At 39.9% G+C, this 70,267-nt stretch overlaps 3 protein-coding genes across 3 annotated transcripts in view; 2 read left to right on the plus strand and 1 right to left on the minus strand.

The window, feature by feature from the left end:
* The window catches only part of kcnj13 (potassium inwardly rectifying channel subfamily J member 13), a 5,391-nt gene extending 1,872 nt beyond the window's left edge, over window positions 1–3,519 (plus strand). Inside the window, exon 2 of the mRNA XM_071524133.1 lies at window positions 2,945–3,519. Within this exon, the coding sequence (XP_071380234.1) occupies window positions 2,945–3,519 (575 nt within the window). The remainder of the gene's footprint in view (window positions 1–2,944) is intronic.
* A 7,408-nt stretch (window positions 3,520–10,927) lies between these two features.
* Window positions 10,928–26,263, minus strand: efhd1 (EF-hand domain family, member D1). Its single transcript, XM_071524132.1, has 4 exons — window positions 25,983–26,263; window positions 15,818–15,965; window positions 14,426–14,560; window positions 10,928–11,073 (listed from the first exon to the last, which is right to left on the minus strand). The coding sequence occupies exons 1-4, from the start codon at window positions 26,261–26,263 to the stop codon at window positions 10,939–10,941; spliced, it is 699 nt and encodes a 232-aa protein (XP_071380233.1). The 3' UTR covers window positions 10,928–10,938.
* A 1,943-nt stretch (window positions 26,264–28,206) lies between these two features.
* Window positions 28,207–60,677, plus strand: nlrx1 (NLR family member X1). The gene is made up of 14 exons (XM_071524131.1): window positions 28,207–28,310; window positions 31,918–32,022; window positions 33,191–33,278; window positions 33,766–33,831; window positions 34,520–34,632; window positions 37,328–37,718; window positions 39,409–39,640; window positions 40,659–41,826; window positions 43,249–43,432; window positions 44,961–45,056; window positions 51,341–51,427; window positions 52,377–52,628; window positions 56,403–56,613; window positions 59,588–60,677. Exons 4-14 carry the CDS (start codon window positions 33,815–33,817, stop codon window positions 59,735–59,737), a joined length of 2,901 nt encoding a protein of 966 aa, XP_071380232.1. The 5' UTR covers window positions 28,207–28,310; window positions 31,918–32,022; window positions 33,191–33,278; window positions 33,766–33,814; the 3' UTR covers window positions 59,738–60,677.
* Window positions 60,678–70,267: the final 9,590 nt, after the last annotated feature.

Consider the following 70,267-nt stretch of genomic DNA (forward strand, 5'->3'; position numbering starts at 1 on the left):
TCTCTATGGATCAATTCGCAAAAGGAAATGGCAAAAGGAAATGATTATGAAATATTTTCCCATAGCTACAAAATAATCCAACTCAAAGAAAAAACACAAAACAAAACACGACACAAGAATACATATATGCATCCATACATACATACACACATACATACAGTATATCTATATATATACAATATATACAGTACAGATACATATACAGTACTGTGCAAAAGTTTTAGGCATATGTCAAAGATATCCATAAAGCGAAGATACTTTCAAAACTAATGAAATGAAAAGTTTCTGAATATCAAAAATTTACAATAAACAGCGGTCTACTGACACACTAATGCAGTAAACAAATAAACATCTAAGACTTCTAAGAAATGTATATAAAAAATCTAGGGTGCCTAAGACTTTTGCACAATACTGTATATACTCATACACATACATACATTAGATTGTTATCCAGTATTATTTTATAATCAAATGGCAGCGTTCAAAGGGAGCTTATATAATGCTTCAATTGTGGCTAAGGTTTCTGTCCAAGCTGAGATGGTTTTTCCACTGGCACCATGCATTTTGGCTACTGTCTCATAGCACCTGTAGGAAGATCACTGCACACTCGACTACTATCTTTTGCTCAGGTGCTAGAGGTCAAAAAGCATCAAAGTGGAAGAGCAAAACTTCTGCACACTTGCAGAGGCTAAAATAGCTCGTTCTCAGGCCAGGCTGTGCATGTCTGTCTGTCCAGACATGATATCTCAGACACCACTGGTCTGATTTTGATTAAACTTGGAGGGATGATGCGTCTTCACACTGTGTTCCAGTGTTTAAATTATAGCACTAATTGGCCTAATTGGGGTGTTACAATAAAAGGTCAAAGTTTTTTAACTCAAATGTGATATCGTAGACACCAATGGTTCGATTTTGATGAAACTTGGATGGATGATGCGTTTTGGCTCTGTGTTCTGCTGTTTAAAAACGTTATACTGATTGGCCTATTGGGGAGCGCTATAATTAAAGGTAAAAATTTCAAAGTTTGAAAGGCCATAATTGCTTGGAGGAATGACGCATCTTGTTATTGATTGGCCCAAGGGATGCCTGCATCATTTGTAGGAGATGACATGTTTACTTGTTTACAACAGAAAAAAAACCCACAGTGGTACAAAGGCGTGAATTATTAGTTTTGTAGATATAAAGGTGTTCCACTTGCATTTTGATGATTTGGACTCCTTAAGTGGTGCTTTTATAGCACAACAACAGACCAGGGGAGTTAATATGAAAGAGGGTGTGACTAAAGCATGAAATCAAAACATTTTCCAGGGATTCATATGTTGCTGTTAACAGACAAAAAACACAGAGCTGCTAAAGTGTGTCAGAAAGAAAGAAACAAACGTATTTTGTATTTTGTATTTTGTATTTTGGAAAATCGGTTTTAACTTTACAATAAGGGTCACTAAGTTAAGGGTTAGTTAAGGCTTAATAAGCCTTAACTAACCCTTAATTAACAGTTAACTAATGTGTCTGGTAATCATTTACTAATGGTGTTCATGTTAACTAAGGTATTAAATTATACATTATTTAATAGTCATCTTTATAAACTATTACTGTATAAATTAATACCTTAGTTAACATGAACACCGTTAGTAAATTACACATTAGTTAACTGTTAATTAAGGGTTAGTTAATGCTTATTAAGCATTAACTAACCCTTAACTTAGTGACCCTAATTGTAAAGTGTTACCCAGTAAAATTGTAATTACACAGCTATATGCTCTTGTCACGATGTCGTGTACTGATGAGTTCAAACTCCAGTTTATAATTGACATGGCTTAATCCACTTGACAACAGTTTTCTACTGTTAGTGCTATTTGCTGCAAGTACAAAATGGATGGGCGCCACACTCCCCCCATTAAAGGAAAAGTTTATTTAGAGAATATCAAAAATATGAAATTTCAGCCAAGAAGGCCTTCATCAGACAACAATCAACAAGAAAATGTAGCAGTATATGCCGCGTTCATGTGCTGGTGGGAAGGTCCAATATACAGGACTTCCAAGTTGGCTGCTAAACAGCGTTGCATTCACGTATAATATATTCACATATAAGGTTATCATTGCGCCATAACTCGAAACACTGGAGACAAAATTATGCCTCATTTTCCGACTCATTTTCCGACAGCATCCTCCAACATTGAATGCTGTTCATGTGACATTTCCAAGTAGGACATTTGTTTATCCGATACTTCCAATACCACATGAATGCAGGGATATATTGTACATAGCAAAGACAATGGGAGAAACACAAACTAATCAATGATTTGCCAATCAAGTGGGGGCATAAAGCAGACAACCAATCATACAGTAGGATTCAAACAGTATAATATGTATCAAAAAGCAAAGAGACATATTATCATCTGGCCAAAATCTCAGGTTTTTAATATTGTCCATTTAAATGAATAATACGTTTAATGGAAAGAGTGTGGCACCTGACCATTTTGTTCCTCCAGACCAGTGGTTCTCAACCTTTTTCATATCAAGGACCCCTAATTTAGTCTACATTAGGGCCATGGACCCCCATTTGATGAGGTTTTCTCTCTTGGACCCAAATCTGAGAATATTTTTATTGTTAGGTATGATTCTGTATTGTGTATCTGTATTGTAAGTAGAGAGATAACAGAGAAACTATGATCAAAATAGTCATTCTTCTACATTCTATAATTGTTCTTATAAATGAAATAATGAAGTTTAACAATTCATCAATTTGCTGGGGACCCCCTGGAATGCCCTCAAGGACCCCTGGTGGTCCCTGGACCCCACGTTGAGAACCACTGCTCTAGACTATTTTTGCGGTTGCACCTCCGCTCCTGTTGCTGGAACCCAATTTCTCGATGTCACACCACAAAGATTAATAACATCTCATATCATGTTACATTCACCTCTCATTGTCTCTAACATCCAGGTGCATTTGTGGCCAAGATCGCCCGTCCTCAAAAGAGAGCAGGAGCCATCCAGTTCAGCCCCCAGGCAGTGGTGGGCCAACACCAGGGCCAGACCTGCCTCATGCTGCGGGCCACCAACCTGCTCCATCGCCCCCTGGTGGACGTGAAGGTGAGTGCCGTGCTCTACGAGGAGCGCGAAGGCCAGGCCCTGCACCAGACCTCTCTGGACTTCCAGCTGGACCATCTGGGCCAACACCCCTGTCCCTTCTTCATCTTCCCCCTCACCTTCTACCACCCGCTGGACCGCCGAAGCCCCCTCTACCCGGCCCTGTGCGAGGGCACCTCCACCCACTTTGAGCTGGTGGTGTTCCTATCTGCCGCACAGGAGGGAACTGGCGACTCTTGCCAGAAGAGGACCTCCTACCTCCGTCAAGAGATCCAGTTCGACCGTCGCTTCGTCCCCGCCTTGGGGCTGGACGCCCGGGGGAGGTACAAGGTGAGCGCCCAGCATTTTGACACAGCTCACTCGAAGGATCCTTTGGACAAGGACTGTGTGGTGCAGATCAACGGCGACGGCAGCGACAGGATGGAGTAAGGACGCAAGTAAGGGAGGTTCCAGAGAGAATAGAGGCGGGTTTCTGAGGGACAAATGGCCGCAGAGGAGGGTAAAGAGGTAGTGAGGCAGAGCAATAAGGACTGGGACCAGTAATAAGGGCAGGATGATGAATGGAAACGATAGACAGATATATGGAAGTGGAAAGTATGGCAGGAATAGCGAAAGTTTAAAAAGAGCAAGTACAGATAAGGAAGGAACAGAACGCAATGACTCTATTATCATTCATATAAAAGGGCATTCATGTTGCGGATCAAAGATTTCTTCCATTGATGTTTATGGACTAGCTACACAACTGCTGGATTAGACTATGGACTATCAATCTGAAATGTCAATTACCAAAAGGATCACATGGGATGAAATTCCACTGTCAATATTAAGCTGCTATGGTTATTCAGTGGGAGCCTTTTGGACAAAGACTTAAATGTCTTAAATTCCCTTAAATTGAGCTATCTAACATTAGACTGACATGCCTGAATAAACGTATGCCTAAATAATGATTGACAGAATGATATTGACTGACTGATTTGTAGATTAATGCCTTAATTTTGAAAAATCATCACCTAAATCATTATGCAAACCAAAGATTATATATATTATGTTCAATTTGTACAATACTAAAACGTCTCTAGATTTAGCACTTTAGGAAGAAAGTGCAAGTTAGGAAGAAGTCTTAATATTTTAGTAAATGTGTATTTGGAGTATTTGCATTTTTTCCCTTTGAACTTTCTTGATATGAAGAACGAAATCACCATGTTATCCATATGGTTTAAAGAAAATTTCATGTAAAGCAACATAAGACGTATAAGAGAAGTGTTCCATAAAATGTGATTGTGAGGGATGAGATCTAAATGTATCACACATGCTTCAATGCCTTTGTACAGTGTACATTACATGAAATAAATATTTTCTAAACAAGCTTGCAAATGAGAAGACCCAGAATTTTAATCACCTCATGGGCATGGACCCCATGAACTCCAACCTCATTTTCTATTTTATTCAACCATTATTTACAGCATGCTCAGCCAACCTACCCTGGGTAGGTTGGCTGAGCATGCTGTTTTTCATTAACACCCTGCCCTACATTCACAATTACAAGCACTCATATGGTTTCTAAACACATTTGCAATTTCCAATATAATCTGTTTCTATTAACTTTACAATAGCCTGAAATCCACCAGAGGCTCTATAGCTCCCTCTGTAGGCTATTCCAAGTAGAGGGCGCACAGAATATAAAAGCCTTCTTCCAAATTACACCTAACAAATTTAGGGGGCATGTAGCAAAATAGAAGGAAAGAGTTTCAGTGGCGTGTCCAGGCCATTTTGACTGGGGTGGCCGAGGTTGGGCACAGACTCAAGCAAGTGCGGCATTTAGGAAGGACGTAGGCAGGTCCCAGGTCAGAATTCTGAATTCCGAGTCAGAATTCTGACTTTAAACTCAGAAATCTGAGATTAATCTCAGAATTTAAATACATTTTTCACATGTGGCCCTAATCCTCTTCCATACAAGGCCCAGGTTGAAAACAACCAGAATTATCAGGCATCACTGTCAACTGTATGCATGTAAAAAAAATGTATGCTACTAACATTACTTCTTGGTCTTTATCTTCAGGTGTGTGCTGCATTCCGTTTGGTCAGACATAGTGTTTTTTTCACATTGATCCCTAATTTGGTCTTCTCTTTGCTCTCCTTGGCATGTTTCTTGGAACTCAAGGAGCGTAGTTTTGGAAAAAGAAATTAACTAGCTTGATGGTCCCGCCTCTAACATGGCCATCAGCCAGTCATAACTCAGGATTTTGGGGTGGCACCTGGGGTGGCCAATCAGATTTCAGGGGTGGCCAGTGCCACCCCTGGCCACCCCCTAGACACGCCCCTGGAGAGTTTACCAATAGCCTTGTAGATTAAGACATACCAGTACCTGAGTCCCCGCATGGAAAGAGAAGGCCAACCAACCTTGGAGCATAACAGTAGGTGAGCTCCAGCATATGAAGACAATGCTGAGGCGTTCATGTATAGCAGATGACCATAATCTATGCCTGACATTGAATTTTTGACCAGATGCTGTATATGCTGCTTAAAGGAGAGTTGATCATCAAGTAAAACTCTTAAGTATTTGTAGGTGGTGACAAACGCAATTGTTTTACCTTGAAAAGTGACAATACTCTGATTCAGTGAAATATTCCTAGAATTAGAAAAGACCATAAGTTTGTTTCATGTTATCACAGTCCATCTTATTGTATTATTGTAAGTCACTTTGGAAAAAAGCGTCTGCTAAATGACATAATGTAATCTAATAATGTCCATCTGCTGATTTGGTGGTAACAGATGCTGCATGGATGACGGTTGTCCCAGGCTTTAACAATGCTGCCCCCTGGTGATCTTGAGTAGTACTGCACACATCTCTGTTTCACTCCCCCACTGTCTGCTGTCCAGTATAGCATAAATCAGTATTCTCAACCATGGTCCATGGAAGTCCAAAGAGTCTGCAGGTTTTCATTCCAAACGATCACTACATCAACTCATTTCACTGATTCGTTCCTTCTCTCTGGTTGAAGGTGTCAGGGGCGGACTTAGTGATTTGGGGGCCCTGGGCAAAGGCAAACATGGGGCCCACTGAATCCCAACATTCACCCATTTTTTTTTATAATTTATTCTCTCCTCTTGTACACTTTTTTTTTTTACAATATTATCTCTTTAATTGTTTTTTAATTTATCTTATCCTGTATTTCTTATCTAATGTCTTATATACCTTCTATATCCACCTCTTATTAAGTTCTTTGCATCTCGCAGAAAATGGTGCAGTGGCAAAGCAAAAGAAGGTTCAAGTCAAGAGGCAATATTGCGCTAGAAGTTAAGTGGACTAGCCCATTACCACTATAACCTGACATAAGATTATGTTAGATTTTATTGTAACAAAAAGAGGGGTTCTTTTTAGTGTGTCTGTTTCTTTTAAACCGATGAGAAATATGTTTATTTAAGTTGTATTCTAGTATATTGTGGGGCTCTCTGGCTGCTGGGGCCTAAGGTAGTCGCCTACCTTTGCCTAATGGTAAGACCGCCCCTGGAAGGTGCGTTAATCAGTGAAATCAGCTGCTGTAGCTAGTGACATGACTGACAACCATTGGCATAAATGCCTTTATTCCAAGTACTGTATATGTCAGTGATCAAATATGAAGATTCTGGAGTCACAAATTGACAGCTTCACCAACTTCCTTTTTTTTTTTGCTTTTTGTCAAAAGAATGCAGCAGACAAGAAATCCATATAAAAGGCAGAGTGGGTGACTGTAATTATTTAAGTTTGTACAGACTTAATTCAGAAAGTGCATAGTATCAGCAATCAACTATGTACAAAGTTTACACTGGTATCTGAACAGTCCCAACATTGCTACCATAGCTATTCCATTTAGATCGAGCCTCCTTTATTAGTAATGAGATGGATTTCTACATGTTTCTATCCGTGTTTGATATCCTTTATTGCAAACATCAAGTCACCACATTTTCCATTCAGGTAGGTAGTATAACAACATTGTATAATTTTAAAAAGTGCCCAAAAATATTTTACAGACCTTTTTAAATTTGGCAATTTACCAGTCTATAGTGAAGAAAGAAACGTAAGCCTAGATTACCACAAACACAAATGACAATGGTATACTATTTTATTTATGAAAAAATACATCATTTTCATTTTCCACAACAAATAGCTAGAAAGGTTTGTGCTACATACAGTAGTTTTGTTACATGACAGACAACCAGCACAAACTAGAAATTAAATGCATAAATAAATGGGACCGGTTACATGAACTGCATGGGGCTGCTACACAGGACACTGGGCCAAACAGACGATTCGCGACATTGCAAGTGTGCCATTCTTTTCCAATGAGAGGAGGGCGGTGAGCAGAATTTCCTACTGCCTAGTCGATCTCACAAAATCGTTGCCGCACAAAATGCTTGCCGCACTGGTGCACCACACATGAATAATGTATACATACAAGTATACATGAGTAATACTACACTGCCTTGTACTGTAGGCCAGTGATTCTCAACCTTTTTCATATCACAGACCCTTAATTTAGTCCACATTAGGGCCACGGACCCCCATTTGATGATTATTTTAATCACAAATCTGAGAATATTTTTATCGTTAGACATGATTTTGTCCAGAATTCCATGACTATCTGTATTGTAGGTAGAGAGATAACAGTGAAACTATGATAAAAAATTCTGTCATTATTCTACATTCTCTAATTGTGTTAACTTCTTGTAAATGAAATAATGGTGAAATTTAAAAATTCATCAGTTTGCTGGGGACCGCCTGGAACCCCCTCAAGGACTCCTGGTGGTCCCCGGACCCCACGTTGCTTGATTCACAGGCTAAATTCATATCTAGCTGCCCGGCAGACTGCCTCTGTATTGCTTTGCTTCCTGCCAGGCACCTGTGATTGTTAAACTACGGAGCCCGGGAGTGGCCATCAGGAGAAAAATAATTTATGTTGTGGCCACGATTTACTGTAACGTGCGCACGATATGCAATTCAAAATTAAAATTAGCTCTCGTTTTGGTTTATTCGTACGCACAAGATACAATTCGTTCCCTCGATTTCCTCTATACGTGCGCACAAATTGCCAAAACGTGCCCTCGAAATAGTGACATCGTGCTCTCGATATATAATACATGCGCTCTTCACGAGCTTATAAAGAGTCAGTGCACATATTGGTGATTATGTTTAAATGTGGCGCTGTCCTGGGTATGTTGCAGCCTCCCGATTGTGTTTACATGGCCTGAAGGTTAAGTGGCTAAATATGTTGCAATATTTGGGGGATATGCCTACTCAGTGTAAACAGACAATGGATATTAACATACCAAATCCTTACTAGGCTTATCTGCAATACCTAAAAGGTTCCTTTTAAGTTGCATTTTTTACGAAATCGAGGGAACGAATTGTATCTCGTGCGCACAAATGGACTAAAACGTGCGCACGTTACAGTAAATCGTGCACTCGATATAACTTTTTTCTCTCCCAATGGCCACTCCCGGGCTCCGTATTAAACAGCCTACAAGGCAATCTATTATTGCTTGGCTGTCTGGCAGGCTAAATTCCTATCTATCTGCCTGACAGACTGCCCTGTATTGCTTTGCATCCTGTCAGGCATCTAGCATTGTCTTAACATTCGATAGTCTGCCTGGCATACTCTTACTTGGGTTCCTGGGAAGCTTAATGTGACATTCTGCTGCCTAAGAGACCGCTTCTATTGTTTAGCAACATGTAGCTAGTATTAGTTTGTACCGGCTGCAGTCTGGCAGGCCAATGCTACTTTTTAGAAATCCTAGAAATCGCCCACTTGTTAGTGTTTTAGCAGTGGCAGAATATCACTGACACACTTCAGTCCTCACTTTAGTTAGGGATAAAACAATAGTATTTAAAAGAAGATATCATGTTAATTATAGGCACTTCTCCAAAACTTTAGCTACTAGGCTAGCTAGCTAGCCAGCTAACAGAATTACCACCCTACACAAGGTGATCTAATCAAATATTGGCAGCTTATTTGCATGCCGTCTCTTCATCTTATCACAGTGAAGCCCCAACAAATGCAACACGCCAAGTGACCAATTCCGCGTCTGTTCATTTTCTATGAAAAGCGAGATGTTCATTGTGTATGCTGGGATAGCTTGCGGTGCAAACGGAGAATGCGATGTTGGGAAAGGAGTGGGACAAAAGTTTAAATTCTGATGACTTTATGCAAATGCAGGCAGTGTTCTCCATGCAAGAACCAATCCATTTGGCCAAAGAAGATGACATTGATTGCGCAATGCTTCTACCAGCTTTCACCCACTCTCTCATTTCCATGAAGTAACGTCTCCCTACCCATCAGGACACTGATAGGAGAAATGCTGCCTGGAGGATTGAGGCAGATATTGTCAGTGTCCCCAATGGAAAGTCTACACAGGCTATTGAGAGGGCTTTACCAGTGAATTCAGCAATCATTAACTCTGCCACGGAGGTTATGTTTTCGGTGCCGTTTGTTTGTTTGTCTGTTAGCAGGATTACGGAAAAACTACTGGCCCGATTTTCATGAAACTTTGTGGAACTTCAAGTGCCCTTCTAGTTAGCAATAGTTTTTCCTTAGTCGATTTGTTGATTGAAACGTATTTCTCCAACTCCATGTCCTGGTTGTTAAAACACAGTTATCTACACTGTTTGCATATCAAAATATTTGGTTCGGGTAAAATTGATCCCACTTGCTACCAGTAGTTGACATGCCCAGGAATGATCAAGTTGGCAGCTACGACTCTACAAACCCATCGCCTACAGTGGGGCTTCTCCGTCAAGAGATGCGACATGTCTATTTACGGTGTGCTGCAGTTGAGCACTGCATAGCACTCACAGAAAGCTATTACAGCAGCCACAGACGCTGTGGAATTCTCTGCAGCTGGAATTCTATTTTTGCGCGAGTGGTCTACATCTATGTGCATATCTGTGGCCAGACGGTCTATAAAAACCTACGTACATGCTTTGAGAAGCCCTGTTACACAAAATAGTCTCTAAAAACATGCATAAATGCTTTTGTGAACTGTATAAAGCAGTGATCTCCAACCATGTGTCATCAAGAGTGTATGCAGGTTTTTGTTCCAGCCAACACAACAGCAGATATGCAAACATACTGTATTTGAATATTATAAACAAAGTAACAAGAAAACAAAATTGTTTGACACATAACTTCACATCATGATAATGTTTGTAACATGAATTTAAAATTGCTCCACCAACCTATTAGTGAAAATGATATCAGTCATCCCAGAGCGTTAATCAATTACACTGCAACTGGAACATATAGGTATAGAGAACATATACTGCTTTGCTCTTCCTAAATAAGTTAATATTCCCTTGAAATTAGATTTCACATACATTTTTTTAAATATGCTTGGGTCAGTGTGTTTGCTGACATGTTCCCCTCAAAGTGTGTATTCACCATCAGCATTCAGACTTCTACTCTGATAATTGCAAAATTACTAAAAAGAGAATCAGGGTGGATCTGCTTGAGATGGTATGTGTGTTAGAAGTATAATTTTCAGGCTGCTGGAAGGAAAAATAAAAAATTAGTGAGTGACATCCCAATGCTGCCTCAGGGATAGTCACAGATGGCGGTCGACTGCTTAGAAACTCAAAAATCTAGTTCTGAAAGTGTGACTTGAACACAAACTAGCTTGGGGAGTCTTTGAGGTATGAAATGTAATATATTTAGGTGAAGTTTTTACTTTAATGCATTAACAAGCCTTACAAAGTCTCCATTCTTGTGGGAAAATTCTGAGCTATGACATTGGCTAAAGTGGCGGCATATAGTGAAGCCGCTTCTAAACTCTCCTTAAGGGTGAATGTGCACGTCCGGACCTTCATCCGGAGGGTCATGAGCAGAAGGTCGACTGCAGCTCTTTGAAGGCGGCCCGTCTCTGCACCCTCTCCAGCTCCTGCCTCTTGCGTTCTTCTTTTTCCTCTCGGATCTCGGCCTCGAACTTGCTGCCCAGAGACAGAGCTTGCATCTGACGACACACAAAGTGGCAAGGAGAATGCTTAAGTTGTGGAATTGGCTCTGATGAGGAGGAGGATGCCATGCATTTATTTTGGTGCTGTCCACTTGTTGCATCATTTTGGCAGCAGGTGGCGCATTGGTTACTTTCACAAGCCATTTTCTTGCCTTTGTCCCCTTTCACAATTATGTGGGGAGTTCATGATGACCAAAATACTTTATTGAATATAATTGTATTGCTTGGCAAACTTTACACATTTAATACTCCAAATAAACAGTTATCATTGGCTTCATTTATTTCCTTCCTCAAACATCACTATTTGTTGGAAAGGCTAATTATGAGAGGGGAAGGTAAGGGACTTGCTTTCAGTGGTAAATGGGAAAAACTATTGGTTATAAAAGCATGGGATATTGAGCTTTGATATGTCCTGTTTTTGTATTCTTCTGTTCCTGTTTTCCACTTTTTTTTTGCCTTGTGTATTGGCTTTATTTATAAAAATTGTAAATGGAGTGTATAATACTTTATGTTCTGTTATGTAACTTTATACTTTTTATTTATGTATAAGCTTATATGACTAGACCTGCATTTGTTTATATCAGTTAGACTTTCTCTACCTTTTTTCTTCACAACTAGGCTGTGATCTCCATTCTGTCTAATTGATATACTTTGTTTTACATTTGTTATGTTTACAGTGTTTTTCTTCTCTTTTCTGATGTCTCTACATGTTTATGTTTTTTTCTGTCATTTCTGTGTGTTTTTATGTTGTATTGTTATTTTTGTTAAGTAAAAAAAAACACACAAAATGGCAGTGGTTCCTTCCCATCAATATAAGTCATTGCTAAATCCTATCCTATCCTATCCTTTCACCTCGCTTAAGTCATCAGGAGTCCATTCTGATGATGAGGAGAGAAGGCTAGCAGAATCAGTGACTTCTTTTAAATCACTTCTTAAAACCCATTTTTATGGACTTGCTTTTATGAGATGTCGTCTTTTATCGTCTTTCCCTTATCAGCTTTTTATCGTCTTTCTATTGTTTTGTTGCGTCTTTTATCTTTTATCTTAACTCTATCTTAATTTTATCTTACTTTTATTTTGGTTTTCATCCTACGATTATACCACTATTTACTTGAATGTTTGCTCTTTTCCACCTCTGTCCTCCTATGAATTTAATCCCTGTTTATTATTATTTAATTGCCTTTTAAATTCATAATTTGAGTATTCTGCTTTTATTTTGTCTGTCAGAGCACTTTGTAAACTGTTTTTAAAGGTGCTATATAAATAAAAGTTATTATTATTGTTATTATTATCATGATTAATTTCCTATAGAGGTGAGCGAAAGTAAGCACAAGGCTAAACATTATAAGCACTGTCATCCTAGACCAAGAGGGGATAGGTATAGAATGGCAATGCTTATAATAATGACATAGCCATCGCCCAAACTAGGCAATCATCAATGCACACGCTTGTAGAAATTACCACACCTCCATGTGCCTTCTTTAATTTGATTATAATGGTTATGGTTGTAATAATGACGCAGCTAGGTATTAGGTGTTTTATTCAATGGTACTGCTGGAGATAAAAAAATTTTATAACATGCATACATAAGAATAAAAATAGAAGCAACCTACTACACTAGTCAGCATAACAACCCACTGCAGTTTTCATAATGTGCTCCACCAAGTGGAATAATTTGTTCAACAAGCTGAGGTGGGACTGCCTCAGCACTTTCCGTTCAATAGTCCCTGTATTAATGAAGGGATGCTCATGTTTCATGCATACAGGGACATGGAATCTTTGTTCATGCAGTGAACAAAGATTTACAAGCATAATTTTACTGTTCCGTTTGTAGATATTTCTACATTCTAATTTCTGTTATCATTTAGCATTCAAGATTTGCTGGTTTTACATTTAATTTGATTTCCCCTGTACAAATAAAGGTTGAGTAAAAAAATATTAGCTTGTTGAAAAAGTCACATTACGACTGCCAGGTCATACCTGTCAGTCCTGAGCTGACTCAAACGGTATCTACCAAATACTTTGTGGTTTATTTTATCCCATTTAGGTGGGCTTTGTCATGGGACAATACAATAAGTAGTTCAGACAATCAAGTATTTGAAAGTCAATGCAGTCTACTTTCCCATAACTGTCGACTTACCCTGTATTTGCCCAGATTTCCTGCATCGAGTCTTATCAGACTTGTTGGTTAACCCCACCCAACCGGTACTCCATGCAGGTTAAAACAAAAACTATTTGCTCCAAGCCTGGAAATCACAACTCTTAAACCCAGACTTAAAATATATATATATATATTTTTTTTTTTTAAATCTATGTATTGACTCAAAAACAGTAGCCTACCTGCAAAAAATCAGACACAGACCTGAACAGAGCCATGGCTTGTTGGAGATATATCTGTTCAGATCTAGTCAATATCAAGGAGCCAATCTGTCCCATATAGCTCATGACCCAGAGCACAGAAAATGTTGGATTTCTTTTTTTGTGCACTAGGGGGCAGTGTGCCCTAAACCAGTCTCTATCAACTCCAAATGTGTTGGGAGGAGAGAGGGAGGCAATCAGACATCAGGGCTGCGACAGCTCAGTGGTATTTTTAGTCATTTAGCACAGAAACATTAACCAGATCTCTCCTCCTAACCCACATGAGGAAAATGAGGGAAAGAGGCCACTGAAATTCAGCTCACATTTTAATATGGCTGACCTGCATATTCAACTGGGACACTACTGAAACTACTGAGACAAGAAAACAATGACAGAGCCTTCTGCGATTATATCTGCATTGACAACGATATATATCATCATTTATTTTTCCACCTACACCCTTTCACTCTCTCTCAAAGCAGACACACACACACAACCACAGACCTTACACTGACTACATTAATTCCCTCCCTTACCCTCACCACTCTAACCTAGATCTAACCCTAATCTTAACCCTAAACCTAAGTCCTGATCCTAAACTAACCTTAACCTAACCCAAACCCAATCCTAATCTTAACCCTAAACTTGACCCTTGAAAAAGCAAGGACCAGCCAAAATGTCCTCAGGTCTAAAGCCGCTTTTCCACGGCATGGTACCGGCTCAACTCGACTCCATTCGCCTTTTTTGGTTTTCCATTGGGCAAGTACCAGGTACCAGGTACCATAGTACATTGAGGGGGTACTATCTGCAGTGGTAAACCAAGTGGTACTACCAAAAGCGAGTAGAATCGAGTTGAGTCGAGGTGAGTTGAGCCGGTACCATGCGGTGGAAAAGCAGCATAAAGGGTCTAAAACTCAAATTGGTTCTCGCAAGGACAGAAGTACAAGACCCAAGACGATACATGCACACACACACGTGTAAACATTCATACCTTGGCTTCAAAGAAGTCTTTGGCCCCCATCACTCCCTCAGTAGAGACATCTATCTCCGACAGCCTGGCCAGCACCATCAGGCCACTCTCCTCCTGCAGCTCTCCAGCCGCTGCCTTCCGGAAGATCAGGAGGAACTGGAGGAAGACAGCAACTAAGGTTAAGACTTTCAGTGTTTTCCCTACCTTGAATAAAATGTCCAGTACTAAGGCGCCAATACAGAGAACACTGAATTGACAGTTTATCATCACCTTGCACTCAACTGCGATATCAGACATGGCTAGCTGATAGAAGATTCAATTAAAGTTCCCTGGTTTCCTGATAAGGTAAGTTGTGTCACTTTACAACATTAGATTGTTTGATTTAGGTTTTGCATTTTGTTTGTTGGACTTGTGGAATAGTGGTAATATTGGTAGCATGTGGGTCATTATGTGTCTTCGTACAGTCTCGGAACCCATCGTCTATCGGTCTGACGACGATTAGACTCTGGGGGCGACGGCCAATATTTCGGGGTTTCCGGTGGAGCCAGTGGACATCCGGGCCAAGAACCGGAAACCCCGAAATATTGGCCGTTGCCCCCAGAGTCTAATCGTCGTCAGACCGATAGACGATGGGTTCCGAGATTGGTTTTTACTTATTATAGAAAAAGTCAAACAGCCCAGCCAACCCTAAATTTGGTATTAACGTAACTGTACCCAATTCCAGACAACATACAACCAAACTAATTCATCCTGTACTGTTTAAATTTAGATTTCTCATAAATGAATCATGCCGTTTGTCATTACCTTGTAATTTTGTTTTCTTCCAGACCCTGTAAATGGATGTTGGCGCAAGTAGTTTTGAGGTGCAAAAGCTTCTCCAGTTCTGGAGACTTCATTCAGTTCATGTCGACTTCAACATTAGCCCTTCCTGTGCCTTCACAATGCTGCAGATAACTGTAGGAATTGTAGGCTAGGTATTCAAGGCTTTTATTTTTCCATTTTTCAGCCAATATTGCCAGCACTGGATCTTTTTTTAAATACTCTTCACTGATATATTCATTTCTGTCAGTGGATCCTCTACATAAAGACACCATTGCCCAAAATGCAATCTAAGAGTTTACACTTCTCGCGTTAACTGATATGCGTTACTTATATGTCTAAATATCTATAGATATGAATGAAATTTGATATTTAGCATCCCAAATATGTATGAATTTGCCTTACTTGCCTTTTGGTAGGGGATTTGAAAAAATCGCACCGAAATACTCAAAATGGCCGTAACTGGATAAGGTGTCAGGGATTGGACACAGTTCAACTTTTCTCCCCAACTCCTAAAGCCATAGCTCTTGCTTTTTCTCTACTTCATCTCCACTGGAAGACGAGAACAGAAGAGCAAGACATACACACACATACCTCTCTGAAGCTCAGCTTGCCATCAAAGTCTTCGTCCACCTCCTTGATCATGTTTTTGAGGCCCAGGTGGGTCTGCGGAGCTCCCAGCTTCTCCATCATCAGCTTCAGCTCCATCAAGTCGATGAAGCCGTCTTTACCGGAGTCAAACCTACAAAAAACGCACCCGGAATTAGGTCCAACTAGGCTGGGACACAGTGTAGAACCAACCTCATGCAGTGGTCATTAAAAGGAAAACTCTAGCCTTAGATACTCTTGCCCTGTTTGATATGATCAGTTTGTGATGTCCAATGCATCCCATGAATTTTGTGATGAAGTGTTGGAATTGACTTTTCGTTGTACCCACTTACCCTCAACCTGCCTTTTCCTGAATGAACCACGCCCCTTACTCAGGACACAACATATTAATTGTTTATTGTTAATTTGGATCCCCATTAATTGTTACCAAGGCAACATCCGGGGTCCACAACATGTCTTGTGGCTGCGTATTATCTGGCAGGCAAAAAAAAAAAAAAAAGACGTTTAATTTCTCCCTTTGGCTCTGATGTTAAATTCCATGACTTTTCCATGGTTTTCCATACCTAAGTCAGAGGACTTCCATGACCTAAAATAATTTTTTTTGGTAATGGTGCTGGTAATGTTGTTTTTCTAAAGGGGTGAACAGTCTGAACTCCACTCCAGGTGGACTGATCACCTAATCCACCTAATGCTCCTATGTGTGAAACAAGTCTGAAAATACATTGCGCTATGTTCCTGGAAATTGACCCATTTGGAAAATTCCCTGATATTCCATGACTTCCCCAGAGAATTGATCAAATTCCCTGACTTGTCTGGAATACAGCTTTCAAAATTCTGTGATATTCCCAATATTCCATAGCCAGTAGAAACCCTGTAAAACAGGTTTCACTGGTTGTTCCCTAGAACAGGTTACACAAGTTACAGGGTGGAGCGAATATAGTGAAAGTCTTGCTGTCTAACTGGCTGTTGGGATAAAGCCCACAAGTTATCTACTGCCACCTTGAGTGCCAAATACACACACTGTTTTCTCCAATGAAGCACGAAAGCAGCCATTCTTAGGACACAAAGCTATCGCCTCAGTCACGCTTGCATGTGATTGTGTTGTGAGAGATTCGACTGGCCAGTCGGACAGCTGTTATCACCTGTGAGCCAATGGCAAACCACAGAGAGGCTTATGTCTGATAGAAAGAGTATTTATAGAAGCTTTCAGCAGCTGTTGGGGGGGGGGGGGGGGGCAGCAAATCTGGTATGAGTGAAAGCACACACACACACACAGAAGTATCAGGCATGCCGAACCCAGAGTGAGAGTAATCTGCTCAGACCAAAAAGGAAGCCATTGTTTCATTCCATCTCTTCAAAAGGCCATGAGGGCCCTCCCTCTGCGCATTTGAAAGGACCCTTATTTAGCACTATTAACCATGAAACAATCAACCTAAGATAACATCATCACAGTGGCACAAAAGAACATTGAAACCCATCCAGCATTGAAAGTCTCAAGAGGAAATACCCTAAAACCTAGTACATATCCAAATACCTATAAACTAAGGGTGCGTTCACACCACACATGTTTATTTGAACTCTGGAGCGTCTCTTCCTTTAGTTCAGTTCGTTTGGCCAGGTGAGAACAATTCCATTTGAACACCAAATAAAGGCACAGAGACGTCTGAAAATGCGAGTCTCTGTCCTCTTCCAAGAGAACTGCGGTGCGGTTCATTAGGAGTGAGAACGTAGTCCAAAGAAACGGCCCCAAAACTCAAGGGTTTATGGGTGTAAGGAGACGGATGTTGACATCTGATGGCCAGCAGTTCCTCATGCTTGGAAAGCCTAGCATAACAAAATGAACCAAGGGCAAACCGCAGTCTGGATTGATACTCACATTCAGCTATTTCTTCATGTGCTCTTAACTGGTATGAACACCAGAGGAGAAGAAGAGCGAGGACAGAGAGGTCAGGACAAGTCCACCATGCTTAGCTTAAAGGATTAGTTCACCCAAAAATGAAAATTCTGTCATCATCTACTCACCCTCATGCCAGTTGAAACACAGGTGAAGTTTGTCCATATAACACACAGGGAGGTTGCCAGCCCAACTCCATAGCAGCCTTCTCCAAAACAACTGAAGTCAGTGGGGACCAGTTCTTCAGAGTTCCAAAAAGACCTACAGTATATTTACACCATCATTTAGTGCAAATCTTAACTACAGCTGATTAATTTGCAACAAATAATGGTGTATAGGTCTTTCTATTCACAGTGTGATTGTTTGGTTGTTTTTGTTTTGGAACTCTAAAGAACAGGTCCCCATTGACTTCAGTTGTTTTGGAGAAGGCTGCTACCAAGTTGTGCTGGCAACCTCCCTGTGTGTTACATGGACTAACAAATTTCACCAGTGTTTCATTTGGCATGAGGGTGAGAGTAGATGGTGACAGAATTTTCATTTTTGGGTGAACTATTCCTTTAAATTACAGGAAGTGGAATAAGGTTTGTTTAGACCCCCCATTCTCCTGCCACCAAAATCTCTAACCTGGCAGGATGACAAGTTACCGAAACTCTGTCCAATAAACAAGCTACTTGTGAGTCCTTGTGACTTTTGTTTACGAGCCCTGGTTCACTTACAATTGGCCAATCTTTTCAGTGGAATCCACAAAGAAACCAACACATTGCTTCTGATCCAAGTCTAATTTCTGAGCCAACTATCCAGCTGAAAGCCAATTAAATCTGCTCACACACATATATACAAGCAAGAAGTTGAGTACGATAAATCAAATTTGTGCAATGTATCTGACAACTGCTGGTTGTGCTAGCAGTGTGACAACTGTTCCCACAACAACTGACCATCTCTGCCCAGATCGCATTCCTGAGCACTTGCGTGGGCCAAAGCTTATTAGAATTAAAAGACTACGACTGAAAGCTAACTCACTCACTGCCTAAAACGCATACATGTAATTGGAATGAAAGCAGAAAAATGGAAAACCATAATAGCCATGGCTCACTATGCTTTGCTCAAACTTGGGGACAGCATTTGGATTTGGATTATCTGCTGAGTTTAATTCTGCTTGCATAGATACTTAAAAGTCGTTCTGACCTGAATAGCTTAGGTGTTTTCTTCTGAATTCACAACTAACTGTTTAATACCAGAGAGGAGGCTTTCTTCATTTCAGGGAGTGGTGCCACTTTTCCCTGCGATGGTCTGGGCCGGGCCTCATTGTTCCGGCAGCATTGTTAATTATAGATGCCACAGCTCTTGGCATAAGGGAACTCACTCTCACTCGCTGCTATTTTTCCTCTGTCTCCTTCATTCTGACTTTTCAATTCAGTTCAGTTCAAAGCGCTTTATTGGCATGGCTAGAACGGGAAATCTAAAAATATACAACAAAATAGAGATAATAAAAAGCAATGTAGAACTTCTTTTTCATTTAAGACAATGATATTTCAATTGGATGATTCAGTTGAAAGGTTTAATTTGGTTGGTTTGCTCTTCCTCTGGATAACTGAAGCACACACAACCGGTATTGGTGTCAAATTCATTGTTTTTCTTTAAATTTTGGGGAAGAATTCTGCTCTCACCTCTGGATTTTCCACAGTGTGATAGGAAGTGGATCTCTGTCTTCAGCTCTCCTATCTCTCTCTCTGCTGCAGAGATGGATTGTGTGTGTGTGTGTGTGTGTGGATGTGTGTGTGTGTTTGTCTGGAGAAGATGCAGGTAAGGGTTGTCAGTAGGCTACAATACATCCTCATTTGCAATGTAGCAGCCCATTTTAGCCTGGCTCTAACTCTGATGTGGAGTTTTGTTCTACAGATAAAAGATTTTTGTGGACATAAGGGGAAAAAGGAGGAAAACTGAATTCCTAAACAAACAAAAAAAAACACTGAGTCAACAGAGGGAGCAGTGTTACAGACCAGCTAAAAAAAAAGATACTCAAATCTAAATGTGAAGCAATATTTCACTTTGGTATGAAGGTGAAATATAAGTTTTTCTGGAAATACTCCTTTGCTTGTTTCCTCACTATAAATAATGCACTAATGTATCATGATAATTATCTAGCCGAGCTTTCAACACACTGCATTAAAAATGTGAAATATGCCTTTAAGCCCAGTGCTTTCTGAGAGGAAAACTGGGTCACCAGGCGGCGGATCCCCCATGGGAATGTGGACTGGGTGAATGGGATCAGTGCGGCATAATAAGAGGAGGAGTGAAACTGAAGAGATTTGAGGCGGAGGGATAGCTGAAACTCCTGGATGACAGACGAGTTTTGAGGTTAGAAACCAGGTTGTGATGCCTACCACCTATTTGCCCCGGGCCACATTCCCACCAGCCAAGTACCCACCAGCTAAAAGGAGTCCTATGTTCCCAGGGTCCTATGTTCCCCAGATTTATATGGCACATAATGGGAACATGACAAAGGGTCCTATGTTCCCAGGGTCCTATGTTCTCCAGGTCTACATATGTGCTCTCCCAGGGTCCTATGTTCCCAGGGTCCTATGTTCCCAAGGTCCTATGTTCCCAAGGTCCATTGTTACCAGGGTCCTATGTTCCCAGGGACCTATGTTCCCAAGGTCCTATGTTCCCAGGGACCTATGTTCCCAGGGCCCTATGTTCCCAACGTCCTATGTTCCCCAGCTCTATATAGCACATAATGGGAACCTGAAAAAGATGTTCCCCCAAGAGTTTTTATCCACAGAACCACCCAGACTCTTTAATATTCTCTGCCGGGTCAGATTTGACCCGGAACACCACAGATGTAACAATTTTTTTTAGAGACCTTCAAAATCAAATAAAATGATAACCATCGGTTTTGTTGTGTTTATATAGCTGTTTTGAAGCCTTGTTCCAATAAAAAAAAACTGGATAATATTTATGAAATATTTTAACTTGAAACAGGTCAAATTTGACCCGAACACAATAGGAGGGTTAATGTGTGTTAACAGAATATTGAACTGGGAACATAGGACCCTGGGAACATCGGACCTTGGGAACATAGGACCTTGGGAACATAGGACCCTGGGAACATAGGACCTTGGGAACATACATAGATACGCTCCCAGCTAAACTACGCCACCGAGGAAAGTCTCAGAAAACGACAGCTACCACCATCTGACCTGGCACCAACCACCCAGAGCCGGGGTCAAAAGCAGCCTGAGAGCCTGGCTGAGGAGAAACTGGAGTTACAAGGCCTATTCCTAAATAAATTCTCAATGGAATGCTACTTGGCAAATAAATACGCGCATAAAGTTGTTTTTCCCCTGTGCTCTCTGTTAGAACAGGCAGAACCTGGACGAGATGCATCATGATCATGATATCATGACGCAGCAAACAGACACCTGGCATTCTACTGACCTAGACCTGAGCTCTATTTTTGGCACCACCCTCTTGCCCATTACTCTTGAAATTTTTCAGTGCTCACCTTCCTACAATCCTCCACAAAATGGCTATGCCTCTTATTCAAATGAGTAGGGATCAGACATGAAATAAGTAATTGCATCAAATCAGGAGGCTGTCAACAATTGCATTGGCTATTGTTGAGCATGCCACTATATTATAGGGATGGGACAATATCCTGATCTCACAATACGGGGTCTGCAATTCAATACAACCACGACACGATGTCATAAATAAAAGTTAAATGACAACAAACTAGAGCAGAATTACATTTATTTCCGAGTCACAAATCTTTCTAGCAATGGCACGGGCTCGCTAGAATGTAAACAGCAATTTAAAAATGTCATTACAAAGTGCAAACAATATCATTTCGATGGTGATCTTGTGATATTGTGATCGACAAGCCGCCTCATTTGTGATTACTACAGCAGAACAAAATGTAGCCAATATCGCGAGACATAATGTCGCATTTTTGTATCGTGATTTGTTGGATTTCGATATATTGTCCCATCCCTACTATATTAACAGCGTCCATATAGTCAGCGTTCTGTACTGTAATGATATATTACATGAAATTATAGTACTAGTGGTGGAAAGTAACTAAGTACATTTACTCAAGTACTGTACTTAAGTACAATTTTGAGGTACTTGTACTTTATTTGAGTATTTCCATTTTATGCTACTTTGTACTTATACTCCACTACATTTTAGAGGGAAATATTGTACTTTCTACTCCATTACATTTATTTCACAGCTATAGTTCCTAGTTACTTTTCAGATCAATATTTTATATTTAAAACATTTGATCATCTTTATAAAATAACTATAAAATAGCATTGTTATAGATTAGACTACCCAAAAGTATAGCTAAATTGTTAAGATTAGCTTCACGTTGACAACTTTAAAATGCTGCTTACATGTACATGTATGTCAATAAATCAGTATTAATATTCCAATAATTTATGAAAAATATAACTCTCTAAATGGGGACAGTTTGCATAATGAGTACGTTTACTTTGATACTCTAAGTACATTTTGCTGCTGATACTTATGTACTTTTACTTAAGTAAGAATTTGAATGCAGGACTTTTACTTGTAATGGAGTATCTTTACATTGTTGTATTGCTACTTTTACTTAAGTAAAAGATCTCAGTACTTCTTCCACCACTGTCTGTAACACCAGATTGATGACCACATCATGGAGGCGTAGGATAGGGCACACTAGCAATGAGCAACATGTGACACACTTGTGTCCGTCATGGGAGGATATATGCTCATTAACAACTGCAGGGACTATTGTTGGGCTGAAGAATTCACTGAACTTAACCCCAGGCTTTAGGTCAGGAAGAGAGGGAGCTGAGGGGAATAAATGTTTGCTAAATGAGACTTTTTGAGCATGCATGATATCTATGTGGGGAAATGCTTAAAGGAATAGTTCACCCAAAAATGAAAATTCTGTCATCATCTACTCACTCATGCCAAATGAAACACAGGTGAAATTTGTTAGTCCATATAACACACAGGGAGGTTGCCAGCACAACTCCATAGCAGCCTTCTCCAAAACAACTGAAGTCAGTGGGGACCAGTTCTTCAGAGTTCCAAAAAGACCTACAGTATATTTACACCATCATTTAGTGCAAATCTTAACTACAGCTGATTGATTTGCAACAAATAATGGTGTATAGATCTTTCTATTCACAGTGTGATTGTTCTAAACTCTAAAGAACAGGTCCCCATTGACTTCAGTTGTTTTGGAGAAGGCTGCTACCAAGTTGGCAACCTCCCTGTGTGTTATATGGACTAACAAATTTCACCTGTGTTTCATTTGGCATGAGGGTGAGTAGATGATGGCAGAATTTTCATTTTTGGGTGAACTATTCCTTTAATTTGCCAATGGACATCTCCCCTCGACCAGCAAGGACACAAGACACTTTGTCTCTACTAGACAGAATATGAGTATTATTCTTTCTTTCTTGCTGTACCTCTCCTTCCACCCTGTCCGCCTAATCTCTAGTATCTGAGAAGTTCTCTGACCTGCTGCCTCTCTCCTAAGTGGGACTCCTCCTGCTCTGAGATGAGCTCGACTGCATAACCAGAGCAGAAAAACTGCACAGTCATTGCATAATGTAGGCCCAGTACTGGCCGGCAATCAATAACTTGCAATGTGCTTTCCATCCAAAATGTTATATCGCAATGTAACAGAGGTGGGGACTCGAGTCGGACTCAAGTCACAATTTGAATTGCTTGAGACTTGACTTTGACTTGTACTTTGATGACTTAAACCGACTTAAAAAGGTTTCAAGTCTATGAGATTTGCTCTACCAGACAACCAAATTTAAACTCCGTTTTCAGAATTTAGAATGATTGAAGTTGAAACTGATTGTAGAAATCAAACTCATGATGCTCTTACCAATTTTTATCCTATTAAAACCATATTGCATTGAAAAGTCCTAGATATTTAGTTTTCTTTAAGATATTAAATTGATACTGGACTCTTGATTTGTTCTGACTTAACTTGCTGTTCTACATTTAGACTTGAGACTTGACTTGGTCATTTACATTTATACTCGGGACTTGACTTGAGACTTGACTTGAGACTTGTGCCTCTAGACTTGAGACTGACTTGGGACTCGCGCAGAGTTGACTTGGTCACACCTCTGCAATGCAATATTGCGATATTTGAAAATACTGCGATATTCAATATTATCCAATATTGACCCAAGCCCGATTTCTACCCAATAGTTTGATGTGTACCTGTAGCCAGGTGGCTGTACTCCATGTACTTGCATGATATCAGTTTAAGCGCAATGGCTCTATAAGTCAGTGGTTCTCAACGTGGGGTCCGGGGACCACCAGGGGTCCTTGACGGGGTTCCAGGGGGTCCCCAGCAAATTGATGAATTGTTAAACTTCATTATTTCATTTACAAGAAGTTAATTAGAGAATGATCATAGTTTCTCTGTTATCTCTCTACCGACAATACAGATAGTCATGGAATTCTGGACAAAATCATATCTAGCAATAAAAATATTATCAGATTTGGGTTTGAGAGACAAAATCTCATCAAATGGGGGTCTGTGGCTCTAATGTGGGCTAAATTAGGGTCCTAGATATGAAATAGGTTGAGAATCACTGCTATAAGTGGTGCAAGAAAGTCACCTCTAATAATCAAACTTCTATCTATGTAATTTCACTCCTTTCCTGATCGGACGTCCCACCAGTACCAACACAAAGACGCTATTGTCACCAGGAGAGGGGGGTGCTGCTGAGGAAACTGCCTCGGACAAGAGTGGCCCTTATCCTCTGATTGAAAAGGGCACCAACACAATGCCTGTACAGTTCCATTGCACCGGGAGAGAAAGAGGAAAAAAACATTATTTCACCCGGTTGTGGGTGTCAACATGCCCCGTGACCTCTGTCATTTCACTGGAACTGGAGGACTTCTCATGGTCTGATGCTGCAGGTGGACCAGCCCATGAGAAGAGTAAGAAGTACCACAGAGATAGGAAGTCTCTCTCAAGTTTACACAAGACTGGATGGACGAAGTGTGTAAGAAATAGAGAAAACTCCCAGGTGGTTGTGAACAGCGCCTGCAGTGACCAGCAGTGGTGGAAGAAGTACTCTGATCCTTTACTGAAGTAAAAGTACCAATACAGCAATGTAAAAATACTCCATTACAAGTAAAAGTCCTGCATGAAAAATCCTACTGAAGTAAAAGTACATAAGTATTAGCAGCAAAATGTAGTTAAAGTATTAAAGTAAAAGTAGTGGTTTGGTCCCTCTGACTGATATTTTATTATATATGACATCATTAGATTATTAATACTGAAGCATCAGTGTGTAAGCAGCATGTTACTGTTGTAGCTGCTGGAGGTGGAGCTAGTTTGAACTACTTTATATACAGTTAGCTAGTTTAGTCCAGTGGTTCCCAACCTAGGGGTCGGGCCCCTCCAAAGGGTCACCAGATAAATCTGAGGGGTCGTGAGATGATTTATGGGAGAGGAAAGAAGAAAAAACAAAGTTCTGATACACAAATCTGTTTTCGGTTTTTGGACTTTTTCTCTAATCTTTGATTTTTGCTGAAATATTGGATCATTTGAACATTTATTGAAATTAAACCATGTGAGGTTTAGAGGGAAAAATCACTATTTGGTGGAGCTGTTAACAACTCATAGACATCTGAAATGTGACCCGACTACACACTGCTTTTTGTAAGACGTCAAAAGCCAAAAAGGTTGGAAACCACTGGTTTCATCTTTAACAATGTGTTGTATTTTAAAAGCTTGTTATATTATCCATTGTGTCAAATCTCCATCTGAAAAGTAACTAAAGCTGTCAAATAAATGTAGTGGAGTAGAAAGTACAATAATTCCCTCTGAAATGTAGTGGAGTGGAAGTATAAAGTAGCATCAAATGGAAATACTCAAGTAAAGTACAAGTATCTCAAAATTGTACTTAAGTACAGTACTTGAGTAAATGTAGCCTACGTAGTTACTTTCCACCACTGGTGACCAGTGAGTCAATCAGTCATTTAATCAATCAGCAGAGTCAGTAGTTTCACCTGGAGGCTTCACGTCAGCAGCACCAGTTTAATCTCATCATGGGCTTCTAGTCCCACATGCTCATTCAGTAATAATCCCTTGAACAGTAAGTAAACATGTCGGCCTGTTCATTACATTTGAGCAGAGACAATCCCATAACCAAAAGAAAAAAAAAGTCCCTGACACCCTAAAATCAACAACAGTTAGGTCTTATCAGGTCTCAGATTTAGCCTTACCTCTTGAACATTTTCTCCATGTCCTTAATCTGTTTGCGGGAGAACTCTTTAAACTCGGTGAAGGGGTTGAAGACCCGGGCTGGTCTAGGAGCAGCGCTTCCCTCGTTGATGTCCAGCCTGCGGGTCAGTTTGGCGGACAGTTCGGAGGACGAGTCGCTGCTGCTGGGTGGCTCCGGGTCCCGGGGTTTGACCGATATCTGCTCGGTCGCCGGCTCCGGTTCAGCCGCCTGCACAGCGGCCAGCCGCCGCTGCAGTTTCTTGGCCAGCTCTTCCGATGCCATGCTGAGGAGGATAGCAGCCTTCACACTGGCTGTCTGAGAATGGAGCTTCAGAGCAACTTAAAGTACCAGTGTCAAGCTAGGGAGAATGAAAAAGGACTTCCGGTAAAAACCTTCAAAATAAAGGCCTCGTTGACGAACGCGTTTCAACGTTTTTGTATACAGTGAAAATTAGGCTAACTTCATTTGAGGGTGGATTTGTAGGGAATCAAAATACAGTTGCTGTGTTTTTTGTTTGTTTTGTTCTGATTTTTGTTTTTTACACCCTCCAAGTTATCTGAGAATTTCTTTGTATTTTTTTAACAGCTATCTGGCATCTTGCATAGGCCTATATGGCTATTAACATTTATTAAAAAGCCAGAGTTTCACTAAATATTTATTGTAATTTGTATTTTGATACCATTTTGTTATTCTGTACACCTAAATAATGTTTTTTTTTTCCAGGCGTGACAAAATGTAGCCTACACTTTTATTTGTAAGGCAAAATCAACTCACTTCCGGTCTTATTCTTGCTCTTTTCAGCAGCTTGACCCAGCTCGTCAAGCTAGCCAAAATAACAATAAAGCGTCCGGTCAAAACTTTTCAAAATAAAACCTTAATGACGAAAAAATGTTCCATTTTTGTTTTTTGTTTTTTTTAGTAGGTTAATACAGACGTGGAAAAAGAACATTAAACATGTCATCAGAGGGGCTCCGAGTTCACTCACTATGACAAGAAATAGTGCACAGGGCTTACATTCACTAAAGAGGCAGAACCAAGGAGGTTCCATATTAACGGGCAGAACACTGACTTACTGATTTGGCGCCCCCTAGTGACCAAAAATATTTGAATTTCAAGTGTTAAAACTGCCTCACTCTTGCCTTGCTATAAAGGCAGAGAGTGTAAAAAAAAAAAATCGAACTTTATATCACCAAACATAACAAGTAATGTAGAAATAAAGCATAAATAAATAACTATATACAAAATAACTAAGCACAACAAAATATTGCACACTTATAAGAAAGTTAAACACTATTTTACAGTAAACAATACAATTACAGTAGAAAATTGTAGTTACTGCTACTTACTATACTACTCCACATGTATAGGCCTACTATGACTTTTTTTTTATTTTTTTATTTTTTTATTACAGAACACCATATTTATGTGATTGTGGGCATTTGCCAATGTAGCTACAATGTTTCTCTGCAACCACTTACGCCTAAATGTATTGTATAATAAAGTATAATAATGTATAATAAAGGTATTTAGGAATATTCTGACGTGCGTTTGTGCAGCAACAATTATGTGACCTGTGTAATGTTTAATCTGTCCAAAAAATAGTATTTCTCCATTTAAATGTAGAGGAGAACTTTATCAAAAGGATTAGAATATTTTTTATGATAGAAAAACATTGCATGTAATGTATAGTTGCAGCCTATATTAATGGTTAATTTGCTGTTTTTGTGGTGTTTGTGCTGTAGAGCAGTGGTTCTCAACGTGGGGTCCGGGGACCACCAGGGGTCCTTGAGGGGGTTCCAGGGGGTCCCCAGCAAATTGATGAATTGTTAAACTTCACCATTATTTCATTTACAAGAAGTTAACACAATGAGAGAATGTAGAAGAATGACTGTTTTGATCATAGTTTCTCTGTTATCTCTCTACCTACAATACAGATAGTCTTGGAATAAAAATATTCTCAGATTTGGGTCTGAGAGAAAAAACCTCATCAAATGGGGGGTCTGTGGCCTGAATGTGAACTAAATTAGGGGTCCTTGATATGAAAAAGATTCAGAATCATTGCTGTAGAGTGCTGTAGATTTGTACGAAATGACGCTTTTATTCTGAAAAGACCGGGCCGGAAGTTGTATTCTCGTTTTGGCTAGCGGAACACAGTCACTGAACATAGCTTGCCACCAGGAGGACGTCGGCATGTCACTGATTCTCTCAATCACAGACAACGGTAATGCCAAACCAGGAAGACCGAAGACCGAAAGTAACTAGCTAGATAACGTTAAACGTCTGGAAATACTGCGGAAGACAGGGGACGACGCGGGACGATAAGGCTTTGGTAACCAGCTGCATTCAAATGTCATGTTAAATGTCACTGTCAGTTGCCATTTCGTGTGAAGTTGGTATAAATACTTGACCCAAGCCCTTAATTGAAAACATACTAGCCTACCAGTTACGTTTGAATCCACTGAATATACTGGGGCGTACTGTCACCTCTGTTCACATTGGCCTGGGTTACCGTTGCTTCAGCAATTCTTTCCATTACACCGCTATCTCTCAGACAACAGGGAGAAATGGAACAGAGTGTGCTAGCATTAATTCTGTCTGTTTGGGGAGATGAATAGTCCTGGCGACATGATACATTTTTGAAGACAAAATGATCTTTTCACTGGTTGCTTCTAGGAAGTAGCTAGATTCCTGCAGCCGTATGCGCCACTTATGTCAGTGGAGGCCACCTGCAGTCTGATGCACTTTATTTATACCGGTGCCAGTGGTGGTCAACCGGTACATGGAAGAGTCTAGACCATGGCAAGACCATCCTGATCACGTGACCTCACATTCTCACATCCTCACGTTCCTCACATCCACGGATCCGAGGTCACGTATTAATCAAGGAAATCGGCTGCTGTAGTGTTTGGTTGGAATCAAAACCTGCAGACTCTTGGGCCTCCACAGACCATGGTTCACTACCACTGCCCTGTGCTGTATTTAGCACAGTCCCTTGCCGTAAATCACATGCATTCATAGCCTTTATATGCGTTCTAAAACTGTGTTAAATGTTGACCCACTGTTGAAATATCCTCAGGTAGACAGTCCTACCAGGACAATATTGATAGACTGCCACTGCAATGATTATAGACTGGTTCAGTGATTATTATAAGCTACCAGTGGAATTTGAAACCCACTGACACCTAGTGGTAGTGTTTTACGTCACTGTCACGGAGACGACTCGCCCCCCCCCCCCCTCCCCTTAAACTTGCGTAAGTATATGAGTTATCCAATCAACCAATCAAAGCAAGCACGGTGGTGACGTTAATGCAGAGCACCGCTTGCCTCACGTTTAAAATAACGGCTCAAAACTGATCATTTCTGTCAAGCTGTTGTTTTTAGGTAACTGATGCATTGGATCTGACCAATGTCCGGCCCTTGTCAAAAGGAAATCTCCCTTAGAAAGTTATTTGTGTCATTAATATCACTGCACACACAATAAAATATGTATTTACCATTGATATGTGATGTGGACCTCATCCACTGAGTTACCACACAGTCTGGAAATGTAGCATCTGCCTCCACTTATTGTTCAGCAACCAGACTTAAGGAGCGCCCAAATACAAGTGAACAATGTCCATTTAAAATATACACACTGGCTTCCAATAAAGTTTGGGTCCAAGTTTTGAGTTAAAAATTCTATTTTAATTACATATAAGGCCTTGCATGACCAGACACCTGAGTATAGGCTATTGCTGAATTGGTTAATCCATATCGTTTTACAGTGCTTTTATGATGTTATGAGATATTTGCTATTTTTTTCCTCCTCTTGATTGTTTTTTTGTTTTTTCTGCAATAGAATTCTTACTAGGAAAAACTCCCATTTCAGATATCTACAATCCAATTCTTACTAGTCATAATTTTAATTTCAGATATCCAAAATGAAAAACCATTCCAGATATCCATAATGTAATTTTGAATAGCCAAAATACATTGTGACGAGTAAAAATGTCATTACGGATATCCACAATTGGCATTATGACTAGTAAAAATGCAATTTCAGATATCTACAATTAGAATTATTACTAGAAACAATGCAATTGCAGATGTTGATGGGTAGATAGGATGCCGTTTTCATTTTGGATATCTGAAATTAAAATTATGACTAGTAACAATTGGATTGTAGATATCTGAAATGGAGTTTTTCCTAGTAAGAATTCTATTGCAGATATCCAGAATGTTCGTTCTGGATATCAAAAATGCAATTGTGGATATCTGAAATTGAAAGCCCAAAACGGCTTGCCATAGGCTACTGAGGTATAATTCCTACATACTTGGTGCTAGAGCAACCAAACAGCAGCTAGATATTTGGGATGGACCCTGAAGTGTTTTGTCTTGCGGTCCTGCAGTTGCAGGGCTTGCACCGAAATGTTCTTCTTTGAAATGTAGACGTTTTCCAAAATAATACTAATAATACTAATAATAATAATAAACTTTATTTGTATAGCACCTTTCATACAAGAAATGCAGCTCAAAGTGCTTCACAACAAAGAAATTACATGCACCAAGTGCTTCACATAAAACTTGATAATAATAGTAAAAATAAGATAAGATGAGAATAGAATACATCGAATACATACATAGAATGCATCTTCACATGAAAATAGACATAGAATGAGCATAAAAACAGGGATAGAATGCCATAATTAATGTAAAATAAGAGAATGGAGAATAAAACCCACTTGATAATAATAGTAAAAATAAGATAAAAATGAGGAATGCATAACATAAGATGGAAATAAAACCCACTGAACAATAATAATAATAATAATTAAAAAAAGAAGTAAAAAAATAGAGTACATAGAATGCATAAAATCAAGTACAATTTTAAAAGAAGTGCAAAGCAAAGTGCAAAAAAGAGTTTCAGGCCTGTATCAGGAAAGTCAGAGCTAGTTAAAGGCTAAAGTGAAGGGATACGTTTTTAGCTTTCTTTTAAAAATATTTAGTGAGCTGGCTTCCCTGATATCTATAGGTAGTGTGTTCCATAGCTTTGGGGCGTAATTGGCAAAGGCTGCATCCCCGATTTTCTTTCGGCTTTTGCTGGGAAGCTGGGAAAATGACGATTCAGGCTTATATTTAACTGTCAAATTATTTGCTCCATGGCTTTGGTCCTTCTAGTGGCCCACTGGCAGCTATATTTATTATTAGTAGTAGTAGTATTTTATAATAGTAATATTTAATCTTCGCTTAAGCTTGACAATGACAAGAAAACCTTAATCTCTAGCATGATTCTATTTCAATGCAATCTGATTTACAGTGCCCTCCACAACCATTGCCCTCCGAACCATAAAGAAAAACCAAAAGGCTGTAGAAAACCTCTGAAAATCGAAACCTCTGAAAAAATATTGCAAATGTTCCACTTAACTTGTCTTTAGTTTTTGCCGTAATGCACAGGAAAAAGGGATAGGTTGATGAAATAGAAGAAGGATGGGTGGGGAATTGACAGAACGTGGCTTGTTCCAAGCCTTAGGGGAGCAGGTGGATAAAGCAGAGTGGTTTAGGAGGGGCAGAGAAGCTCATGTTACAGGAAACCTGACAAGTCACATCTCCTCCCACTAGATCATGACCTAGCCTGCCTGCCAGTCACCATTAGTCGGGTTCAGTAGAGTAAAAGAGCGAGCAGCAGAGTACTAGCTTACTATCAACTTTACACTAGACTTCCCTGCACTGGAGAGAGATCAGTACAAAATATTGAGATTTGTCATTTTCATGGCTGCCTCTGGTAGGGATTCATAACATCTTCTAACTTAGACTAATAAATAAATGATGAGTACAAGTAGCTACTGTTACAGTATAGTGAATTCATTGACAACTGTTCATGCGGTTATTGTTATTATATGCAAGCTGAGGTCCCTGGCTTGATATAGTCTATAGTTACATTATCTGTTTTATTCCAGGTTCACTCCAGCACTTCTGGTCCTACATATACTGCAGGGATGTGAAAGTGCTGCTCTACAGTATGGAAATGTGAAATACTGCTGTAGGGTAAGGTAAATCCCAAGGTAAAGCCTCTACGGATTTAATAAATGGGTTTGTTTTCTGTTTTCCCAGGATAATTGCAACTTGTTGTACACTTTTATGACTATTGTTACCCTGTAGGGTTCGACCGATATGGGTTTTTGAAGGCTGGTATACTGATATTTTTAGACTGAAGTCACCGATATTTTGTGCTGATATTCAGTGTCTTTCAACGTGACATTTTTCATGCCAAAACATCACCGGTTTTCAATCTTTCCCCCAGAATTGTATTCTTGTCAGGGTAGAAAAGCCCCTGAAACAGCATTTAGACCAGTGGTTCGCAACGTGGGGCCCGGGGACCACCAGGGGTCCTTGAGGGGGTTCCAGGGGGTCCCCAGCAAATTGATAACATGTTAAACTTCACCATTATATCATTTACAAGAAGTTAACACAATTAGAGAATGTAGGAGAATGACTATTTTGATCATAGTTTCTCTGTTACCTCTCTACCTACAATATAAACAGTCATAGAATTCATATTCATTCAAAATCATATCTGAACAATAGAAGTATTTTCAGAATTAGGTCAGAGAGACAAAATCTCATCAAATGGGGATCCGTGGCTCTAATGTGCACTAAAGTAGGGGTCCTTGATATGAAAAAGGTTGAGAATCGCTGATTTAGACCATCATGGGACACTAAAACTCTCCACTGAAACCCAGACTAATGAAATTCTTTTAGGGTTAGCAGCTCTTTAAGGCTCACCCCACCTATTCATTGGTATGGAAACTCTGGGATACATTAATGCCTTTTAAATGAAGGATACATTTACAAAAAAGCATAATAGAACAATTAAATGAATAAATAAAATGGGCAAAGAAAGGTTTTACAGGCTGTTTTTATAGCTGTGGTCATCATATCATCAGTGGATGACACTGACTGACCAATATCCAATGTTTAATAAAAGGCCGATATTGGCTCGATATATCGGCACACTGATATATCAGTCTAACCCTATTACCCCGTTGTCTGTGTGACAATCCTCCCAGCAGTTGAAGTGTTTTAGGCTACTCCCTCCTATCAGTGAACAATGATTTGTCGATGACTGATGATTGTCCTGTTCTAGTAACATTCAGCACCGCTTTCCTCTCGAGTCTATTTTCTTTTTACAGTATATGAAAGGAATTCTAAATATATTCTGGTGGATTCCAGAGGCTGAGCAGGAGGAGGCTGCTGTGTCGCTGTGTTTGGACTCTCAGGATCATGCCTTGCAGATGGAATGGCTTCATGTGGGAGTAAGGTAGGCTACAGCAGTCCTCTTGATTGATAGATGGGTCTAGTTCTATAGTTTGATCTCACATGGGAGGTATTCTTGCTAGGATAGAAAATGTACCAAGACTACATCTAGTGCTTATTATTCTTCTTTCCCCAAAAATCGTCTTTGCACATTCCTATATGTAACATTCCTATATGCTCACTTAATATGCGACCTTTGACCCATATTTACACCTGAAGAGCCTCAACTCAGGAATACTAAATCTGCTTCACCATTATAAGATTAAGTAGCTTAAACTCTTCAGTAGCATCCTGTGTGTTTCTCACAGAACTGTGAGCTTGGAATGTGCAAATGCCCAAATCATAGATAACACTGACCGAGTGGCCTTGACAAAATAATAACTTATTCTAGGCTCCCAACCTGCAGATTGAATAAACCTGTCAAACTGGCACTCTCTCATCTTGAGCAGAAGTCTTTACCACTGTATATGTTGTCTGTGCTTTTCATATAGAGATAAACCATAGCGCTCCGTGAGAGGAAGAGACACCGCCTACAGGAGGATGAGCTCACTGCACAGGTCAGTCACAAACTCTTGTTTATGCTGAAGTTCAAACATCAGTCACACACAGTCAGATCCTCACTGATTACCTAACGTTAATTCCGGCAATGCGGAGTCATTGGAGTTAAAATTAGTTTGAATGAATTCAGGGCAGATCGTCATAGTCACCGGGTGTTGTCTGTGATATTTCTAGCATTACTTTGACGGATGAAAGTGAATAATGAAGTGATAAGAGTGAAGAGTTACTTGATTTCAATGTAATATTTCTAAATAAACTAGCAGAGAAAGGTAAAAGGTAGGTCATCAGTATCAAAGTTCAAATTTCTCAGTCACCTCCCACTGCCAGTTGGCGCTACCATTGTGTGAAGTTGCCTAGAGCAGCTTTGAGGAAGTCTTAGTTAGGTAATCAGGTGTGTTAATTTGCATGTGTGCAAGTGCCTTGCAGGTATTCTGCTCTACCTGCTATAACCTGTAAGCAGTTAGTCTAATAACAGGTGTTCTGTGCCAGAGAGCTCTCATGGGAAGCAAAACTAACATTTGCAGCGAATAAAATGCATTGTCTTGAATAGGTACAGGAAAATTAGGTGTTGACAGTAGGAATCATATGAGCTCTCTTGCTTGTCTCCGTCTCTACATGTACATCCTATAACATTCTGAACAGCGTTGTCTTACCGAATAAACCTGTGTGATGTGTTTTGTTCCACAGACAGTTGAGTCAACTAAGCGGGGTATGGAGATGGAGGAGGAGAGTCATGTTTTCTCTCTACCCCGCCAGTGGGCCCCACTGCAGGACCCTCTGCTCCAGTACTTCAGAACTAGGTGCGCAACAAACTATGTCTGATTAAAAAAGCCATGTTTAATGTAGTAAGGCATAAATATAGAGCATGTTGTATTGTGGTCAGTCAGCATTAAGTCGCATAACAGCTGAATAGGTAGACAGGGAAGGAAGGGCGGGTTGGTAGGTAGGGAACATGGTTGGTAGGTAAGAAGGTAGGAAGGTAAGAAGGTGAGGAGGTTGGTAGGTTGGTAAGAAGCAGGGGTTAAATTGGGATTTGGAAGGTGGGAGACGAATAGGGTGGGGGTGGGGTGGGGGGTTATTCAGATTCACCTTAAAAAAAAAACTGCCAGAGCGGAGCATATGATGAGCTTTTTGCAACTTAATGAGGTTTGACTTCAAAAACCAATGATATCAAGCCAGAGATTACAGCTAAGAATGTATGTATATGATCCCGACTCAAAATGCATTTCACAGAAACACACAGTGGAAATACACTGTACATGGTCATATTTGCACCACAGAATCCTATATATACAGTATTTCGCCTATATTTAATGATCAGCCTACCAATGTACTGTTGTTATTGTTGATTACTATCAGACTCTCCTATCTGCATTCTCTTCCCATCTAAAAAGTGCCAAGACCACTTATTATCAGGAGAAAATCAGCAGCGCCAAAGACACTTGGAAATTATTTTCAGCTTTTAACTCACTCCTCAACCCTCCACCACCTCCACCCTCAACTTTGCTCACTGCTAACATCTTCGCCTCCTTCTTTACTGATTTTTCTACCATCAGTAATCAATTCTCTCATTTTCCCATCTTACCAAGGAGCAAGTCTCCAAGCTTCTGTTTGACTCTCGTCCCACTACCTGTCCGTTGGACCCCATACCCTCCAACCTCCTGCAGGCCATCTCGCCCACACTTATCCCTGCAGTCACACACATCATCAACTCCTCACTTACAATGGGTGTGTTCCCCACTGCTTTTAAGCAAGCTCAGGTTACCCCGCTGCTAAAGAAACCTACACTCAACCCATCTCAGGTTGAAAATTACAGGCCGGTTTCACTCTTCACCTTCCTTTCCAAGATACTTGAGTGCACAGTCTTTAATCAAGTCTCATTTCTGAGAACAACCTGTATGATCCTAACCAGTCTGGCTTCAAATGCGGACACTCTAGTGAGACTGCACTCTTGTCTGTAGTGGAAACACTGCGATCAGCTAGAGCTGCTGGTCAGTCTTCTGTTCTAATGTTGCTAGACCTATCGGCTGCCACGGTTGACACGGTTAACCACCAAATCCTCATACACTCCACACTCGCTGAGCTTGGCTTCTCAGGATCTGCTCTCCGCTGGTTTGAGTCCTACCTCTCAGGGAGATCCTTTAGAGTGGAGCACAGTGCACTCATTCTGTAGACCTGTATATATTTCTGTTCTGCTTCTCCTGCTTCCCAACAGTGCAATTAGTCAGGTTCCAACAGAGAACCATGTGCATACTGTATAGATAGGAGTATATTTTTAGTAATATATACACACATACACTAGTTAAACTTGTATATTACCTGTTTATATACAGTCAAAAAGAGAAAAAAGAGACCTATTCTCTAATTTCTACTTGTAATATTTGATGTATTTCTTCTCAGAATTTTGTGTTGTATATGGAGAGAGAGAGAAATTTAATGCACGAAAGTCTGTGAAGAAAGTGAAGAAGATGGACAATATAGAGTTAATCAGCAAGTGGAACCAGTGTTGTTTCTGCAAAAACAACATTATAAAAGATAAGGAGCACAGTCCTGCTGCGACTCGCGCTGCGTATCCGTCCCGCAGACAAAAGGCAATCTGAATGAATGAGGAAAGGTGGAGGCGCACCTGTGTGACCCAAATTTTTTTTTTTTTTTTTTTTTTTTTTCAACCACTGATCGCAGATCATTCCGGCCCAATTTTTTTTTTTTTTGCAAAATATTTTTATTGAAAACAGTATTAAACGACATAACAATGAGCATGTGGGTGTACATTTAGAATTTTTTACCATAAAAAAGAAAAATGACAGTAAGGAACACACACATTATGCACATAAAAGAAAGAAGAACAGAAGAAAAAACAGCAAAAGTATAAAACCCCAAGAACCCAAACACACCAACATACACACACCCCACCCTGGCTCAGTAAGACTGAAGAATACACATACACATAACAGAATTTAATAAACCAGACCTTAGTCCGGCAAGACCTGCAAGTCTGTAAAATATGATAAAAAAGGTTGCCATTTGTGAAAAAACTTATCAGTATATCCTCTCATTGTATATTTAATTTTCTCAAGTTTGAGAAAAAACACAGTGTCTTTGAGCCACTGTGAAACAGAGGGAGGGTTAGGAGATTTCCACTTTTTGCACAGAATTCAATTGACCTGACTCATCCGGGGTCCCAAAGATAGCAATCAATGGACAGGGCTGTAGATGTATTCCCATTATGGTAGACATTATATTAAGATAACTGGACCAAAAATTATGTAACCGTGGGCAGAAGAAAAACATATGGCTCAAATGACAATGCGGGTTCAATCATCTATCACATGTATCATTCCGGCCCAATTTAACCCCTGGTAAGAAGGTTGGTAGGTAAGAGTGTACGAAGGTAGGTAGGTTAGAAGGTAGGAAGATAGGTACGAAAATAAGAAGGTAGGTAGGAAGGAAGGGTTGTCACACAAAAGACACATGTTTTCTCTCTTCTCTGAGCAGATCCCATAGAGATCCACAAGAGGAAGCTCCTCCTGTGGTTCAGACACCTTCCCCAGGAGGAGAAACAGTTCGGAGGCTACTTCACCCCAGAGACCATGCATGTGGAGCCTCTGATCCTGGAGAGACAGCCTGAGGAGAGGACAGGACTCCTCAGCTACCCACTGCAAAGTCACACTCCCTCCAGCCCCCCTGTGACTGTGGAGCAGTTGTTTGAGCCCACACAGACATGGAGTAAGGATAGGGGTCTCAATGTGCTGCTGTATGGGGCTGTGGGAACAGGGAAAAGTACCATGGTCCGGAAGCTGGTTCTGGACTGGTGCGCCGGGACCACCCTGACCCAATTCAAGCTGCTGGTACCCTTCTCCTGTGAGGACCTTGCCCAGTTGACAAAGTAAGATGTGTTTCTTTCACCCAAAGGCATTACATTTTTCTCGGTTTTCTAGTGTTATACATTTAATATCTTGTGAGCTTGGAATTTTAAGGTTCTATCTGACTTTTATGCACATATTCTTTGAGTGTTACTTTATGCTTGTGTGGTGTTCTATCTCTGAAAGTACATTTTAGCCTGGTACTACAAGGCTCTGTGTACCATCCAATCACAAATTTCAGTGCTTCTGTAAGGACCAAACTAAATTCTAACTTTAAAGGATAATTCCAGTTATTTTCAATCTGGGGCCGGTAGCACAAAACACCTTAAGTTAAGATTTTCCTTAAAGTCCGAGTTAAGGTTTCCTTAAAATAATATTGGTTGCACAAAACACCCTTAAGTCTTCTCCTTAAGGTTTCCTTAAAATGTTCAATTAAGTATTTAAAGTTTTCTCCTTATCTTGGTCGTATACTTAAGGAGTCCCTTAAAGTTAGTTAAACCGTTGCACAAAAGACCTTAGCAACCAAAGTAAGGAAAAAAACTTAAGGTACCTCTGACTCTAGCTTAACCGCAACATGGCCGAGTTTATGGCGATAAATGAAGAAATTGTCTGATTTTTTTGGACCTCTTGGATGGACCTCTTCACCAGACTTCTTGAATTAATTTTGATTTCCTCCCATATTCGTTGTTTTCTGTTTACTTTTTAGTATGTCCTTTCTTTTATTGTATTCCTCCAGAAGTATAATCTTTTCCTCCTCTGACCAATTTGGTGTTCTTGTCTTCTTTTCTTCTGCCATTTTTTATACTATCTATAGGCCAACTCTGTGAGGCGATAACAGGTGAGGCGATAACAGATATCACAAGCGCAAGTGCAAGCAAACAAACGGTCTCCATGGAAACTGTAGAATTTTACCGCTGTAAAATCTCTTTCAATGCAGTAAATGCCTTAACATTTTTCCTTAACTAAGGAAACCTTTTAAGGGATTCTGTGCAACACCCTTAAGTAAGTCCCACAGCTAAGGAGAAATTAATCCTTAAGTGTCATACTTAAGGTGAAAACTTAAGGTGTTTTGTGCAACCAGCCCCAGGGCCTTATTTCACTAGTTTTTGCCATCATGACGATTGGTTAAAATTCAAAATTCCATCACTTACTTCACTATAGAGCTTGACACAGCTACAGTTTGCCAGAGGCGCTGCTGTCCAATACACAAATACAGGGCCATGGGTTGAAGCCAAAGTGATTAGAACACGTAATCAAGGGAAATCAAGGGAATAAATTAGGATTTAAGGCATACAAGCTAATTGCTGGTTTACTGACTAAACTGTTAGCTTTCTGATGCGTTGTTCTAAGATTCTAAGAGGCTGTAAAGATTCTAAGATTCGAAGAGGCTATAAAGATAGATTGGACTACATAACAGTTTTACCAGCTGGGATGTCAAAACTTTGATGCTCGATGTCTCAGAACTGAACCTTACCCAGATAGAACTTAATCATTCCAAGCTCACAATATGACATATATGTTACACATTCCATATACTATACTTTTAATGTTATATGCTGCTACTGATTAAACGGTAAAGTGTACAACTGAAATCCCATGTTAATTAAAGTATGTGTCACTATATAACTGCCAGACTCAAAGACTTCTAGACTTCAAAAGTGATACAAATTTATACAAAGTTACAACAAAGTTACAAACACCCTCTCTGCACAGGGCTACTTCCTTAAGGGACTTGGTGAGCAGGAAGTACCTCCACTTGCGGAAAATCCCCCTGCTGAGTGGCGAGGGGGACCAAGCTAAGGATGTGCTCTTCCTCTTCAATGGGATGGAGAAGATGAGGCTGGACTTCCGCATTGGATCCACAGAGCTTTGCAGTGACCCCAACGAGGCGCTGCCCGCAGGGGTAGTGGTGGTCAATCTGCTGAGGAAGTACCTCCTGCCTGAGGTAAAGGACAGTCAAACATCTTATCAATATTATTGCATTTTTTTGTGGCCCTGTTCTGTTCTATTCTATTTGTTTCTATTCTATTTAGGCTGTGATCAGATAGGAGGCTTTTTTCTCATCGCAGGTGTGAGGATTGCTGGTAGAGAGGAACAGCTCAAGGAGTGCAAGGAGCATTACATCATTCTTGTTGCTATGCGACCTAAAGTTTGACAACAAGTTATCTAATTAGGGGTTAGCTTGTTAACCTGAAGTAAGAAAGGGGATAACGTTGAAAATAAAAGCAGACCAGAAAAGTTGGTCATTGCTCTACTTGCTCTTGAAGAGGATGAGGAGCCCATTCTGAAATGGAGGATGTAGCTAAAATTAACGTTGCTCACCGGGAAACTGTTGAGCCTACTCTTGGTTGGTCGCTCTGTTCACCACTTGTGGGTGAAAGAGTGCCGCAGGGGTAGGGCTGGGTATCATTTAAAAAATTACGATACCAATACCAGTACCCTTGTGAAAGTGATATCGATACCAATAGAATACTTCATTCGATACCTTTTTTTTATGTTTTGGTGGCATCTCGGCACGCTGAACTGCCAACTCTGTCACATACACCGCGCTCGACTTCACCACCACAGACTGTATGGGTTGTAGCTGCTGCGGTAGTGGGCCAATCACACGTCGCATTAAATCAAAGAACGCTTGCAGTGATTGGCTGTGAGCAAAACCATACAAATAATAATTATTTTCTAGATCTGTGTACAAAAAGTATTGAATGCAGGTATCGTTTGAGTGGAGAAGTTTCAATACTACTTGGTATCGAGTACCGATACCCAGCCCTACACAGGGGGACGTGCACCTGCCACAACCAAACCATTTGACATAACCGAATAAAAAAGGCACAGGCATGTTCAAAAAAGCGTCCTATGTGATCACAGCCTAACAACTCTCATGTACAACCATATTTGTTCCTACAGTATAATGACTACAATTGGTTGGTGGTTATATAAGTTGTCTGCTGTATGTTTCCCAGGCCAGTATCTTGGTTACCACCAGGCTGTCTGCCCTTGACCGCATCCCTCAGAAGTATGTGAGTCACTATGCACAGATCTGCGGCTTCAATGACCCAGACCGCCAGCGGGCGTACTTCACCAGCCGGCTGCTGCAGCAGAGCGGGGAGAACCCACGAAACCGTGAGGCCCAGGCTCTCATCGAGCTCCTCTACCTCAACCTCCAGAGGGAGAGCCAGCTGGCTGCAGCCTGCTTCCTCCCCTCCTACTGCTGGCTCACCTGTGCTACCTTACATTTCCTCCATTTCACCAGTGCCAACGCACCCATCCGCACACTGACTGGCATATACACCAGTTTCCTCAGGCTTAACTTTGGAGGTGAGGTGCTGGGCACAGGGGTGGGGACAGGCGTGTCCATTCAGGAGCAACACAACTCTCTGATGCTGTATGTAGTCCGTACAGTTGGGAAACTCGCGTTTGACGGTGTGACACACAAACGCACCTCATTCTCAGACCAGGAATTGGAGCAGTGGGTAGGAGGGAAGACAAAGACGGATGAGGAGCTGCGTCAGCTGACTATGTTTCGAACTGATGTGCTAGACTTCTTCTTGGCTCCATGTGTGAAGAGTGGTAAGGGTTATCCAGGGGAAGTGAGTGAGGACGATGAGAGGCGATATGTGTTTGCTGTCCCAGCCATGCAAGAGTACCTGGCTGCTCTCTATGTGGTTCTAGGAGAGAATAAATCTGCTCTGGAGAAGATGACTAAGCAGGTGACTGTGGCTATCGGCCAAGCAGGTGAGGAAGTCAGCACCCTCCTCACTATCCTTTCCAAGTTCATTCCCCTCCGCATCTTTGCCGTCTTCAACCTCCTCAAGCTTTTTCCAAGGCTGTATGAGCAAATCAGCAGTCACAACAAAGGCAGAATTGCCAGAACTATGGCAGCGGAGATGTTCCGCACCGAGGATAGCTTCAACGAGGATGTCCTGGATCAGGTGGAGCAAAGCCTGCTGGGAGTCCATGGCCCGCAGCCACAGCAGCGCAGTGAAAGCCAGCCCTTTGAGCTCTACCCCATCTTCATGGGTGGCCTATTACATTATGGCAATCGTGTCCATCTCCAGCAACTTGGCTGCAGCATCAAGAGCACCACTGTGTCCCAGATCACTCAAGCCCTGAGGAAATACCTTGTCAGAGGTACTGTCTGTGTTCTTTTCAGACTTTCTTCTCAAACTGCATACATGTTTTGAATGGTTTCAAATATTTGAAGCACTTGAGGTGCACTTTAGTTCAATGTATTGTGCATCTGCTGTCTTCATTCTGAGGATATTAATAATACTAGTATAGTCAAGTGCGCTCCTATCTTGAAACATATTTAGATAACCCTTAAGCCAAGCTTTCATAGACTTTCAGGTCCAGATTCACTAAGGACGCATTCGCGCCAAGCATGTTTGGAGCAGTTTAATCGAACTCTGGAGTGTTAACTCCTTTGGTTTGGTTCATTTGGGCATTTGGTATGCATCAACTCAGATGCATACCAAATAACCGCACCGAGATACCTGAAAATGTGGGTCTCGATCCTCTTCCAATCAAACTGTGGAGTGAGCGAGAATGTAATATGCACCAACTACAAGAATCTACCCCAAAATGTATAGTTTTATGGGTACAAGGAGACGGGTATTCACTAATCTGCTGATCTGATAGCCAGCAGTTCCTCATGCTTGGAAAGCCTAACAACAAAATTAACTGAGGGCAAAGCGCAGTTTGGATTGATGTTCATATTCAGCTATATCTTCATTTGTTAACTGGTATAATGGTAGCTCCATTAGCTCACTTTTCCCCCTCTACCAAAATCTCTAACCTCACGGGATGTCAGATTACAAAAACTTTGTCCAATAGTGTGAACCTAAACGATACAATTACAAAAATGTAACAAAGTAAAATTTTCTCTATGGTTTGAACCAAAGAACTGGAACAGTTGAGCTTCGGTTGCTTTAGCTGAGAGTGGAGAGTTTTTGTCTTGTTCACTAAGAAATGTATGCATATCAAATTGTGGCACAAACAAGCCCTCAAAAAGAGCACTGCACAAGCAAATAGCCCCCTTCATCACCAAATTGAGTGCTTCAGTTGTTGTGTTGGTGATGTATGAATTGGGCGCAATCTTGATTTTCATGGCCTCACCTATAAATCACTATTATGTGGCCAACATAATAATTTATATATAATTTTCACATGTATTACCACAACAAAGAGACCTTATTTTTTGACCAGCCCTATTACACAGCTTTCCACTCAATGCGCTCGGTTAGTGAATAGCATGGCATTCTGATTTGATCATTTTGCGCTAACTTTTAGTGAATCTGGGCCTCAATCGTGTGTCTTTTGTTTTTTTTTATGTCAGTTCATCTTGTCACCTCATTACTCCAAATTATCAAAACCTCATTATGTCTGTTTTCTTTGTTGTCTGGGTTTTTGCCATGTCGTTTTTCTTATGTAACCTTTATTCTGTCTTGATCGCGAAAACTTATAGAAACTTGCTGTAAAACTAGTTATTATAAGTCAATATTTTGACAAAAAGCTATATGGACAATAATATTCTATTATCTTGTTTAATTGTAGAGCTCAGCAAGCCACAGCCACCAGAGGAGCTGATGGATCTGCTGGTTCTCCTGTATGAGTTTCAGAACCCCAGACTGACTACTGAGGTTCTGTCCTCCATCAGAACCATCTGCCTCCCCAATATTCGTATGACGCCTCTGAAGTGCTTTGTTCTGAGTTCTGTGCTGTCATGCGCCCCTGCCAGGTACTGTAACTATTACCGTATTTCCTCTAATAGTGGCCGGTAGTCAATTAAAAGCCGGGTCTCCAATAGTGACCGGGGCCGTGGTCAACACGAACAAATAAAGGCCTGCCCAAAATGCAGGCCGGGGAAAAAAACAAAGGAAAAAACAACGGTGGATACCGGTAAATGTTATATAATGTAACTGTAGTTTGTAGTAATGTACAAGTGCCACAAGATGGCAGTATGCCTCAAGACGGCTCAGCCGGCGGAAGTCTCTGGAGCGTGCCGTCGTCAATTACCGTAATTATCGGTAATGCATCGCAGTAACAAAAAAACGGCTACCTAACGAACCCCAACAGAAGCAGATCAGAAAACAAGGAGGCTAGTACCCTCTGCAGTTGACGTAAATAAAGGCCAATATTAGAGGAAATACGGTAGTTGTGTTTTTATTGTCAGCTGTCCAGAATGTGACATGTTATGCATTTTTAAAGCTGCACTATGCAAGATTTTTATGTAAAAATGTACCTAATTCACAAAGTGTGGCTTTAACAGAGAAGAGAATCCCATCCCCCCTAATTGATGCTGCAGATCGCCCAAATTAAATTCTGGTGTCAGGTATGGTCACTGGCGGGAAATTGGCATACAGGAAGTTGAAACTTCAAAAGTGAATCCAAAAAACACTTGTGAGTGAGCGCTCCGTCCATCACCTCCACCCCCACCAGACACTATCAGATTTTCACTGTACTATGTAGCCAAACCAATTCAACAGCACACAAGTAAGTAAGTAATATTATGCTTGTTGTTCACAGAGGCGGGAACACAGGGCGCATGAGCCATTATAGCCATACAATGTTTCTTTATTTGTTGGTTTCTGCTGGCCACAGGTCCGGGAGGCATTTAAGTTTCTGAATTTAGATAATTCTTACCGGCCAAAATTGATCATTTAACATTGGAAACCCTGTCTTCAACCCTGTTTAAAAATGGCAGTGAAGTTTTGATTATCCAACCTATGTCTAACAAGAACACGAGCAAACCGGTCAGCTGGAGTAGTCAGACTAGCTAACTTGCTAGCAACCCTTGGGCATGGTAGCTACAGCTAAGTAGGAGGAGCGGTCTCTTGTGACTATGCAAAAGAAACTATATATATACAGTATATATATATATAAAAGTATATATAGTAGCCAGTATAATAAGTGGTATAACCAGTATAGATAATAGCGAAAAAAAAACGACTACAGAAAATGTTGATTTACTGTTTTGCTCATAAAAATTGAATAGGGTTTCACACTTGCACCTCACTTTGCAGGCGTGGCCTTTTTGCAGTGTCATCGCCATTCTGATCTATATCGGCCCACCCCTACTGATAGGATTTCTGGTTATTCAAAAAAATTCAAATAGTTACCTCTTGCTGCCGACATTGTAAAGTGCGGCTTTAATATATTTGGCGTTTTTTACAACAATGGCCACAATGTCTTTTAAGTTATGCAAATTATTAATTTGTTTATGCTTATGAAAGATAAAAAAAAATGCTTCTGGTGTCTTCCTGTAGCTATTGCCTCGAAGAGCTGAACCTGTCCTCCTGCCTCCTGACAAACGACATGCTGGAGATGCTGTGGCCGGCCTTCAGACACACGCGAAACCTCAAGTGAGACACACTACATAACTCATCTCTTGTGTATTGCAGTGAAGAACAGACCTCTCACAAACATATGTTTCTACTGCCTAAGATTAACCACTTATGCTGGTCTTTTAATTGTCATCATCCAAAACCATATATAGATGATAATGTTCCTTTGCCCACTTCTTTAAGGCAGTGGTTCTCAACATGGGGTCCGGGGACCACCAGGGGTCCTTGTGGGGGTTCCAGGGGGTCCCCAGCAAACTGATGAATAATGCATTATTTCATGTATAAGATGTTAACACAATTAGAGAATGTAGAAGAATGACTGTTTTGATCATAGTTTCACTGTTATCTCTCTACCTACAATAAAGATTGTCAAGGAATTCTGGACAAAATCATATCTAATAATAAAAATATTCTCAGATTTGGGTCCAAGAGACAAAATCTCATCAAATGGGGGTTCATGGCCCTAATGTGGACTAAATGAGGGATCCATGATATGAAAAAGGTTGAGAATCACTGCTTTAAGGAGTGAGATTTTTTTTTAACACCATTACATTTCCCACTCTTTGTTGAACTATCCTTATCGCACCTAAGTAAATGTATCAAGGACACAAAGATCAAAATACGCAATGATTTATATGACATTTACATTGGGTTGTGTCCAAATATGGAGCAACACTCTGGCTTGTATTACTAATGGATGTTTGTGAGCAGGTAATTCTAAGCTTAACTGCAAATATCAGGTCCTACTTGATCCTCCTGCTAACGAATGACCCAGTTCTGGCAGGACACTCAAAGTCATGCTACGCTGTGTCAGCTGACCGCTGCCACACCTATCTCACTGCACTGATTTGGCGGTCTATGTAAAAGCTTTCACACACACCCCCACACTCTACTCTGATACGTGCCTTGGTGCTGCGTGCCTGCTGTAGTATTTTCAAGAAGGCTACAACCACACTGCTGCTCGGTAAAGCGACCTTTCAGATAAAGAATCTCCAGAGGCCAGGGTTCCTCCGCAGGTCTGGAAAGTCTGGAAAAGTATTAAAAATGAATTTGATCATTTCCAGGTCTTGAATAGTTTGGGAATTTGAAAAAATGGCTGGAAAAGTATGGAAAATGTTGCGGTTCAGGTCCGATACACACATAATTCTAGCTTTTATGTTGTTGTAGAGCCACTTTGAGTCCACAGGTTTTGTTGATGTGAAGAATAATGTTCAGATAGAGGGACGCTCTTATTACCCAGCCGCTGTCAGCATGCATTATATCAAATACCCACCAAAATCAAATCCAGTCAAGAACATAGGGTCTGGGAAAAATATGGAATTTTAAAATGGAAACCGTATAATATCAATATTATATCGATATTATATCGATATCGTGATATGAGACTAGATATCGTCTTAGATTTTGGATATCGTAATATCGTGATATGACATAAGTGTCTTTTCCTGGTTTTAAAGGCTGCATTACAGTAAACTGATGTCATTTTCTGAACTTACCAGACTGTTCTAGCTGTTCTATTATTTGCCTTTACCCACTTAGTCATTATATCCACATTACTGATGATTATTTATCAAAAATCTCATTGTGTAAATATTTTGTGAAAGCACCAATAGCCATCCCTACAATATTGTCGCAATATTGATATCGAGGTATTTGGTAAACAATATTGTGATATTTTATTTTGTCCATATCACCCAGCCCTAGCTCGGACCCAAGGCCTCGGAACCAATGATTTGCTCTTAACATTCTGCAAGAATGCATCATTATGGGTGGTTGTCGAGCTTCAATTTCAATTCAGTATTCCTGTGTATTTTGGTATATGGAGATGCTGACATGCTGCTGGCTGTCACCTCAACTGGGCTTGCAAGCTTGGAACTGCAACACGCTTGTTGCTTTACATGGGTTAGACCAGGGATTCCCAAAGTGAGGGGTGCTCGAGCTGCCTCTAGGGGGTGCGCGAGAGGAAAAATGTGATGATGGTGTAATGGTGTAATAATTACCCCATTACACTGTAATTTTTTCAAGTGGGATTTTCTTTGTGGGATCCTCTTTTTGTCCATGTTATCTGTTTCTGAGCCTATGCATGTATCATTCTCTTTGTTCTTTACTTGGTGGATCGTGCTGTAACTTTATTGCAATTTGATTCAAATTACTGGTGTTCTAATTTCCGTAACCGCTATGTTATGTATGGTTAACTGCAGGGGTTAAAGTGGGCCGGAACCTTCGATTAATAAGTAAATAAATCTGATTGGCAGTTTCATACATAATAATGACAAGCGAGCTCACGGGGCTGCCAACTCTCACGCATTGACCGTGAGACTCACGCAATTAACATTTATCACACGCTCTCACGCCACAAGTCCATTTTCTCACACAGTGAAAAACAAATTCATAAACGTTGCGGCGTGAAGACAGAGCAACACCGTGCAGCAGAGAGTTATTCAGACCATCTGAATAGCGAGAAATATACACAAATGTATTATATTGTAATTTATTCCCATGCATGCTGCTCAGAGTAATCTCAGTCAGCGGCTCTTCTGCGTCTCTCCCTCTCCTCTCAGGCAGGAGTGAGAGTGAGTTACTATGGTTACGGGGACGCTCTGTGTCTGTCACTCTGAAACTTTCTCACAGTTCCCAATAATAGATTTTTAGGTTAGTATGCCTATGCAAAATCATGAATGTAAGCACCTCCATGCTGAAATCTAGTAATATAACATAATTTTACATTTTTGGTTAACATTAGGCTATACAGGGTTGCTGTTTCTTGACTTACTCCAAGAGGTGGTGTAGAAATGCAGGAAATTTGTTTTAAATTACTATTTTTTTCTGACCCCCCCACCAATTATGTATCTACCCCCTGTAGGAATGCAGGAAATTTGTTTTAAATTAGTATTTTTTTTCTGACCCCCCCACCAATTATGTTAATTGTAATTTAAACTTGATGCAATTTTTCTTTAATGCGGCTGAAAATATGACAGCATTTTCCCCATCTTCTCTCATGATGGGCCTATCTGCCTCTGAGCCTGTGGTGTGTCCTCGCCCTCACCCATCCTCTTTGCGCTTTAAAAGTGACGCTTGTGCGTAACTTTGTTGCAATTTATTGAAACTTTGTTGCAGTTTCAGTTTCATTTGAATGTGAGAGCACATTGTTGCGATCTCTTGAACATTTTGTTCCGTGTGTTCTGATTATTTGTGCATGATTAAATTTTATGCCTTTAATGCGGCTATAAATAGGATATGTTGCTTTTTTTTTTTTTTTTGAAGGTGCGGGGGATTGGGGGTGCAACAACCCGGTCGGGATGTAGAAGGGGGTTCGCCGCCTAAAAAGTTTGGGAACCGCTGGGTTAGACCATAAATTAAATGCAGCTCGTCGCTGAGAGAAACATTTTTGTTTTGGAAGGTTTATTGCGCTGGCACAGAATCTCTCTCTATAGGGCTGGGCGATATGGTTGAAATCAATATCATGATAATCATAAGGATTTTTCTCGATATCAATATATATCACGATATAATTCATGTATGCAAAATCACGTTAAATAATCAAATGAATGTTCATCTCATTGAACCGAATGGTGATGTTAGGTGTGGTGTCAAACAAAACCGAAATATTCAAATAATATTCCTACCATACCTCATTTTATCAGAGTTCTTAAGTAAAATTTGCTTGTCATCATCAATTTAGACAGCAGAAATGTGTGTCACGATATCAAAACATCTTCATATCATCACAATATGATTCCACTGAAAGATGATAAATGATAATATTGAATTATCACCCAGCCCTATCTTGCTATATCCGACCATTTGTTGCTATATGGTTTTTCTTGGTTAATCTTATGATTAGAGTGGTCCTGTCTGAAGTGATATTATTGCTACCCAAACGCTTTGAACTCTTAGACAGCGCTTTAATTGTTTCCTCATTATAAATGGTTGGTCTGCATAGTAGGTGGCTGGCTGGTTCTCATTCTCACATAAATGCAGAATATCCATTTAGATCTTAGTTTCGTCTTTGGTGATCCGCAGATGTGGTCTGAGATGTGTGCAGTCTCAGAAGCCGCTGACCAAGATATCTTTTGGGAAACCCTGGCAATCCAGGAAGCAGTGGGTGCTTCACAGAATATACACAGAATATTTTGCATGCACCAGGATATAGTAAGCAGTATCTTGCCTTTGTGTACATCTGAAGGGGCTATTGACGAACACTAGAGGGTGTGCCTGTTCTCTAAAGAAAACATTCCTGCCCTGCAGTACTACAGATGAGACGGGCATTGAAGGGCGTGTTAATTTGTCATATGCAAAAAAGTTACACATACTATAGTTCACTCAGGTAGCATGGTTAATCCTGATTCTTCACAGGAATCAGGAAGGGCGAACACATGCTAGTGACTTGACATATGGTTCAGCTCTATGTTGGGGTTGGGGATTATTGCAATCTTATTTATCATGTGCTATATATTCTATGCGTTATGCTGCAGCAGGGAAGTGTAGAACCATACCGCCAAGTCAAACTGTATTGCCATCTCTATTTGCAATAAATGATTAAGCTATGACATGAGTGATTCCTGACAGAACTGCCTTCCCAGGTAGGTTTATCATTACTATAAAAATGCACTGATGTAATGTCAGAGATTGTATTATTTCTATTTTTACCTAATATACAAAGGAAAAAAAAAAAATGTTAATTCCACAGCACTGCTTATCATTGAAACACGTACACATTGGAACAAGTAGTGAGCTATGATGTTACGTAATTTTTCTGTCTGTATTTGATGACCGCATTATCTGTACCTTGCCTTGTTTTTGAACGTGGGTGAAAGCATGGAGGTGTGGCTGAGAATGGAGTTCAGTGTGTTCAGTCCAGGGTTAATGGGTGTAAGCTGTCCTGTATAACATCAAGCTTGCCACTGGCTGTGTTTACATGCTGAGAGAATTCCGTTCTTTACCCAGTTACTTGAGTAACCTGGGGCCGGATTCACCAATGTGTTCTTAAGATAGCTCTTAAGAAATGACATAAGAGGAAATTTTAGGAAGTTCTTAAGAAGGCTCTTAAGTGCAATTCCTCAATATTTTCTTAGTAACAGTCTAATTTCTTATGAATTTCTTTAATTTTCCTACATAAGAACTTCTCAAAATTGGGCCTGAATTAATTCTGGTTAATAAACTTTAGGCTTACTACCATTGAGGCTAGGAGACAAGGCTAGGAGGCTAGGAGACAAGGCTAGGAGGCTAGGAGACAAGGCTAGGAGGCAACCCAAAGTGCTTCCATCTACAAAACAATTGGGGAAAAACCTATTTAGAGCAACTAGGGCAAAGATTTAAATATTGGTTGCTATTGGTAACTGTAAAATTTTCTAGCTTATTTTCAACAGACATGAGACAGAGGCCTACCTGGCCCTACACCAAATAAAGCTTTACAATGAATGTTCATCTTAATGTTAGGTGTAGGGGAACCTATGAAGACTTTGAACTATAACCTACTTGTCTAAAATGTGTTTAAATATATGATATTAGAGGCTTACCTTTTCACTGTAGGAATTTTAAGACAGGTGGGACAGAAGGGCCGTCTTAAAGTTAAGAAAAAAATCAACAAATTTGAGAACGTTTACTTCAAGAATATCATTTATAAGTTATTTCTTAGGAAGAAACATAAGAAGAAAGTTAAGAAAATATATAAGAGCTGTTTTTGAGAATAGCATTTTTTCCTATTTTCTTTTTTCTTAAGACTAAAGTTAAGAAAAACATGGCACTTGAGAAGATTTTTTTTTCTTAAGAGGGTTTTGTGAATCCGGCCCCAGGTTCTTACTGCCATATTAAACAGGTGACTGTGACATGGAAGCGTGTTACTGCTTTCACTTATAGTTTGTACTGTCTGTAAGACTCACACAGCAAAATGGGTACATTTTGATGTCAATATAAAACATGGCAGTGAGCAGTACTTACTATTGGATCATGATTTCTTTACCCTACATTACAAGTAAGCTACTACTGCTCAGTCATCTGATAGCCAAACCTTTTCATACTTGCCTAATAATGGCGGCTGCTCTATCTCTGGGTGGAACATCTATCTGTGGACAGGAATATTCTGTTAATTGCCTCAGTTGACTCTCTCATCAGGATGTCCTTAAGACTTTGAGAGCATAACCAATCGCGGGGTTACTCCATGCATGTGAACATAGCCACTGTTACGGCTGTTTTTAAATACCTTTTACGTTGACTACATTGGATGACTCCCAGGCTCGTCTAGCATGTGTATGGTGTGTGCGTTTGTGACTGTTGTGTATGCCTCTCTCTGTTGCCCTCAGTCTCCAGTTTAACAGCCTCGGTCCCGAGTCCTGCATCCTTCTGAGAGATCTGCTACTAGACCCCAAGAGTTCTGTTAGATCTCTACAGTAAGACTATGTCTCTACTAATGTCTTTATGTTGCTTTAGGCTGCGTGTCCAAAGGATTCCTCTGTTATGTTGCTGCTGTCATTTTCTCATAAGTCAACATGAAAAAGAAGGCACAGTTGTGTATGTTCCCAACAGCTCTGGTCTCTGAGCTGGGCTCTAAAATTTTGAATTGTTTAAATTTAAGGGTAACACCTTACAATAAGGATACATTAATTAAGGGTTAGTTAATGCTTAATAAGCATTAACTAACCCTTAATTAACAGTTAACTAACTTACTAATGTTAACTAAGGTATTAATTTATACATTATTTAATAGTTTTTAAAGATGACTATTAAATAATGTATAAATTAATACCTTAGTTAACATGAACACCATTAGTAAATGATTACCAGACACATTAGTTAACTGTTAATTAAGGGTTAGTTAATGCTTATAAAGTGTTACCAACTTAAGTAAATGGAGTGTTGGGCTTCACATGGGTTTCCCATAGTCTAACATAGTCGAGGCACTTTGGACACAGCCTAATATTGTTGAAGCCTGTACAGGTGCTCCTAAGGTAAGTCATTATGTTATGGCACTTTTGAAATTTACTGCATTTATAACAAGAATGTTAATAATCAACTCATTAGCTTGAAAAAAGTGCACTAATCATGAGCTTTGGGTTATACATTGATGAAGGAGACATGGCAAAAAATAGGGCTTGGCCTAGATAATAGGTAGATAATACCTATTAACACCCTTTTTAGAATATGATAGTGCATTGATAACCCTTAGTCAAAAAGACTGCCCCACCAGTATTCAAGATACTGTACAATTATAGACTTTCATTTGAGATTAACTCAATGAGATCATCACCTGTCTTTTGTTGGTATCGTCGAAAGTAACTACGGTGTCGTTTGAGTCAGAAGACCAGGCCATCACCTCATTATTCCCAACCTGTTCTCCAGACTGTGTGACAATCCTCTGCTGGAGTCCGGAGCCCGCCACCTGCTGGAAACCCTCCCAAAGAACCAGTCGCTGAGGCACCTGTCCCTGATGCACACCGGCATGGGGGACCAGGGGGCCCTGGAGCTGGCCGAGAGGCTCCACCAGCACACCGGGCTCCAGGAGCTCAACGTGGCCTACAACAACATAGGAGACAACGCCGCCCTCACCCTAGTGGACGCCTGCAGGGAACATCCCAGCATACACACTGTGCAGTAAGGAGCATTTCATTATATCCAGAGTTGTGTATCTTTATCCGGAGTTGTCCAATTCTTTCACTAAAACACCAGAAACACTAAGTCTCACCCACAAGGGTTCCACAGTCTTCAGGTCCTTCCACCCCAGATCAAGTGTTGCCCGATCCCTCCACGCTTTTAAAGATGTCAGGCTCCTTGTAAGATTCTTATCCTCACTGGTACAGCCAGTGCATTGACACCCGCCACAACCTAACCCTGTATTTCCCCATATCCCTCCTGTCCTGTGGCATCCCAGACATGGAATCAAGAATACAGGGTTCCTACGCAGGTCTGGAAAGTCTGGAAAAGTATTAAAAATTAATTTGATCATTTCCAGGTCTTGAATAGTTTGGGAATTTGAAAAAATGGCTGGAAAAGTATGGAAAATGTTGCGGTTCAGGTCCGATACACACATAATTCTAGCTTTTATGTTGTTGTAGAGCCACTTTGAGTCCACAGTTTTTGTTGATGTGAAGAATAATGTTCAGATAGAGGGACGCTCTTATTACCCAGCCACTGTCAGCATGCATTATATCAAATACCCACCAAAATCAAATCCAGTCAAGAACATAGGGTCTGGGAAAAATATGGAATTTTAAAATGGAAAGCGTGTAGGAACCCTGCCAATCATCTCACATATCCTGATATTTGTCGCTGTGAAGAGCAATCTTCATCTATACAGTGATATGACCTAGTTAGCAGGGGCAAGATGTCTATCTGCGTAAATCATATTGAACACCAGACAAAATCTTCAAAACAAATCAAGGTCTGGAAAAAGTGTGGAATTTTTTTAATTGAAAATGTGTAGGAACCCTGAGAATAACCCAGCCCACTTTTCCCCACAACTCCTCACAGTGAGACTTTCACAGTCGCTCTAGCAAAAAGAGTGTTGCCTGCTGAAGATGCAAGTATTCTTGGCATCACTCAGACCTACCAAGCTATACACATTTTCCCCATCTTTTATTCCTATAGCACTTTTCAAAACAGAAGTTACAAAGTCCCTAACAAACAGGCAGCAAAAGGAACATGAAATTTGTTTTTTATTAAAAATGTAAAGTTATTGTCAGTACAGACGGAGGCAGTTTATATCTATTTATATGACATTTTACAAGTACTTAATGTTAAGAACTTCTATAAAGAGTGAAATCAGAGGTTCCTGATTAATAATTTTGATAAGAAATTCAAGATATATGTAATGTAGGCCAAATGTACAGTGTCTTCAAAAGTATTCAGACCCCTTGACCTTTTGTCTTGCTAGTAAGTTATTTCAAAATGCATTTAAGGATTTTTGGTCTGGGTTCTGTGCAAAGAGAAAAGAAAACTGAAGAAATGTGAATGTATGAAATGAAAATAACAGAGAAATTGAGTTTGCATAAGTATCGAACCCCCTTGCTTTGTTGGGGATAACATGTCTTATCATCTGTTCCTCAGATGTCACATTTAGATTGTATTTAGGATTCAAAACAATGTTTTCCTTTCAAATGTTTATTCATTTGTCTGTCTTGCTAACAAAGCATTCACAGTGCTCTTCACTGGTGCATTATCACACTGTCAAGCTAATCCCAGTAGATTAAAGATCAAATATAATTAAATCCAATGTGGCCTTTGAACTGTTGAGCAGGCCTGAACACAGCTAGCAGTGTTGGTCATTGCCTTCCAGTTGGTTTTATTCCTTTATTTGTTACGTGTAAAGCAATAACTAGCTTCTCCCCAGTTTTCATTATGGAGCTACTTTCCCTGGAAAAGAGTTGGCAGCACTGGTGGTGTAGAGGAGTTTTAGTCTTTATCTGTGCTTCTGCCTCACCCTAAATGCCTCCAGCATTCTCGCCTAGTTTAGCTTTAACTTTTGTTTCATTCCTTTGATTTCTGATCTTTTTGTAACTTTAAGAAACCACTACACATATATTGTTTTAGTAGTCATTGGGCCTCATGCAGCAACATTCTCTTAAATTTCTCTTATATTTTCTCTTAATTTTCTGTTAAGAATAAAAATAAGAGAAGTCAACTCCAGATGCACCAAACGTTCTTAACCATCCAAATCTGCTCTTACCCAGGTGTGCTGAATGATGAATCCCACTTGATCAGAAATTGGAGGCGCGTGGCCGATTGTTTGTTATTAGCATAGGCAACGCCCCTAAACACCATATAAGGGCAGGTGTTGTGCCGTATGCAAATACTCTGGCACATCCTACTATAAAATAAGGAAAACTCTGTCCTTCTGTCTGTCTGTCTGCATCCATTTTGCTCCTCAATGGGTTGGCCAGTCAACCTGAAACTGCACATGGGCATTGAGCATTGGCATTGGCATAGGCAGGGACTGACAAAGCTGATTTTTCAATTTTACTAGTGGCCAAGAATTGGAGAGATGCAACCAAAGCTGAACGCACGCAATCATCCAAGGGTTTTTATAGTCTTAATTGGGATCAATGGACCAATAGTATTTCTTTAGCTCACAAATTTAATAATCCAATCATTCTAATTACTCTAAAACATATAATAATCTAAATTTGATTAAATGATATTCATGCGTTTTTTTATGTTCCTCATTTAAAACTTATGTTTCCTTGCGTCGGACAAACAATTTGTGGACTGTGAAAACGAGATGTTTTCTTCTCATTATGGTAAGAGCGCTCTCGACCACTTGTAAAATTTTCTCTTACCTAAGAGAAGAGCAAAAATTAGGGCTGTCCCGAATGCCATTTTTTGGGCTTCGGAGCTTCGGTAGCAATCAACAGCGAATATTCGAAGCTTCGGCCGCTGGGGGGGGGGGGAGATAAGAGTCACGCACCTTCAGACTGCTTGGCTTTCCATACACGGGTAACAGTTCACCCGACAAAGTTCACACAGTCACAGTTCCTCCTCACAAAAACACAGCGCTGAAAACATACTCAACATACATATAACTTCAATTAATAGCCAGAGAGAGAGAGAGAGAGAGAGAGATGGTCCAGCGAGCTAGAGAGAGAGAGAGATGGTTGAGCGAGCTAGAAAGTGAATGAAGAGAGGGAGCGGTAGTAGCGAGAAAGCCGGTGAATCAGAGAAATAAAATGTTATTTTCTGATTTTTTCACAGCGGTTATGTTCTAAAGCACAGAGAGAGAGAGGGAGAGAGAGAGAGAGAGAGAGAGAGACACCTTAGAAAAAAGATTTTTTAAAAAAAAGATCAACGGAGAAATGTGTTGCTGCTGCTTCTCCTGAGTTTTGTTCAGCAAATTTGACAACTGACAGCTTGAATTTCAGGTCGTACTTTTTTCTCTGTGTCGCCATGGCGATCAGCAAATGTGACTGACATTTGAATGCAAGTAAAAAAAAAAAAAGAAACTGCTTTGCAGCGTCAATGGCAACCGGCTTATGGATTACATGTAAAATCACATTTAAAAAAACGAATATCCGAATCCCAAAATTGAAAACCGAATACCTACCCAACGAACGAATATCCGCATAGTCGAATATTCGGGTCCAGCCGTAGCAAAAATAAGAAAACATTGGTGAATCCCAGAAATCAATGGGTACTAACAAAATCAGAACAAATCGTGGATACGAACAAAAATAAGGGAAAATTTGTTCGTATATCGCTTCCTGCATGAGGCCCATTATTACATACAGTACAGAAGCTAGAAGAAGCACATGTTAGAAATGCACCCAAAAGTACACATAAGCTGTTGCATATGTAATACGTGACAGCTTAGCTTCCAGCTACGTATTCACGTTCTCTCTTAACTCCTTTCCGTTGTTTTGTTTTTTTCCGCGGCAGCATGTATCTGAACCCTCTCAGCGACGTGGGGAAGCAGTCCCTGTACGTCCGGGGCGTTCCCGCGGGACAGGGCGGCACCGGCAGGCGGGTGAAGGTCCTGGCCTCCGTCACCGAGGGCTCCGACGTCTCCGAGGACTGGCACCCCATCCTCAGCGTGATCCGAGAGAACGCCTCGTCCTGGGACCGGGAGCGCGTGCGGCAGCAGCTACAGGTACACACACACACACATACACACACGCCAGAAAATTCCCCCAAAAAATTTAGTTTAGAATTGTATTGTTGCCATGGTGAAAAAGTTTTAGATTTAGATTGAAAACCAGGATAATACTGATAATAATATAATCATGCATACTTGTGTGGAATCCCATCGAAATGTCTCATTAGAACAAAATACAATTCTACAGCATGTCATAAATCAAACTGCATCATATCCATCATTTCAGAGGTGGACGACACTGATTGGACCAGATTCCATTTTTAATAAAAGGACAATATTGGCCTGAAATATTGGCAAACCAGAGGTGGGGACTCGAGTCTGACTCAAGTCCAAGTCATGTGATGCATGAAGAGAAGACTTGAGACTTGACTTGACTTGGTTTCTGGTGACTTGGGACGTGACTTGACTTGTACTCTGATGACTTGAAAAGGTTGAAACTGATTCTAGAAATCAAACTCATGATGCTCTTACTAAGTTTTTATCCTATTAAAACCATATTGCATTGAAAAGTCCTAGATATTTCGTTTTCTTTAAGATATTACAGTTTTTCACAATTGCTTGCACACATTTTCTGAAACTAAGGCTCATTTTCTCACTCTGAACACAAAACACAAAACCGCTGACACAAAATGCAAAACTCCACAAATCACTGGTAAAATGAAACACTGCATTCAAAACCATTTTATCTCTTTTCAAAATGTAATTTTGCAACAAAATGACACACAACCATCATATGAATACATCTTTCAAACAACCGACTACACACTGATGTGCTTAACGGAAAACACTGTTATGAATATCTCATCAGTAGACTTATGCCTTTTGCATGTTCAGAGTTAGACTTACACAGTAGCCTGTTGTAAAAGGCTGTTACAGTAATGTACAGTACTGTGCAAAAGTCTTAGGCACCCTTGGTTTTTTATAGAAATTTTGTCTTAGATATTTGTTTATTTGTCTTCTGCAATAGTGTCAGTAGACACTATTGCACTATTTTTTAATATTCAGATACTTTTCATTTCATTATTTTTGAAAGTGTCTTCGCTTTACAGACTTGAAGTGTTCTACATACAAAACACAATGCAGTAGGAGATTAATGATGGTTATTATAAAGTGTTACCAAAGGATTTAAAAAAAAAATGAGGCTGCATCCTGCCTCCTGTTTGTGTCGGACAGCACCTCATCAACATCACAAGCCATGTTCACATAGACTGGTCGTCTCAGTTCTGCAGAAGATCTAAAAACATAATGAGATTGGATGAAGAATATTTCTATTTTTCAATATGAAATGACATTACTGTAACATTGGCCAACCATCACTTAGTAGAACAGTAGCATGGTGTAGAGAGGCATGTAGCCTACTCTCTACACCATGCTACTGTTCTTTATAGTAAACTGTAGTCCTATTTCTGAATGTCTGGATGATGGAAGCAGCAGTGAAGCTCAGGTTGGTCTGGACTCTCTGCCCAGCCTCCCTCATGCTCAACCCATGTGGACCACATGGTGAACCAACGTGACCCAGATCTCATCTGAGATAACTGTTCTCCTTGCTCTTCTTTGTCCTCGTCCTCCTCTTCCTCCTCTTACTGTCACTCCTCTTCCTCTAGCTCTCACTGCAACATTGCTTTCCATTGTTCTCAAAAACAAGAGAGCTCACCTGTGGCCTAAAGCTCTGATTTCAGAGTGAACAATTCAGATATTAGTGTTTATATGTGTGATGAGATGATGTGGCCAGTTGGTAAATGAAGTTTAGCATTTGAGATGGCAGTGCTTCAAAATGATTTTAGTTTTTGAATATTGTGTCTAATGTAGAGAACGAGAGAACACTACACATTATTGTGTGTAGTGTTTTGCAAAAAGTGTGACTGAGAATTGCAAACTGAGAGAAAAGCAGAAAATGGTTTGCAGATTTGGTTTAGGGATTTGATACATGAGTTTCAGGTTTTAGTGATTGTGTCCCAAGTTCCAGTTTTAGTGTGTAAGCAATTGTGAAAAACTGTAAATTGATACTGGACTCTTGATTTGTTGTTTGTTGACTTGACTCATTAATAACATGGACTTGACTTGGACTCGACTTGGTAATCTACATATAGACTTGGGACGTGACTTGATGTGAGACTTGTGCCTTGTAACAACGCATTATGTAATAACAACGCATTATGTAATAACTCAACAAAATGTAATAAATTTTCACTTCATTATGTAATAAAACCCACATTTTGTAATAATCTGCCGCATTTTGTAATACACAGCCTGAACGCAATATGTAATAAATTTCCCCGCATTTTGTAATAAATTATTATATATTGCGGTGGTTATTACAAAATACGGGAGTTGCACTTTTTTTATGATGAAAATGTACTAATATGGTGCATTATGTAATAACCAACCAAAATGGATGTCTTCATTCATAAAAAACGTTATAACATTATAACAACAATGTTTATTTTATGCAAATAGCATATTTTATGCTATTTAGTCTAATAGAGTCAACTATAACGCCGGTCTAATTTAATATTTGGGAAGTTTAATTTAGCTTAATTGTTAAAAATATAACATGTGTACAGATGAAGACATCCATTTTGGTTGGTTATTACATAATGCACTGTATTATTACATTTTCATCATAAAAAAGTGCAACTCCCGCATTTTGTAATAACCACCGCAATATGTAATAATTTATTACAAAACACGAGGAAATTTATTACATATTGCATTCAAGCTGTGTATTACAAAATGCGGCACATTATTACAAAATGCGGGTGTTATTACATAATAAAGTGAAAATGTATTACATTTTGTCGTGTTATTACATAATGCGTTGTTACATGTCTCAAAACTTGAGACTGACATGAGACAAAGTTGACCTGGTCACATCTCTGCGGCAAACTGATACATCCATCTAACCCCAAGCTGTTAGACTCTGTTGAGTGAATTCCATCAGTCAGTCATCCATCCCACCTCTCTCCAGGTGTTCCTCAGGGATCTGGAGTGGGGTCGTCAGCAGCAGCAAAGCCTCTGGAAGAGGCTGCACTTCCGCAGGGTGGAGAAGGGAGTCCGGCAGACGCTACGGATGCTGGAGAGGGACACTCTGCCTCGGACCAGGGGATTCAGGAAGTAACTCATCACGAGCGGCGGGGGGGGGGGGGGACGGACGATCGAATATCTCCAGGATCTTCAGGAGCATATTGAAGTTTGCCTTTGAGTGTTTCCACCCTAGAGATAAATCTTGAAGCTGAATTTAAAGTCGAGGTACAGAACAAGCACTCAAGATATTGGGACATTGATGATGGGGAAATAAAGTCTTCCAGTTTTGTTAGCTGCCATGGTATTTTGATGTATGAAAAGCCATTTTGATTTTACTTCAGTTTGATAATGCAGCCAAATCTATGCAAAAGTCATATAGAAGAAGTGTCCTTTTCAAGCCATCATAGTATTACACACAATTTTTTAATCCGTACTTGTAAAGTCTGTCTCTGCAAATTGAATATCTTTACCATGTATGAAGTGTTTAGTCTGTCTTTGTTACTAATCCACACTGTCAAAGAGCAGTGCCTTTCTGTGTTACTTTATGTGGTTTAGTTTTACAAGAATAGTGGTGCTGCAGTTTTGCGTTGCATTGATCAAATATTCTAGCTTTTAATATTTGAAGCTGTTACTAATATTTAGTGATGCTGGTTGTCATGGTGTCAGTGTTTTGGTTACGGGTATAATTCCTAGTCCTTTCAGTGTGGAGTTTCATCCCACAGTCAAGTGGATGGAAGACTCTAAATTGGCCATAGGTATAAATGTGTGTCTGTCTATCTGTGTTAGTCCTGTTGATGGACTGGAGACCTGTCCAGGGTGTCCCAGTGTACCCGCACACCAATGCCAGGATGCCAGGTCACGAAAACTGAACACAGTTCATTTTAATTTCATGAACAAAAATGTTTTTTTGCACGTTCTAGCCTGTATATGACAAGAACAGCTTGTAAGACTGACTGATGCTGTATTGATGATGGATTGTAATGTAAGCCTGCCTGGTAACACTTTATTTTCCGCGTCCGCAATTTCCTAACAATTTCCTAGAAAGGAACTGTTAATTTCTTAGGAAGTTTCCTGGAAAGAACCATGACATTCTGTACTAATTACAGGGAAAATAGAGAAAGAATTCGATGGAGTTTCCAAGACAAAACCATGAAATTATGTAGTAGTTATATAAAAAATTGAAATTAGAGGAAGGAATTCAATAAATAACTATATTATATAATTATATGAATAATGAGTTGGGCTACCAAAATGACCTCTGCCTATTATTTTTCCAATAAATAGTTTATAGTTTTGCAGTTCTTTCCAGGAAACTCTTTTAGAAATTGACAGTATCTTATCGACTCCACCAGACTGCTTACATTTCTATAGAACTACTACATCATTACATTACATTACATTACATTACATTACATTACGTCATTTAGCAGACGCTTTTGTCCAAAGCGACATACAATAGTACATTTGTCAACCGTAGTGAAACCAACTGTGCATTACTGTCTTCATCAGCTAAGCCTTTTAATAGGAATAAGTAGCATTCGTTGAATTTTTCTTTTTTTTTTTTTTTGTAAGTTTAGCTCACCAAGTGCTGTTAGATCCCAACAAAAATGCTCTACTGAACCAAGCTGAGATAAAAAACAGAAGATTAAAGAAGATAGAAGATAAAATGTGTACTCATTTCATGGTTCTTTCCAGGAAACTTCCCAAGAAATAAACAGTTCCTTTCTAGGAAATTATTAGGAAATTGTGGACCCAGAAAATAAAGTGTTACCACCTGCCTCATTAAATGTTGGCAGCATAGGATGTTTTCTTCTCGGCAGTGTAAGAGAAATATCTTTTATGATTTCTGTCAAGCTGTAAAGGCATTATGCAAATAATAAACTGACTTCCTCAAAGTCCCTCTGTGTTTTTCTATAGGTCATATGAATTCTGCTGCACCACCAATTCATACAGTTTTGAAGTTTAATTTACAGATTCCCTCCCCCAATTTTTTTTTTTTTATATTGAAACTTTATTTAAAAAAAATTGCATTAGACAATTCCATTCATGTTGAACAAATGTTAAAAGAGTTAAGACATGACTTATGAGAAAGAAAAGAATGGAAAAAATAATGATAAAATAAAAAAAAGAAAATGCTACACAAGATGTCAAGAGAGTATCCACTTAGATCCAGAAAGTTACAATTTTACATGGGCACAGTATTACAATCAGACAAATACTTTATCAGTGCTTTTTTGTTTTCAGATGTTTTAATAGACACAACATAGGCTTCCATATCTGTGAGAAAGACTCTGAAACTTGTTTTTTCTTTTAGATATCTCATCTTGTAGATGAAAAATGTTCCCATTGTAATATAAAGATTAACAATGTATTGAAATTCATGATTGATGAGTGATTTTTTTTTCTTCTCTTCTCACTTCCCTTGTTCCCTTTGTATTGTTGTTTGAACTTCATTGATGGTACCCCTCTATGTCTTTACTACCTGCCTGCATAGGTTTGTATGTCCTCTCCATTTGCTTCAGTTTGCTGTGATTATTTTCTCTTCCCTTGTTCCCTTGTCCCCTTTGTGTTGTTTTTATCTCATGAACTCCACTGATGTTGTCCCTCTATGTCACCCTTACCCGCCTCCATGTGTTGTATGTCTTGCCTCCTTTGTTTGTGCTTGCTGTGATTGTGATTATTATTAGTATTTTCTTTTTTTTTTCTTTTGTCTGTTCTGGGTTGTTTTTTTTTCTTTTAACTAATCTATTTTAGGTTGCCTTTTGTCAGCTGGCCGGGGACAACAACTGGAAATTAGCCATGTAGACTAAAGCTGCCCCATTTACTGTTACTGTTACAGTTAATCAATGGGGACTGTTCATGACATTATAAACTAATAAACTAAACTAAACTAAGAATAAAAGATCTGATGTGTCTGTTGCATGAGTGCTTAGCAAACTGTCGATGTTAACGTAGCATTATCAAAGACTGCTTCTCTCGCGATCTCGTCAAAATCTGCATATAAGCAAACCTAGCTGGTAAGCATCATCAAACGGGTACCTTTAACTTAATGTAGCCCCTTAAATGCTATAAGTTAACGTAGCTTAGCCCAGTGGTTCTCAACGTGGGGTCCGGGGACTACCAGGGGCCCTTGAGGGGGTTCCAGGGGGTCCCCAGCAAATTGATGAATTATTAAACTTATTATTAAACCATTATTTAATTTACAAGAAGTTAACACAATTAGAGAATGTAGAAGAATGACTGTTTTGATCATAGATTCACTGCCAGATTTGAGTCAGACAAAATCGCATCAAATGGGGGTCTGTGGCCCTTATGTGGACTAAATGAGGGTCCTTGACATGAAAAAAGAAAAGTTAGCATTCGCTAACTTCAAACTGCCAACAGACATCGGCAGAAACAGGTTAACTAGAACCATTCTACTGGCTGTAGAAATGTCAGAGATGTCCAAACTTTGGACCTACCTTTTGGTTCAGTTTGACACATGACATTGCCTATACAGCATGCCTTTTTAATGGCTTGAGACTACCTGTCAACAGATATCCACAATACATTTGTGGATATCTGCAATTGCATTGTTTCTAGTCATAATTCTAATTGTAGATATCTGAAATTGCATTTTTACTAGTCATAATGCCAATTGTGGATATCCGTAATGACATTTTTACTAGTCACAATGTATTTTGGATATTCAAAATTACATTATGGATATCTGGAATGGTTTTTCATTTTGGATATCTGAAATTGAAATTTTGACTAGTAACAATTGGATTGTAGATATCTGAAATGGGAGTTTTTCCTAGTAAGAATTCTATTGTCCAGAATGTTCATTCTGGATATCAAAAATGCAATTGTGGATATCTGAAATTGAAAGCCCAATACACATTAATGGCAAAAGTGACGTCATTTGTCCTAGGTAGAATGACCTAGTGGATATCTGAAATGTTCTTTTTGACTAGGAAAAATTGAATTACAGATATCTGCAATATATATCCAGTCTAGCTAGTAAACGGCTTGCCATACATGGGAGTATGGATAGGTTCAGATATCTGATGAGCTTTGGGAAGAAGGATTAGACATAATCAAAGACTGTTCTGTTAACGCTAGGCTCCAGCTCATACAGTTCAAGGTTGTACATCGCATACACTTTTCAAAGACTAAGCTGGGACTTTAACTCATCTTTTTTGGTCGTGTTCCAAATTGCCCCAAAAAGTTTTGGGGGGAAAGTATTTCAATGGCTTATTCCAGTGGTTCTCAACGTGGGGTCCGGGGACCACCAAGGATCCTTGAGGGGGTTCCAGGGGGTCCCCAGCAAATTGATTAATTGTTAAACTTGAGCATTACTTAAGTTAACACAATTAGAGAATGTAGAAGAATGACTATTTTGATCATAGGTTCACTGTTATCTCTCTACCTACAATATGGACAGTCTTGGAATCATATCTGACAATAAAAATATTCTCAGATTTGGCTCCGAGAGACTAAATCTCATCAAGTTAGGGGTCTGTGGCCCTAATATGGACTAAATTAGGGTCCTTGATATGAAAAAGGTTGAAAATCACTGGTTTATTCTAATAATAGGCCCTTTTCACATTCTGCTAGTGCATTGCAACTCCCTGTTGCCAGCTATGGCCTTCATTAAATCGCTCCACAACCTGCACAAAATTTTTATTTGTTACATTATATATCTAGTACAAGTTTTTGTTGGATTGGTTTGTCAGTAAGTCGCAAAAAGAAACTTGCCACAGGACGTTGTAATGCACCGGTTCCTTGAAGCTGTTACCATGATGATGTGAAAAGGGCCTACTGGGAAGCAATAGGCTCTCTGTGGGAATCAGCCTCTCCTCCTTGCTTCAAGCATTGGCTTAATGGTTTCTTGTTTATATTTAGAGGAGATAAAGTACTCCACGTCTAACTCTCGCTCAAGGTTTCTGAAGGTCTGGGGACCTTTTGCTGTGAGAGAAATTTCCATGTCTCTGTTTCACTCAGCCGTTTCAACTTGGTGTCACTCTGCATTCCACATGACGCACTGCTACATATTATCTCTTTCATTGCTTTGTATTCACTCACATTTTGCTGCTGTGTAACGTTTTAAGTGCAAATCTCAGTGCTCCGTTCCTGTCTCCAGCAGACAGTCAAGGACAGGGGACTGATAAGAGAAATGTTAAGAGAGTGCCCCCCCCCCCCCCCCCCTCCCTTACGCACTCCTTGTCTTTGTGCTGAAAAACCTACTTAACATACTATTCACTGCATTTGCCACTGTGCTGTGTACTTCTCTCCAAAATAACCTTTATTGAAAGAACACAGATCACAGTTTGAATTCTTTCTCTCTCTAGTTTTCTCTATTAACCATATCAATTTTGGATCTGGTGGACATTCTGTTCTGGCAGCTATTGACACTGTTGACGCAGACTAATCTGGCATGCATGGACATCCATGTTATATACTTGATTTGTAATCTTGGCTTTTTTGGTGGGAGTGGGAGGGGGGCGTCTATGAGTTATATATTGGAAAAAGCCCAAATGGCCGCTGCTCCGACCATCCAGGAACATTGATTTGAATGGGAAAGATCTTTCTATTAATTCAAGTTCTGACCTACACAGGTCTGGAAATGTATGTCATTATGTGCAAATAATATAATCTGGATGGAGATCTTGTGAAATTGCCATCTCATGTGGGATTACAACAGCAGAATAAAATGTAGCGGTAACACTTTACAATAAGGGTCACTGAGTTAATCTAAGTTAATTAACAGTTAACTAACGTGTCTGGTAATCATTTACTAATGGTGTTCATGTTAACTAAGGTATTCATTTATACATTATTTAATAGTCATCTTTATAAACTATTAAATAATGTATAAATTAATACCTTGATTTGATTTGATTTTATTAGGAATTTAAAAGCACAACAACTCAAAAGAGTATCATGACACAAAATCTCAGAGGATAGCACTTAAAAGCATGACTAAAAACACTTATTTCCAGAGTGGTCCTTGATGTAAACATGAATGACCTTAGTTAACATGAACACCATGAGTAAATTACACATTAGTTAACTGTTAATTAAGGGTGAGTTAATGCTTAACTAACCCTCAACTTAGTGACCCATATTGTAAAGTGTTACCAATGTAGCTAATATCACGATTCATTTTTCTGCTCCACGATAGTCACATTTTTATATTGCGATATATTGAATTTCGACATATTGTCCCATCCTTAATATACTGTAAATAGTATGGAACACTGACCAAAAAATAAATCAAGAAATTACAGTAATTTTGAAATCGAGACCCTGTAACCCAAAAAGTTTTAGAAAGACGAATAGTTACTGTAACATAACTGACCACTTTACCAAGCTTGTACTACCTGTATTGTCGTAACAACATGACAGTGTGTTGGATTGGCACTCACCACATAGCTTTCCCTAACACTAGATAAATATTAAACCCAGATGGTGGTGGAGAAAGGAGTCACTGTCTCAGCTGCTGACGAAACAGTCTTTTATGTCCCTTTCTGCCGTGAACCTTGTACATCCAGAGCACCTTACCCCAAACAACTAGCCTGAGCCGGGACAGAGGCAGAGCCGGGACAGAGGCAGAGCCGGGACAGAGGCAGGACACGATGAAGGACACCACAGGTAAGGCTGTCTTTCTGTTTCCCCAAACAAATAAGCTCCCATGATTTTACTATTCAAACTTCCATGTTGCTCTGGGTGTTGACACAACTCGCTCACTACTACCTCTAGAGAAATGGAGTAAGCGTTGACGGTCGCGGCGGTAAGTCGGTGTCGCACTTGTGCTTTGTTTTGAGGAATGGCATGCATGCGCTCTTGCTCTTGTCATAGTTTAAAGGAATAGTGCACCCAAAACTGAAAATTCTGTCATCATCTACTCACCCTCATGCCAGTTGGAACACAGGTGAAGTTTGTCCATATAACACACAGGGAGGCTGCCAGCACAACTCAATAGCAGCCTTCTCCAAAACAACTGAAGTCAGTGGGGACCAGTTCTTCAAAGAGACCTACAGTATATTTACACCATCATTTAGTGCAAATCTTAACTACAGCTGATTGATTGTTTGGCTGCTTTTGTTTTGGAACTCTAAAGAACAGGTCCCCATTGACTTCAGTTGTTTTGGAGAAGGCTGCTACCCTGTGTGTTATATGGACTAACAAATTTCACCTGTGTTCCATTTGGCACGAGGGTGAGTAGATCAGTGATTCTCAACCTTTTTCATATCAAGGACCCTAATTTAGTCCACATTAGGGCCACGGACCCCCGTCTGATGAGATTTTGTCTCTCAAACCCAAATCTGAGAATATTTTTATTGTTAGATATGATTTTGCCCAGAATTCCTTGACTATTTGTATTGTAGGTAGAGAGATAACAGTGAAACTATAATCAAAACAGTCATTCTTCTACATTCTCTAATTGTGTTCACTTCTTGTAAATGAAATAATGGATAGTTTGTTAATAGTGGATAGTGAATAGTTTAACAATTCATCAGTTTGCTGGGGACCTTCTGGAACCCCCTCAAGGACCCCTGGTGGTCCACGGACCCCACGTTGAGAACCACTGGAGTAGATGATGACAGAATTTTCATTTTTGGGTTAGCTATTCCTTTAAGTGCTAAAACTTAGGAACTATTTGGTCTGTTATTTTATGAAGTCATATACTTGATGATGGCTGTATACCTGTATGTGTGATCTCAGATGACTTTCTTCTGGGTTAACATGACATCATATCCACTGCCCGTGTCTGGACAGCTGTTGTGTACGCACACAGTGCTAAGGGTTTTAAACCATTAATAGAGGCCATGGGAGAGATTAGACTGTTCAGTGTCACCACTGAGAACAGTATCTGTCAGCAGATAGCTGGTATGCATAACACTGCAGATATCTATGTTTACAGCCTGCCTTGCACAAACCTCTCCCTGCCTGGAGGTTATGTGTGTGTATGAGAGAGAGCGAGAGAGAGAGAGAGAGAGAGATGGGGGGAGGAGGATATGAGGTTTTAGTGAATGTGGTTGACAGCAAGAGAGAGAGAGAGAGTCAGGTGGAAAAGGAGGGAGGGAGGAGATGAATTCTGCATACAAAGGAGAAATGCTTGGATTAGGCCAGCCATGCCAGGGCATGTGAGTATCCTATTGTTAAATGGACCAGCTTTGTGTCAAGCTTTTCTTGGGGTTGGGTCTCATGAGTCTGGGTTTCACATGGAAAACAGCCTGTATATAGTTTCTGACTTGTAGGTTTTTCTGTCATTACAGTTATTCATTCATTTACTCAAAGTCAATCTTTGGGCATTTATTTTGGAAAGACGCAGACTTGAGCTTAATAATTATCTCTGACAGTGTCCTTGTGGCGTCTCTAAGAACACAAGGCCCGGTCTCCTATTATCTAATGGATCAGCCTTGTGTGAAGCTTTCTTGGTTTGTTTTTGTGAGTCTCTGTTTGTCCTGTGAGTGTTTGTTTCAAATGGAAAACAGTCGGTACTCAATCTGTTTGTACTCTGACACAATAAGCCAGTGAACACAGCTTCTAAGATGCTGTGGCAGGTTTTTGCCCTAAGTCAAGCATCTTCTATCTTTGCATTCATCATCTTAAAGCAGTGGTTCTCAACGTGGGGTCCGGGGACCACCAGGGGTCCTTGAGGGGGTTCCAGGGGGTCCTCAGCAAATTGATTCATTGTTAAACTTGACCACTAGAAGTTAACACAATTAGAGATTGTAGAAGAATGACTGTTTTGGTCATAGTGTCACTGTTATCTCTGACTACAATACAGATAGTTATGGAATTCTGGACAAAGTTGTATCTAAAATAATAAAAAATATTCTCAGATTTCATTCATCATCTTAAAGCAGTGGTTCTCAACGTGGGGTCCGGGGACCACCAGGGGTCCGTGAGGGGTTTCCACGGGGTCCCCAGCAAATTGATCAATTGTTAAATGTCGCTATTATTTCATTTACAAGAAGTTAACACAATTAGAGAATGTGGAAGAATGACTGTTTTGATCATAGTTTCTCTGTTATCTCTCTACCTACAATACAGATAGTCATGGAATTCTGGACAAAATTGTAACAATAAAATATTCTCAGATTTGGGTTCAAAAGACAAAATCTCATCAAATGGGGGTCCGTGGCCCTAATGTAGATGACATTAGGCGTCCTTGATATAAAAAAAAGGTTGAGAATCACTGTTTTAAAGTAAATAATTAGGCATTTACTTTAAATATATGCACTAGAAAAACACACTGCTTGAGCTTAATAATTAATATAAGGGGGGCTGTGTTGTTGTGACAGGGACAGGTTAGAGTAACCCTAACCCTAACCCAATAGCAGAACAGTCAGCCAACCCAGAAGGGGGAACTGGGGAGAAGTCACCTTCAGATTACTGCTACAGCCTGCTACTGCTGCTGCCGTCATCATGTTTACTTCTATTTTAGTCCTGGATAGAGCTGGCTCTGATTACAGTAAGGTAGATATGACTTGGATGGCGTGTCTTACTCTGTCACTAATGTTTCCTCCTCAGGCCGCAAGGATGCAATGGAATTTCCGCGGTAAGTTCCACTTGAGCAGTGGTGGAAAGTAATTAAGTATTCAAATTCTGTTCTTAAGTACAATTTTGAGATACTTGTACTTTACTTGAGTATTTCCATTTGATGCTACTTTATACTTCCACTCCACTACATTTCAGAGGGAAATATTGTACTTTCTACTCCACTACATTTATTTGACAGCTTTAGTTACTTTTCAGATGGAGATTTGACACAATGGATAATATAACAAGCTTTTAAAATACAACACATTGTTAAAGATGAAACCAGTGGTTTCCAACCTTTTTGGCTTTTGACGTCTTACAAAAAGCAGTGTGTAGTCGGGTCACATTTCAGATGTCTATGAGTTGTTAACAGCTCCACCAAATAGTGATTTTTCCCTCTAAACCTCACATGGTTTCATTTCAATAAATGTTCAAATGATCCAATATTTCAGCAAAAATCAAAGATTAGAGAAAAAGTCCAAAAACTGAAAACAGATTTATGTATCAGAACTTTGTTTTTTCTTCTTTCCTCTCCCATTAATCATCTCACGACCCCTCAGATTTATCCGGTGACCCTTCGGAGGGGCCCGACCCCTAGGTTGGGAACCACCGGACTAAACTAGCTAACTGTATATAAAGTAGTTCAAACTAGCTCCACCTCCAGCAGCTACAACAGTAACATGCTGCTTACACACTGATGCTTCAGTATTAATAATCTAATGATGTCATATATAATAAAATATCAGTCAGAGGGACCAAACCACTACTTTTACTTTAATACTTTAACTACATTTTGCTGCTAATACTTATGTACTTTACTTTTACTTCAGTAGGATTTTTCATGCAGGACTTTTACTTGTAATGGAGTATTTTTACATTGCTGTATTGGTACTTTTACTGAAGTAAAGGATCAGAGTACTTCTTCCACCACTGCACTTTAGCCACATTGTCTGGTGACAATAGCTGCAAATAAACAGAAACTGCTATTTATATAAACAACAGAAGCACATTACTTTATTTTTTTAATACTTTTTTATTGTCATCATATCATTTCGTACATCTCACCCATGTTAGATAGCCTATGTAGTGA

The sequence above is a fragment of the Centroberyx affinis genome, unplaced genomic scaffold, assembly GCF_046629955.1.
Source record: "Centroberyx affinis isolate AG114_WGS23_722 - 3 ecotype Tasmania unplaced genomic scaffold, CSIRO-AGI_Caff_v1 ptg001154l_1, whole genome shotgun sequence".
In the NCBI taxonomy this organism is placed as follows: Eukaryota; Metazoa; Chordata; class Actinopteri; order Beryciformes; family Berycidae; genus Centroberyx; species Centroberyx affinis.

Excerpts from the sequence above, each read along its gene's own strand:
- nlrx1 (XM_071524131.1), top strand. Across the intron at positions 37,719-39,408 it reads GACCTTGCCCAGTTGACAAA|GGCTACTTCCTTAAGGGACT; the intron begins GTAAGATGTGTT and ends CTCTCTGCACAG. Across the intron at positions 45,057-51,340 it reads AGACACACGCGAAACCTCAA|TCTCCAGTTTAACAGCCTCG; the intron begins GTGAGACACACT and ends TGTTGCCCTCAG.
- efhd1 (XM_071524132.1), bottom strand. The coding sequence starts at position 26,263 with ATGGCATCGGAAGAGCTGGCCAAGAAACTGCAGCGGCGGCTGGCCGCT. Across the intron at positions 14,561-15,817 it reads GCAAGCTGAGCTTCAGAGAG|TTCCTCCTGATCTTCCGGAA; the intron begins GTATGTGTGTGT and ends GTCTTCCTCCAG. Across the intron at positions 11,074-14,425 it reads AAGACTTCTTTGAAGCCAAG|ATGCAAGCTCTGTCTCTGGG; the intron begins GTATGAATGTTT and ends GTGTGTCGTCAG.